The sequence below is a fragment of the Diceros bicornis genome, chromosome X, assembly GCF_020826845.1.
Source record: "Diceros bicornis minor isolate mBicDic1 chromosome X, mDicBic1.mat.cur, whole genome shotgun sequence".
Taxonomy (NCBI): domain Eukaryota; kingdom Metazoa; phylum Chordata; class Mammalia; order Perissodactyla; family Rhinocerotidae; genus Diceros; species Diceros bicornis.
The window spans coordinates 95,422,940-95,495,028 of record NC_080781.1 but is presented as its reverse complement, the minus strand read 5'-3'; the positions used below and the strand labels follow the sequence as shown (position 1 = coordinate 95,495,028).

The window sequence follows — 72,089 nt, the reverse complement described above, 5'->3', positions numbered from 1 at the left end:
TGACATAAAGAAATGGAAAGACATCCCATGCACATGGATTGGAAGAATAAACATAGTTAAAATGTCCATAATACCTAAAGAAATCTAGAGATTCAATGCAATCCCAATCAGAATCCCAATGACATTCTTCACGGAAATAGAAAAAAGAATACTAAAATTCATATGGGGCAACAAAAGACCCCAAATAGCTAAAGCAATCCTGAGAAAAAAGAACAAAGCTGGAGGCATCACGATCCCTGACTTCAAAACATACTGCAAAGCAATAGTAATCAAAACAGCATGGTACTGGTACAAAAACAGACACACAGGTCAATGGAACAGAACTGAAAGCCCAGAAATAAAACCACACATATACGGACAGCTAATTTCTGACAAAGGAGCTAAGAACATGCAATGGAGAAAGGAAAGTACCTTCAATAAATGGTTTTGGGAAAACTGGACAGCCACATGCAAAAGAATGAAAGTGGACCATCTGCTATTGCCATACACAAAAATTAACTCAAAATGGATCAAAGACCTGAAGGTGAGACCTGAAACTATAAAACTCATAGAAGAAAATATAGGCAACACACTATTTGACATTGGTCATAAAGGAATCTTTTTAGATGCCATGCCTACTCAGACAAGAGAAACTAAAGAAAAAATAAACAAGTGGGACTTCATCAGATTAAAGAGCTTCTACAAGACAAATGAAACCAGGATGAAAATGAATAGACAACCCACCAGTTGGCACAAAATATTTGCAAACCATATATATGACAAGGGGTTAATCTCCTTAATATATAAAGAACTCACACAACTGAACAACAACAAAAAAACAAATAACCTGATCAAAAAATGGGCAGAGGAAATGAACAGACAATTCTCTAAAGAAGATATACAGATGGCCAATAGGCATATTAAAATATGTTCAACATCAGTAATCATCAGGGAAATGCAAATCAAAACAACACTAAGATATCACCTCACGCCCATTAGAATGGCTATAATCACCAAGACAAAAAACAACAAATGGAGAGGATGTGGAGAAACAGGAACCCTCATACACAGCTGGTGGGAATGAAAACTGGTGCAGCCTCTATGGAAAATGGTATGGAGATTCCTCAAAACACTAAAAATAGAAATACCCTATGATCCAGGTATCCCACTACTGGGAATCTATCCAACGAACCTGAAATCAACAATCCAAAGAGGCTTATGCACCCCTATGTTCATTGCAGCATTATTCACTATAGCCAAGAAGTGGAAGCAACCCAAGTGTCCTCGACTGATGATTGGATCAAGAAGATGTGGTGTATATATATACAATGGAATACTACTCAGCCATAAAAAAGACAAAATCGTCCCATTTGCAACAACATGGATGCAACTGGAGGGTATTATGTTAAGTGAAATAAGCCAGAAAGAGAAAGACAAACACCATATGATCCACTCATATGTGGAATACAAAGCAACACATGGACAGAGAAAACTGTATTGTGGTTACCAGGGGCAATGGGGGTGGGGGGTGGGCACAAGGGGTGAAGGGAGACATGTATATGGTGATTGACAAACAAAAATGTACAACAAAAATTTCACAATGTTATAAACTATTAAAATATCAATAAAAAAATGTTCTGGAGATGGATAGTGGTGATGGTTGAATGACAATGTGAAGGTACTTAATGCCACTGAATTGTACACATAAAATTAGTTAAAATGGCAAATTTTATGTTATGTGTATTTTACCACAATTAATAAAAAACCATAGAAACGTACAACACAAAGGGTGAACCCTAATGTATATTAGGGACTTTAGTTAATAATAATGTATCAATATTCATTCATCAATTGTAACAAATGTACCACACTAATGCAAGATGCTAATGATATGGGAAACTGTGCAGGGAAGAGGGGTTGTGGGGGAGAAGAAGTAGTATACAGGATCTCTCTGTACTTTCTACTCAATTTTTCTGTAAACCTAAAACTGCTCTGAAACATAAAGTCAAATAATTTTTTTAAAAGCCAGTATTACTGCATATTTGGTTTGTTATTCCTTGTTTTTTCCTAGTGTATTTTAAAAGCCAAATGCATAAAACTAATTATAAATCTATGTTAATGGACACACGAATGTATTAATATCTAATTTGTGACAATAACAACATAAACAGGAAAACAGTTGTAAAGGAGCAGAGTTTTTTATACTATTGAAACTAAGTTGATATTAATTCAAACTTGGGTTTTATATAGTTAAGATATTAAATATAATCCCTAGAGTAGCCACTAAGAGAAAAACCTTAAAAAAAATACAGAAAAAGAAACAAGAGGTGAATTAAAATGGTGCACTATAGAAACTTCCAAATTCTTTTGCATAGTGGCTGTACCATTTTACATTCCCACCAGCAACATATAAGGGTTCTAGTTTCTCTATATCCTGGCCAACACTTTCTATTATCCGTTTTTCTAAAGAATTATAGCCTTCTAGTGGGTGTGAAGTGGTATCATTGTGGTTTTGATTTGCATTTCTCTAAAGATTAATGACTAGAGACTTTGCAGAGGCTCTAAAGATGATGAGCATCTTTTCATGTGCTTATAGGTCATTTGTATATTTCTTTTGGAGAAATGTCTATTCAAATCCTTTCCCTATTTTTTGTTTTGTCTTTTTATTGAGTGGTAAGAGTTCATTATATATTCTGGATACTAGACCCATATCATATACATGATTTGCAAATATTTTCTCCTATGCTGTGAGTTGTATTTTCACTTTATTGATGACATCATTTGAAGCATGTTGCTAATTATAAAGCCAAAGTGAGTAAGCCTAATGTTTTTGCTCCGAGAAGCACTGAAGGAAAATACTTGTTATTCATTATATTAATCGCCAAAACCTCTTATTGATGTAGTGGAGCCAACATTTAAGTTACTCAAGACATCCATGCCACTGGTTTATTGAATCCTTGCAACTCTAGGATATGCTGGTAGATTCAGCTTTTGGGACAAAGATGTCAGAACAAAACTATATATTTCAGAGAAATTTGATCAATCAAAATTGACTTTTTGCTTCAATCACAATGGAAACCTATCTGTATATGCTTCTAATTATGACTGGTAAATGAAGCAGATATTTTATAGTCCCTGCAGTAAAGAGGCTGACTCCATTTTTTGATCTTTGACTACTGAAGCTTTTAAGCCTCACTTGTTCTCCTCTGCCCCACATATAAATAAGTTGATAACTTCCCCTTCTGCCTCAGATATGGGCAAGCAGATCAGAAAACCAAGGTGCTCCCTCCTTAGGCACTGGTGGGAAGTTCAAATCACATGCAGGAACCCTCATCCCGGACCCACTTCCTAGCCACCATAAAGCCCCAAAGAAGTCTCCTTGTCCTACTCTCTCTCTCAAGCCATTTTTGGACCTGTCTGAAAGCCACTCTGCTCTACGCAGAAAACCTCATTATGAGAGTAATAAAAGTTTAACACTCTCGTGTTGTGTGTATGTGTGACATAATCAGTCTGACATATGAATCAAATTTTGGGTGATAGTGTATTCTCTGAGGGGTAGCCACAACAGTCCTCAGAAGAAAATATTTTTTCTGTACAATGGAGCCATAGGACTGTTTCTTGTAGAATGAAGAGAAAGGGAGAGAGATCGTAATTGTAAAGTTTTCTACTTACCAGAGTTGTTCATCTAGGCTATTTTTGGAAATTTTGATGTTATATTTCAAGACTTTACAATTTATATACACATCAAAATTATGATATTAATGGACTTATATAAATTATAAAAGTTCTTACCATTGTTCTTGGTATACCAGAAAAATCACATTATTTTAACAGGAGTCTCAAATAAAAAAGGCACAAGCTTTTAACTATTTCCTCTTGTTTTTTATCCACTAGGTATTTAAACACCAAGGACTGACATTCAAATAAGTTTTTGTTTTTCATACCAGTCTAGTCTTGACTCAGAAGAAATTATTATCTGTTTAGGAAAATTGAGGATGATAGTGTGCCCCTCCTCTAGGAGCTTTTTTGTACTCGGTCACTGGCTCACTGAGGAACCAATAATTAGCCCTGGACAAGAATTTCTCATGTAAGGTGCTTCAGAGAGCATGAAGTTACTTCAACTGTGTTATCTCAGTGAAATAAATCTGTGCTGGAGAATAAAAGTTATTGATACAGAATTCCTAACTTAACATATATTCTGCTTAGCGTCACTTTAGTGCAATCAGATTGTGGAATTTGATGTAGCACAGAATGTAGTTCTAATATCACATGTTTGCACTCACATCCATTTTCTCTCTTTTCAATCTGGATCATAGAGTTCTGTGTGCCTAACTTTCTTCTCTGGTGAATAAATCAACCCCCCAAAATGACATTAATGCTAGCCAGGTCTAGACAGGTTTGAAAATTCTTCAAATCTCACTTTAGACAGAGAGAAAAATTCTTTTTACCCAAGAAAATGAAATTTTATACGTAGCCTGTTCCCACAGATGCAGGTCCTCAATTGAGTTGGTAATAAGATACCACTAATTGCAAATGAGTACACTAACAAAAAATGTGTTCAGTATATTTTTAGAAAATAACTTCAAATTTCATTTTACTAAAGAATTATCCTGTAGTATGAAGATGATCAGCTAAGTTTTTATTAATACCACCAAGATAAATTGAGCTTTTATATGTTTTGAATATACCCTTCTTTTAAGAAAAGCTTAGTAATCTTACTGCTGAATTTCATCATCTAATAGAATTTTAAATCATCATTTATTATCACACTAATTATTGATGATTTATATTGATTATTTATATAATTATCTGAACAGTGTCTCCACATATTTGAAACAATTAAAAGAATAAAAGGTCTTATAACTCATAATAGTAAACTCTCAAATTTATTTGCACTCTGAGAATACTTTTCTTTGCATATCAGGAATTTGGGAATATTAAGTTCATGCAAAAAAACATGCTTTTCTCTTCATACTTTTCCTCAGCTCCCAAAAGGCTACTGATAAGCATTTAGTTGCTTACAAATTTATTTGCATTCTTAAAGGGGAAACTCATATTCCTGATCTGATTCTTTTCTGTAAGTTAAGGGAGCTTATATATTTTCTTCAATATTAGTAAAATGTAAATTAAAACAAAGAGATACCATTTTCAATCCATCAGATTGGCAGCTATGTTTAAATATGCAAATACTCAGAATTGTTGGTGGGTATGTGGGAAAACAGGGATTCTCATATACTGATAGAGGATAAAATAATATAATCCTTTTAAGGAGATTTCAAATATCTATTAAAATGAAAAATGCCTATGACCCAGGAGTTTATTTCTCAGAATCACCCAGAGAAACAAAAATGGTATTGCAATACTATGAAATACAATACAGCACTAAGAAAAAAGGGATAGATATATACTTATATGGAAAAATCTCCAAGACATACTACTAAGAAAAAATGTTGCAGAATAATACAAATACTATGATACAAATTTAAAATTTTAAAGAATCCTCAGAACACTTGGATATATTTGTATGTAGGCAAAGCACAGAACTTTTCTATGGAAATTGACAATATGGGTTGCATCTAGGAAGGAGACTGGGAAAGGAGTTGCATTCAAAGAGGTCTTTAACTTTATTTATGATGTTCAAATTTTTGAAATCAGAATGTATTAAGGTATTACATTAGTTGGGGTTTGAGAGGCCAAATAAATATCAAGCCTCTTCTACCCATACTCTGGACAAAATGAGCAAAGAGAATAAAAGCAGGAAGTGATGTCAGCAACATGACAGCATAGGAATTTCTAGTGCTCGACCCCTTCAGAAATATCAATTTGAATAACTATCCATGCACAAAAATACCTTTACAAGAGCCAAGGATTCCAGGTGAGAGACTACATACAACATTTGGGTGAAGCACAGAAATAAGAAAAGACATATTGAAGAGGGTAGGAAATATAGATTCACGTTACTCCCATCACCTCTCCCCCTGAGACCCAGCAGCCCAGCATGAAGAGAGACACTCTCCCCATGGAAGATGGAGAGTGAAGTGAGTATCTGACTTCACCACAGACTCCAGAGTCATACTGCTCCAGCACAACACTGACTTCTGTGGCTCTAGTTGGCTCTCTGCAAGATCCCACAAACCCAGGCCCCCAGGTCACTGTGGAGTCTACCAGCTCCACAGCTCCAGGCATCTCCCACGATACCAGCTTCCAGTCACCTCCTACTAATCCAGGCTCCCAGCTCACCCCAGTGCTTGATAGCAACAGTAGTCCCAAGTGGCTCCCATGGCACCAGGCAGCTTCCAAAGAACCAGGCTCCTGGTAGGCTCTGATGAACCCAGGCCCCCAACTTACTCTGGTACCTTTCAAATCCCATGGCCCTATGTTGCTCCTGTGGCACCAGACTCCCAGAGGGGTCTCATGAACCTAGGCTCCTGGCCCACCCCAGTGATAGCCAGCTTCAATGGCCTGGGGCAGCACCTGTGGGCCCATGCTCATGGAAGACTCCTGCAAACCTAGGTTCCTGGCTTACCTCAGCACTGGCCAGATCCTGTGGCCCTGAATGGCTTATATGGCCCAGGATCCTAGGAGACTCATGTGAAGCCAGGCTTCCAACACATCCCTGTGCTGGCCAGCTCCTGCAGCCCTGGGTGGCTCCTGACACGTCAGGTTCCCAATCAGCCACCATGAAGCCAGGCTCCCGGCTGGGCCCAATGCCAGGCTGACTACTGCAGACCTAGGCTTTTGACCTACCCCAGCACCAGGCTAGCTTCTGTAGCCCCAGTCCCCCAGTCCACCCCAGGGCCAGGTTAGCTCCCAGAGATCTAGACTCTAGACCAGCTCCTACAGAGCCAGGCTCTCAGCCTGCCCCAGCACTAGTCCAGTCTCTGTGGCATAGCCTCAAGGACAGCTCCCACAGACCCAGGCTCCTGTCCTGCCCCAGCACCAGAGCAGTAACCATTGCACCAGCCTCCAGGTTGGCTCCTGTGAAACCAGGCTCATCGCTCCTCCTAATACAGGACGGGCCCCCATGGACTGAGACACTGGGTCCACCCCAGTGATGCCTGGCACCTAGTAGGCCCCAGTGAACCCAGGCTCTGTGGATTCCCCCATGTACCCAAGCACCAGGCCTGCCCACTTGCTGACCCAGGCACTAGACCTGCCCACTCAAAGAATCCAGCAGAAAGCCCACCTATGGACACCACCAGATGGCCCACCCAGAATCTGTGGACAGGCTGGTGATGGGTTAGCCTGCAGAAGCAGTCTATAAAGATTGGAAGAGGTTCTAATTCCTCAAATGCACAGGCACTAAAACAAGGCCACAGGGATCATGAATAATCAAGAAGACATGACTTCACCAAAGGAAACTAATAAAACTCTAATGATTGACCCTACAGAAATGGAGATCTATGAACTGTCTGACAAAGAATTCACAATAATCCTCTTAAAAAATTCAGTGAACTACATGAAAACACATAGACAAGTAAATGAAATTAGGAAAAATGCATGAACAAAATGAGAAGTTCAATCAAGATATAGAAACCATTAAGATAAAAAGCAGAAATCCTAGAGTCAAAGAAGATATTGAATGAACTGAAGAATTCAAAAGAGAGCTTCAGCATCAGACTCAATCAAGCAGAAGAAAGAATTAGTGAACTAGAAGACAGGTCATTTGAAATCTTCTAGTCAGAAAAGCAAAAAGAAAAAAGCATGAAAAAGAGTGAAGAAAGACTACATGAATTATGGGATACCATTAAAAGAAAAAATCTCTGCATTACTGGAGTCCCAGAAAAAGAAAAGAGGAAGAAAGAGGTAGAAAGCGTATTTAAAGAAAAATGGCTAAGAATTTACCAAATCAGAGGAGAGATTAGGATATCCAAGTTCATGAGGCTCACAGGTCACCTCAAAATTTCAACCTAAAATGAGATTTTCTAAGACACATTATAATAAAACTGTCTAAAATCAAATATGCTTTGTCTTTTTCAAAGATAAAGAGAGAATCTTAAAAGCAGCAAAGATAAGAAGCTTGCAACCTACAAGGGAACTCTTGAAGGGAAATACTACTAGTGGATTTCTCAGTAGAAATCTTGCAGGCCACGAGAGAGTGGGATGATATATTCCAAGTGCTGAAAGAAAAAAACTTGCCAACCAAGAATACAGTACCCAGCATAGTTGTCTTTCAGAAATGAAAGAGAGATAAAGAATTTTCTCAAAAAACAAAAGCTGAGGCAGTTTATCACCACTATGCCTGCCTTAAAAGAAATAATGACAGGAGTTCTTCAAGCTGAAGATGATAGGAGGAAAACTTGAAAATGCACAAATATGTGGAAATTAAGGAACACACTCCTGAACAACCTAGATGAAATAAAAAAAGAAATCAAAACAATATCTTGAAACAAATGACAATGGAAACACAACACACCAAAACTTGTGGATATGACAAAAGCATGTCTCAGAGGGAAATTTGTAGTGACAAACCCTTGTGCACTGTTTGTAGGAATGTAAATTGGATCAGCCACTATGAAAAACAGTCAAGATGTTCCTCAAAAAATTAAATCCATGTTCACTGCAGCATTATTCACAATAGCCAAGACAATGCAGACAACCTAAGTACCCATCAACAGATGAACGGATAACAACAATGTGGTATATATACTATGGAATATTATTCAGCCATAAAAATGTAAATCCTGCCTTTTGGAACAATAAGGATGGACCTTGAGGGCATTATGCTAAGTGAAATAACACAGAGAAAGACAATGTATGTTCTCACTTATATGTGGAATCTAGAAAAACTGAAGTCATAGAAATAGAGTAGAATGGTGGTTGCCAGGGTCTGGGTGTGGGTGAAATGGGGAGATATTGGTCAAAAGGCACAAACTTCCAGCTATAAGATGAATAAGTTCTGGGGATATAATGTACATCAGGGTGACTATAATCAACAATACCGTATTATATACTTAAAAGTTGTTGACAGAGTAAATTTTAAATATTATCACCACAAAAAAATGGTAATCATGTGAGGGGATGGAGGTGTTAACTAACATTATTGTGGTAATCATTTCACAATATATACATGTATCATATCATCACATTGTACAACTTAAACTTACATATATTATATGTCAATAATATCTCCATAAAGCTGGGGAAAAAACGAATAAAGCAGATGAGAGATAAACATATAATCTTTGTTATTGATAAATCTGATACAAATGAATGTGACTTACTTAGAATTTTGGGCAATAGTGTTCCTAAAATTAAATCCCAGAATTTGATACAGTATCCCACCCAATTAGAAACTGGGAGCCTATTCCAACCTACACTTGAAAACTCATGTTATGGAGAAGCAGAGTAGGACATAGCCCTTAATGGGAAGGCAGTCTTCCGAAGAGAAAGGGAAGAGGGAAAGACAACAGTAAGGGTGAGGGCAGAGAAATGTCAGAGTTGTTATTCTAATGAAGCTCCCAACACATGGAAGAATACATCAAAAGTGGAAAAGGAGCATTATTCTCCAAGGATATGTTTAAATAAAATATTCAGAAAATTTAAATTGCCCTTTTTCTCTAGGGAAGATGGGGGTTTTGACGACCTTAAGGGCAGAGTTTCAGTAGAGTAGTAGAGAAAGAAACTAGATTGCAATTGTGTGAGGAGTGAGAAAAACATGAGAAAGCAGAAAAAACAAATGTAGAAATGTAGAAAACATTGTTGTGAAAGGGTAGAGAAAGAGAGGGTGGTAGGTAAAAAAGTGTGTGGAGTTAGAGTTAGGGAAATGATTATTTTCTTTTCAATGAGAAAAGTATGTATATTTCCCATGCAGATATGAAGGAACCTATAGACAGAGTGGGGTTAAAAATAGAGTGGAGATAATCAGGAAGGCAATGTCTCTAAGAAGAAGCAAACATTGACAGAATTGAAGGAAGAAACAGACTGTTCTACCATAATAGTTGGAGACTTCCAACATCACACTCAATAATAGGTAGAACATTTGGACAGAAGATCAAAAAGAAAATAGAGGACTTGACTAGTGTTATAAATCACCTATACATACAGACCTATATAGAACACTCCACCAAACAAGGGCAGAACACACTTTTTGTTTTGTGAGGAAGATTAGCCCTGAGCTAATATCCATTGCCAATCCTCCTCTTTTAGCCGAGGAAGATCGGCCCTGGGCTAACATCCTTGCCCATCTTTCTCTACTCTATATGGGACACCACCACAGCATGGCTTGACAAGCAGTGCATCGGTCTGCGCCTGGGGTTCCAAACCTGTGAACCTTAGGCTGCCACAGCGGAGCACACGGACTTAACCGCTATGCCACCTGGCTGGCCCCACATTTTTTTTTTTTTTTTGCTGAGGAAGTTTCACCCTGAGCCAACATCTGTTGCCAATCTTCCTCTTTTTGCTTGAGGAAGATTCACCCTGAGCTAACATCTATGCCAATCTTCCTCCATTTCATATGTGAGTCACCGCCACAGCATGGCCGCTGATGAGTGGTGTGGGTCTGCACCCAGGAAGTGAACCTGGGCCGCTGATGCAGAGCATACTGAACTTAACCACTAGGCCACAGGGCTGGTCCCAGAATACACATTTTTCTCAAGTGCACGTGGAACATTCTCCAGATGTGTTAGGGCACAAAACAAGTCTTAATGAACTTAAAATGACTGAAATCATATGAAGTATCTTCACCGACCACAATAGATAAAGCTAGGAACAATGCCAGAAGGAAAATTGGAAAATTAACAAATATGGAAATTAAACAACACACTCTTAAACAACCAATGGGTCAAAGAAAAAGTCACAAGGGAAATCAGAATATACTTAGAGATGAATGAAAACAAAAACATATATGTCAAATTTTATGGGATGCAGCCAAGGCAGTGCTCAGAGGGAAATTTATAACTGTAAATGTCTGCATTAAAAATAAGAAAGATTTCAAATAAATTACCTAACTTTACATCTTGATGAACCTTACATCTAGAAAAAGAAGAGAAAACTAAACCCATACCAAGCAGAAGGAAGGAAATAATAAAGATTAGTGTAAAGATAAACAAACTAGGTAATAGAAAAACAGTAGAGAGAATCAACAAAACCAAACATTGGTTCTTTGGGAAAAAATCAACAAAATTGACAAACCTTTAGCTAGACTGACAACAACAAAAAGAGAGAAGACACAAATAACTAAAATCAGAAATGAAAGTGGGGACATGACTACCAACTATATAGAAATAAAAAAAGATTAAAAGAGAACAATATGAACAACTGTATGCCAACAAATTAGATAACCTAGATAAAATTGACAAATTCCTAAAAACACACAAATTACCTAACTGACTCAAAAATAATGAGAAAATTTCAACAGATCCATAAATAGTAAAGAGATTGAATGAGTAATCAAAAACCTCCCAACAAAGAAAAGTCTAGGACCAGATGGCTTCACTAGAGAATTCTACCAAAGATTTAAAGAAGAATTAACACCAATCCTCAAACTTTTCCAAAAAATAAAGGAGGGAACATTTTCCAACAAATTCTATGGAGCCAGTATTACCCTGATACCAAAGTCCGATAAAGATATCACAAGGAAAGAACATTAGAGACCAATATTCATTATAAATATAGATGCAAAAATTCTCAACAAAATACTAGCATACCAAATCCAATAGCACATTTATGGGATTATACGCCATAACCAAGTGAGATTTATCCCAGGAATGCAAGGGTGGTCAACATATGAAAGTCAATCGATGTAATATACCACTTTAATAGAACAATGTAATACATTACTTTATTAGAAAAACAACAAAAAACCCACATGATAACCTCACTTGATGAAGAAAAAGGCATTTGATAAAATCTGATACTCTTTCAAGATAAAAAACATTCAGAAAATTAGGCAGTGAAGTGAACTTCCTTAAGATGATAAAGGGCATTTATGAAAATCCCACAGCTAACATCATACTCAATAGTGAAAGACTGAAAGCTTTCTAAGATCAGGAACAAGACAAGCATACTCTTTTTCACCACTGTTATTCAACACTGTTCTGGAAGTTCTAGCCAGAGCAATTAGACAGGAAAAAGAAATAAAAGGTATTCAAATAGGAAAGAAAGAAAGAAAAGTATTTCTATTTGTAGATGACATGATCCTATATATAGAAGTTCCCAAAGAATCCACAAAAAAGCTACTAGAGTTAATAACTTCAGCAAAGATGCAGGTTACATGATGAACACAAAAATCAGTTATGTTTCCATATATCAGCAATGAATAATGCAAAAAGGAAATTAAGAAAGCAATTCCACTTACAATAGTATCTAAAAGAATAAAACATCGAGGAATATATTTAACCAAGGAGATGTGAAAGACGTACACAAACTACAAAATACTGCTAAAAGAAATTAAAGATTTACATAAATGGAAAGGTATTCTGTGTTCACAGATTGCAAGACAATATTGTTGAGATGGCCCTATGGCCAAAGCAATGTATAGATTCAATGCAATCTGTATCAAAATATCAATGGCTTTTTTTTGTATACATGGAAAAGCTAATCCTAAAATGCATATAGAATGGAAAGGGATGCAGATTAACAAAAACAATCTTGAAAAGAAGAAAAAGGTGGAGCACTCACACTTCCTGATTTCTAAACTTACTACAAAGCAACAGTAATCAAAACCCTGTGGTACTGACATAAAAATAGACATAGAGATGAATGGAACAGAATTCAGAGTCCAGAAATAAACTAACATGTCCATGGCCAATTGATTTTGCCAAGGGTGCCAAGTCCATTCAATGGGGAAAGAACAGACTATTTAACAACTGGTGCTGAGACAGTTGGATTCCCATATGCAAAAAGTGAAGTTGGACCCTTTCCTCATACCATATGCAAAAATTAACTCGAAATGGATCAACAACCTAAACATAAGTTAAAACTATAAAACAAAACTCCTAGAAGAAAACAGAGATAAATCTTCCTGGCTTTGGCTTTAGCAACAGATTCTTAGATATGATACCAAAAGCACAAGGAACAAAAAAAATAGATAAATCGGACATTATCAAAATTAAAAGATTTTGTGCATCAAAGGACATTATTAACATTAAAAAAAAACCTACAAAATAGGAGAAAACATTTGTAAATTATATGGCTGATAAGGGACTTGTATCCAGACTATATAAAGAACTACTACAACGAAACTACATAAAGACAAACAATCCAATTAAAAAATGGGCAAAGAACTTGAATAGACATTACTCCAAAGAAGATAAGCAAATGGTCAATAAGCATATGAAAAAAAATGCTCAACACCATTAGTCATTAGGGAAATGCAAATCAAAACCACAATGAGATACCACTTCACACCTACTAGGATACCTACTAAAAAAATGGAAAATAACAAATGTTAGCGATGATGTGGATAAATTGGAACCCTTGTAATTTGCTGGTAGGAATGTAAAATAGTGCAGCTGCTGTGGAAAACAGTTTGGCAGTTCCTCAAAAGGCTAAACATAGAATTACCATATGACCCAGCAATTCTAATTCTAGGTATATATTCAAAAGAATTGAAAGCAGGGACCCGAACAGATACTCGCATATCAATGTTCATTGCAGTATTATTCATAATAGCCAAAAGGTGGAAACAACTCAAGTGTCCATCAATAGACTAATAGGTAAACAAAATGTGCTGTGTACACACACACACACACACACACACACACACACAGAGTGGAATATTACTCAGCTATAAAAAGGAACAAAGTTCTGATATGTGCTGCAATATGGATCAACTTTGAAAACATTATGCTAAGCGAAATAAACTAGACTCAAAAGGACAAATATTGTATGATTCCACTTATAAGACATATTTAGAATAGGCGTATTCATGGAGAAAGTAGACTGGATTACCAGGGGCTGGAGGGAGTAGGGGAATGGGGAGTTATTGCTTAATGGTTATGTAGTTTCTCTTTTGGGTAATGAAAAAGTTTTGGAAATAGATAGTAGTGATGGCTGCACAACATTGTGAATACAATTAATGTCACTGAATTGTACACTTAAAAATCATTAAAATGGCAACTTTCATGTTACATATATTTTATCACAATAAAAAGTACTTAAAACATGTTGAAAGTGATGAACCATGAATGCTTAGTTGGGTAGGGAATGAAGAAAAGGCAGGAGATGGCCAACACAAAGTGATAAAACAGAAGAGGTAAGGGATAGGTGTGTCTAATAACACTCAAATTTAAATTTGAAATGGGCAATGGACTTTACTAGAAGCTGTGTGGGGGCACAGAATAACAAAATGGTTACACATGCTAGCTCCAGACTCAGACTGCCGAGGTTTGAATCTCAGCTCTACTACTAACCAACTCAATAAGCTTGGCCAAGTTATTTAACCAATCAGCTTTCTCACATATAAAATGTGGATAATGGTACCTACTCCATAGGGATGCTGTAGGATTTAAATGAGTTAATACAAGTAAAGCACATAGAATGGTATCTGGTACATAGTAAACACTTAATAAATGTATAAATGTTAATAATTATTATTACTATACACAATAAAATGTTCAGGCTTTGAAGTCAAATACTCTCAAAGCCCAAGCTTCCTCTTCTATGCTGTCCCTAAATACAAGCTCCAACTTACTAATAAGACACCAAGGGATGGTATAAAGACAAAGTATAAAATACAGGAGTAAATAAAAAAAAATCTGGAAATGCAGAGGGAGCTATTAACTCCAACATGGGGACAGGGAAGATAAAGGTGTGAGGAAAGACTTCAAAAAGACCTGGCATTTGAGCTGAGCCCAAAAGGATGAATAGTTTTTCTATAGGCAGGAAAAGGATTGTAAAGGCATTGCAGGATGAATGAACAGCATGAGAAAATGCACAAAAATAAGGAAGTGCATAAAATAGTCAGGAAACAACAAATACCCCAGCATAACTTGAACGTAGGTTACATGGTGGGATACAATGGGAGAAATGTAAAGATGCTGAAGGATACAGAGCCTTGAAAGCCTTGCTAGGGAATCTGGTGATATTTTATAGATGAATTCCCACTGAAAGTTCCTCTTTTCAAATTGAAGGCATGGTAGGGTCAGTGGGTGCTAACGGTTCAGCTGTGCTGTAGGAAGATTACTCGTTTTACTTCATGACAGGAAAGATGAGAAATCCACACCGATTTTTAGCCCCAGGCAGCAACGTTTTAAGACAAGAAACATCTAGATCAGCCCTGATACTACATGGGCTTGTCTGATTTCAAGCACACCCCAGGAATAATTTGGGAAATGACTCTGTCTCCCATAATTCCCACCCAAGGAGAGACCATCAGCTTCTTGCTTTGACACAAATACCTACATACTCCACACTCACTCTTCTCTTTAGCTGACGGAAAATTCCATAGCCATCAACTGATTAACTGTGTGGTTCATAGGGCATTTGAGACACAGAATATTTCCAAAGGGTCTGGTCCAATCGCGTTGTGATGATCCCCAATTCTGAAAGCAGTACGCACAGCTAGAATTCCAGGCTATGGGAGTTCTGCGGATTAAAAAATAAGTCATAAAGAACTTCAAAAATCATCTAAGTTGTAATTGCATGTTGCGAAAAGCCTACCTGCTTTTTTTTACCCTTAATACACAAGTGTGGCTGATCGTCCTTCATTTCAACTCCCAGATGTATGAAAGATAGGTTCAGATCTGGCCTTAATAGAAATTAAATTAGGGATGGCTGTTAAAACCAGGGGTACATGATACCTTGTTGAGATTTTTCAGTTTAGGCCTTCCCCCAAACACATAAAAAGTTAGGAGAGGGCCAGCCCCGTGGCTCAGTGGTTAAGTGCGCGTGCTCCGCTACTGTTGGCCCGGGTTTGGATCCCGGGCACGCACCGACGCACCGCTTCTCTGGCCATGCTGAGGCCGTGTCCCACATACAGCAACTAGAAGCATGTGCAACTATGACATACAACTATCTACTGGGGCTTTGGGGAAAAAAAAGGAGGAGGATGGGCAATAGATGTTAGCTTAGAGCCGGTCTTCCTCAGCAAAAAGAGGAGGATTAGCATGGAGCTAATCCTCCCTGAGCATTAGCTCAGGGCTGATCTTCCTCACACAAAAAAAAAAGTTAGGAGAGAGAGGAAGTTAAATAGAAAGACCAGTATTTGTACACTGATTCTAATATCTATATTTCCCAATTCCGGGCAGTAAAAGAAAGAGGATAATAACAGCAAAGGAGGTGGAGGGTAGGAGACGCAGAGGTGACCCCAGATTCCAATCTATACTCTGGCATTCTATGCCACAAATCCACAACCAGAACCTAGCTTTTGTTAAGTATAAACAGGAGGAGCTGAGATAGTATAAACCACATGACTTTAGTTCTGTAAACTGTATAAATAAATAGATAGGATAGTGGGATTAGGGGAATTCTTTCCAAACCACACACTCCTAAAGAACTTTGGTATCCTGTGGCTGTCTCTTAGAGCTGAGCTCTGACCAAAAGGGATCAGCACAAACAAGGGGCTGCCACCAAGGATAGGTGGCACCCATCCTTTGGACATCAAGCCCAAAGCATTGTCCAGAAAACAAAAGCAAGTATGAGAGTAAACAGTCACCAAGGCAGGACAAATGAGACTATCCATGAAGCAGTTTCTGTAGCTGGCCCCCAGAAAGATCCTCCTCTGAGGCCCAGGTCTATGGGGAGGGAGCTTCACATAAAGAAGTAAACCTGGTACCCCATCTACTCTGGATGTTGAGGGCACAGTAGGGCTAGGTCCTTACAGAACCACACTTCCATGGCTTTGCTTAATAGGGATGAGAACCAGGAATCCTCTTAGGGGTTACAATGCCTCAAGGTATCCCGATGAGACATCCTATGTGAAAGGCTGAGCACGAGTTCTGGAACTCAGACTGGAATGAAAGCTTGTGTGTTCTCTTACTCCTAAATCTGTGTCCTCACCCCTTTCCCCATATCTGCCCAGATGTCAGCTAGTAGCACAGTCTTGTCTTCTCGTGTACAGAATGATTCTACTCCTTGAACTTGTTGAAACTAAAGGATCTGTCAATGTGAACTTGTTTTGTTTGTATCCCGCCCCCAGACAGACAGTGCTCTTTATCATCTTTGTGTTATTTGTGCTTTATCCTTCTGACTAAACTTCAACTGAAGAACTAGGACAATGTTTTCACCAATTTTAGCATGCAACTTTATTAACATGTAAATGAAGTCTCAAATGAATACACTTATGTCAACATAAAGCACAGAAACATAGTTTACTCAGGATGAATAGGTTCATTATTAGGTCATGTTGTAGAAATACTAAAAATATCTCCATTTATATAGCACAAGAAATATCAACAAATATTCAAGCTCTTAAGATCATTTGCTATCCATAAAATTGCCTTCTTCAATCAACACAGATAACATAAATATTGAACTTATAGCTACAATATGCATTGGTTTCATATGACAACACCAAAAAGTTGTTCAAGGCTTTTTGAGAACATAGGGCTATTCAGAGTTTGAGTATTAATCGTATAACTTTATCTCTCACCTCAGGATCACTGTGCTCTGCTAATTCTTGGAGTTTCTGACCAAACTCTTTTGCTTCCTGGAATATGGAAATAAGTTCAGATTTAGTGAATTCTTCCTTGCTAAATAGCTTCACCTTCTTTTTGAATTGGAAATTTATATTCTCAAATATTTCAATGATGTTAAGAATATTGGCCTTTGACTCATTCTTGTTAAAGGGCGCAACCAATGATGACAGTACTTTGGCACTGATCAGTTCTCTTGTATTGGCTTGATTTTTAGACAAGCGTGAAAACACTTTTAAAACATAAAACTTGGTTTTGACACTTCCCTTGTTTAACAAGGTGAGGAAATCTGGAATGTAACTGGCAATCAAATGGTGGTCCTCAAATTTCACACTCAGATGCACTAATAATTTTAGTCCAGCCAGTTGCACAGGGGAGTTCAATGGATAAGAGATTATGTCCTTACAAACTTGATGTATGTATGACTTTCCTGTATTTGGTTCTTCCGAAGACTCAGAGCTGTCATCCACCATATTTAAAGCTCTAGGGTGTTCTTTAACATTGGGATTATTGACCAAGTTTTCAATCATAACAGTAATACCTACATCATGAATTATATCTTGGGTAAATGGATAAGCAGGACTGATGCCCATTATCATTGTAGCTATTTCATGAATGAAAGGATCCTTAGTTAACTTAAGTAGGGCAACAAGTTTATCAAACTCTTTAGGCTCTAAACTAAAGACACGTGATTTGCAGCGGCAGGCTCTTGGATTGGGCCCATACTTTTCCCTATACCTAATCTGTTTTTTGATCTCAGCTAAGGTCTGGAAGTAAGGCCCATTATAGGGTGGGATCTTAGTCAGAGGCCGAATCCCCAGAGGAGTTTCAATCAAAGTCTCAACCAGAGTCCAATTTCCTTCTGGAGGCAAGGATCGCTCCCCTCCCTCTATTGGGACCAGGACACTATACCTGGCTCTTGACCATGCTGCAGCTTTTTGCTTTATAGTAAGTTCGGGTTTGGGTGTGGGCTTGGGCTTTTCCTGGATCTTAGGTAGAGGCTTATAAACTTGAGAAGGGGTCTCTTCTTCAGGCCAGAACCAGGATCCTACACTAGGCTCTTCTCCACTCCAGAACCAGGAGCAGACATTTTCTTCATCCTCATCACTGGACTCGATTATAATATCAGTTCTGTCCCCAGCCCTGAACTTGACGCTGGCGTCTCTCCTTCTCTGGGGCCTGGATGCATTATTGGTCTTATCATCAGCTTTGGCAAAGGACCTGATATTGGCTTCACTTCCAGCACCAGCCTTGACTTCACACTTGGTTACAGCACTGGACACAGGCATGGCCTTTGACTTGGTTTGGGGCACTATACCAGGTTCTGCCAGAGGTTTTGCCTTAGTCTCAGCCATGACTCTAGTCTTAGTCATAGCTTCCATCTTGCTCACTTCCTTTGTCATAGTCACAGCCTCAGTGTATGTCACTGTCTGTGTCCTGGCCACTGCTCCATCCTCAGCCTTGGCCTGGGTCACTGGTCGTGTTTTCAGTTCTGCCTCAGCCACTGCCTTGGCCTGGATCTTAGCCATGGCTCTAGTGTTGGCAGGGCCACTGATTCTAGCTTTCATACCAGCCCCAGTCCCTCCTCTGCCACTGCCATAGCCTCAGAGCCAGTCGTGATCCAAGTTAAAGATAAGTTATGTACCCCCACCCCCGTCTCAGCCTTGACTGAAGGTCTGTCCCAGGTTGATGTTTTCATACAAAGTCCAGTAGCCACTCAGCCCTCTTTTCAACTATAGACTCTGCCAATAATATAAACAATGTGCAGAGGAAGCTCACTCAGGGAAGGGAGAAATCGCTGTGGGCCTGAGTGCAGCCCTGTGGAGGGTGGTGGTCTTCAGCCACTCCAAGGCCACCAGATCTGCCACTGAAGTTGGACCTAGGGGTAGAGAAAGAAAATGGGGCTGAGTCTTTTCCAATGTTTTTCTCATGTTGATGAGCACAGAGAGACAAGAGAGTGTGGAAATTCAGTGCTAAGTGGGAAAGGCAGATAATTAGCAAACTGTCTCTCCCTTCATTTCAGCTCTCTACAACTGCAGGTACTACTAATCTTTTTTCCAGACATAAAATAGGAATATGGAGGGGAAAAGCTGAATGGGAATGAGAGACTAAGGAATCTTTCAACTGGCTCTTGACTGCTGCTGGACCCAAGTAGATTTCCACTAACTCATTCTACGGTCTACCGAGGAAGTTTCCACACTCATTCATACCAACCTGAACTAATCTGGAGTAATTTTCTCCTCCTTTCCTTGCTCCCAATGATGACAAGCCCTACAGCAACCTACAGGCAGATCTATGGACAAATAAACAAACAGGAGGATATGGAAACTGATCTCTTGGTAGACAGACCTTCGTCCCTGGTCCCTATATTTGTAGTTTGTCTAGTGTTTCCCTCCTTCTGGTAGCTTTGCCCCATTGCCCTGCTTCAAGGCTGCTCCTCCTCCTCTCTGTTGTCCACCATTTTCCTCTTCAGTGACTGCCTTGGCATTTGCTTAATTCGGAATTGGGCTGGGGTGAAGCATAAGAATAGGAAAAGCAAGTAAGAAAAGCAGGTGTTACCCTTCTATACCCCTGAAGCTTACAAAGACTCCAAACTAAATCAGCAGGGGATCAAACAGGGGTTAATAAACTGGCAAAAAAGGACATAGAATTCTCTAGTCTCAATTATCCCCTGTCCCTCCACCATCACACCAAACTTAGACACAGGGCACTTTTCTCTTCTTCATTATTTCCTAGCTTCAACTTGGGTTACCATTTACAAACCTTCACAACATCTGAGAGTTCCACAGACCTAGGGACAGATCTACACACAGAGATTTACAAACACAGAGATAAACAAATAAATAGAGACATAGGAGACAATGGAAACTGTCCTTGGTGGAGATGAGCACCTAGGACACCGATCCTTTCTAGATACAGGTAACTTTTTGCCAAAATTTTCTACCTCCCTTTTTTCCTCCCCCTCCCCCCAAATCTCCAAGGTCCTCTGCTTCATTCCCAAAGTCTGACAATTCCTCTGCAGAGACAACTCAAATATCCCTGCAAGATAGTGGTGGTGTTAGTAATGAGGGAACGCTCAGACAAGCCATGGAAGTTGGCTGGAAATCAATAAAAAGTATTATTTCCAAATTTCCTCTAATTTCTTATGTTTCCTTCCTCTCGCTAAAGCCTATCATTCTCTGCAACACAATGGGAGTAAGGAAGGACTGTTTGGAAAGATGGCAGAATGGAGATCTGGAGTTTCCCCTAGACCCTTACCTGCTCTAATCTTAGCCATCTACCACCTCCAAGCACTGCCCACTCTACAGAAATTAGGCTAACTTCCTTTTTCTTATCCCCTCCCTTTGAGGTCCGCTGCCTCCTACAGATCTTTACAGAAAGGTGGAGTACCGCAAATTTGGGAAGAGAACAGACCTATACAAATTAACGCATGATACACACCCAAAAGACCAAATGAAAAGACAGTGGGAGAGACCTGGTTATTAACGGTCAGACTAGTAACCAGGACGAGACCCTTTTCTAATCCACGGCCTTGATTATCAAACACTTAAAACCTCTTTTTACACTCTCTCCCTCCCGGACCTCTCCAGACAACTGTTCTCACGGAGAGCAGCAGCCCCTCCTCCTATTATATAATCCGCCATTTCTCCGCTAGAAGCCGCTACTATACTCCTTTCCCTTCCCAAACATGGTCGGAGGTGGGGCGAGTGCCCGGAAATCAAGCTAGCAAGAGGCAGATCATTTTACATTTATCGTTGTGTACCACTTAAATAGCCCCCGTCCCTCTCTCCCTCTCACCATCCGCACCCCACGACCAGGTCATGTACCCACGTTCATCTCTGATACCCATATCCACACTCCCAAGCGATGCCCGCCTTCTCACTGACCTGCTCTGCTTGGATCAGAGGCAGTTTTCTCATTTCCTCGCCTCAAGGGGTGCCGTGCCCTACAGAAAGAGGGACAGACAGTCAGATGGGCAGAAGGACACGAGACAATGGCGGCGACTGTTTGGGGATTGGCTCGGCACCTGAGATTTAGGACGAGATACCCGCTTTATCAGATTAAGGGCCGTAACTGGCGAACAACTGTCACTTTTTGGTATTCCCTTCTCCTTCCCGTTCCCAGGGCTCCTCAGAGATCCGCTCCTGGCGACTAATGAAAAGCTACCTTTTCCTCCGCAGACTTTGCCTTGCCACGTCCCCAATACCAAAATCAACAGCGGGAGGAGCTAGAGCGTAGTTTAAGGGGATCCGGCCTAATAGAAGCGGAGTAATACTGCACTTTGCATAGCGCCACTTCTCCCTCCGTCATTGAACTCCGTTCCGCCCCCCCCCCAGGCGGTTTCTAGGTTACAGAAACGGGCAGGGGCGGTATCGGGATATAGAGAAAGCAGCGCTGGATGGAGAAAAGCAGACTAATATCAAAGGTATTAGTTCCCCTCCTTTAGGAGATCCCCCACCAAGCCTACAATTTTTTTCCCTGAAGTGTATACGAGCTTCGGGCGGTGGCGTCAGTGAATCGGCTCCAGCCTGGCTAGGCGGACGGATACCAAAGTGTATTTACACACTCCTCCCTTCGAGCTTTAGGCCCACCGTAATGGGCGGGTTGGGGGAAGGGACCGCGGTAAGAAGGACGGGAAAGAGGTTCAAGACTCAGAGAGCAGGATAAATTCTGATCTATCCGAAAAATTATGTGTCCTCTCTGAGAGAAGCCCCTCCAAGCGGCCCTTCCAAGCACCCAGTTTTCTACACGAAACGGGCAGGGTCGGGGCGGGGCATCTGGAAAGCTGCTCTGATCTGACTTGCTGCGTGAATATCAAACACCATAGTCTCTTCTTGTTCCTCTCCTCGAAGTCTCTCGCCCTTATTGTCTGCCATATTTGTTGCAGTGAAATAGTCGAAGGTAAGGTGGGATAAGGATATAGGGAAAGTAGAGATGGATGGGAAGAAGTATGTTAATTCCAAACTACCCCTATGTGTACGTGTCCCTTTCTTATGCCCTGCCTCCCCTCCTGATTCCCACGATATTTTCCTAACGTAAATATGCAGAGGCCTGACCGTGGGCATGAGGAAAACAACTCTGTACTCATGGAAGAGGATTAATACTCAAATGTCTTTGCATCTGTGAACCACCTCCCTCCCTCTCCGCACCACCGCCTAAAATGGAGGATGAAGAGGAACAGAGTTAGGAAAGCATCTCTAAAGTGAGAACGGATTAAACGCCAAACTATACTGTTGTGGGCCCCTTCTAGGCCTGACCCAGCATATCTCATGCACGAAAAGTCAGGTGGGGTAGAGGAGGTGTCAGGAAAGCAGGCTGGGAGAGGAAAGGCGATTTAAGGCCAGACTGCCCTGGAGGGTCTTTCTTGGCTGCAGAGGGGAGAAAGGTGGGAGGGGACGCCTATGGAGGCTTCACCACTGCCCGTCTTCCAGAGTAAGGCAGACCTGGACGTCTAACCCGAGAGAACAAACCACTGGTCTGCCCCCAGAGTCATTCTTTCTGCCACATTATCTGCTTTCTTTCTCATTCGAAATGGTAACACACTTGACAATTTCCTGGTCCCCACAGTTGCCCAAGAAAGAGGCCTTTCACTGTCAGGACCCACACCGGGTCATACGGACCCTCTTTCTGTTGCCCCACAGCCAAGTGTCAGGCACCAGGTAGGGCTGGTCCTGGCTCCTCTTTCACTGTTCTCTCTAAGGAAGAGGAACACTATCCCTGCACTTCTCAAGGCAGATCCTAGTTGCTCTCCTGACTCCTTCTTTTCTCTCACCACTACATTCTGCCTAATGAATGCATATGCTCTTTCTCCCTGAATATATAAAATTTTTTGACTTTCTATTGAAAGCAGTGGTAGAAGGGAGTTTGCATTACACTGTAAGTTCCATGCAGGAAGGGCCCCTTTCTCAGTCTTGTTCACCACTGTGTCCTCAGTGCCACACATAGAAGACAAAGTAGTCAATAGTTGAAAGATGAGGGGCCATTGAATTATGAGAATACCATGATACCTTCTATTGGTTGCAGATCAATGCCTGTCTATATGTGTGTCTTTGTGTTTGATGTCTGTAACCCTAGGGCTTAGTCTAGCGTCTTCCACACAGGAGATGCTCTCTATATAATTTTTCAATAGAGAAAGGAAGCAAAGATTTTTAAAAATATGTTTTGGAAAGAAACCTAGGGTGTCTTAATATCTCCTATTGTAATGAACATTTTGGGAGATACTTGTAATTTGGATTTGATATTAGTGATTTGTTTGTTGTTCTTTTTCTGCCTTCTCTTCATGCTTAAAACTGTGCTCCTTTATATATAGCAAATATATAGCAAATGCCTATGAATTCGTAAAGAAAAGACCAATGACTGACAATCCAATAGAAAAATAGGCAAATGTATGAACAGATTATTCATAAGACAAATTAGTGTTTCTTAAATATATCAGAAAGTGTTTCGTCTCACTGATAATAAAGAAGTAGAAATTATAATTACAATGATATATTGTTTTTCCTCTGTCATATTGGCAAAGAACAAAATGTTTGAAAACAAATTGTATTGGAGAAGGAGTGGGAAAACTGGCATTCTTACACATTACTAGTGGGAGCATAAATTGTTACACTCTCTGTGAAGGTTATTTGGCAATATTTATCAAAATACAAATGCACATGGCCATTGACCAGCAATTGTATTTTAAGTACCTATACTAAAGTAATATTTGTACATTGCAAAATGCTGTGTGTACAAGGATTTTCACTGCAGATTTGTTTTTAATAGTAAAAGATTGGAAAGATTCTAAATACTCATCGATAGGGGCGGGTTAAATAAAGTATGGTGTCTCTCCATGCAATATGCAGCTGTTAGAAAGAGCAGCCCTATCTATATATACTGATATAGAATGATCTCCAACACACATTTTTAAGTGAAGAAAACAAGGTGCAGAACAATTTTTAGTGTGCTATCATTTGTTTAATAATACTTTATTACATATATGTATATATCAAATATCTTTGTTAATATCAACAGATAACTGGTAATAGGGCTTACCTTTTTTGGAGGGTAACCTATTGGCAGACAGTCAAAGATGGGAAGGAGACTTAGACTTACTTGTATGAACTTTGGTGTTTTTTGAATTTTGAACCTCCTGTTTGTATTAACTATTCAAAAATAAATTTTAATTTAGATAAAATATGCTTTGGAATCAGAGGATATTTAAAATATTTACACCACATGTTCTTAAAAATGGTCCAACTCCTCAGGCCTAGACACCTGGCCTCTAAGCTGGCCCACTGTGGTAGTAAAAGACAGCGAGAGAGGCCCTTTTGTTGGTTTTGGAGTGTTTACAATTCTGAAATGGCATTAATGAGGGTAGGTGGCTTACCCTCCAGATTTGAAGAACAAGCTTCCAAGAGTTCCTTAACACACACTTCTCCTGTGTGATTCACCATCCAGTTTACTAGGTAAGTCCACAATAAATGCTGTGCTCCTACTACTACTGCCATTAAAGATAATCCATTCAGGAGACTGTATTTGAATCCATATGGAAGTGTGATGTGAAACAGCACTATTGATACTCATAAAACACCCAAAGAGTAGAAAGGGTAGCCATTGAAAATAACGATTATGGGAGATATGCTTTCTATTTCGTAGGCATCTTTATTGTTTTGGGAGCAGGCCCAGATTTAGGCCCTTCTGTTGGAGGAAACAGAACAGTGAGATAGTTCTCGTGATCATGCTCTTAACTGAATTCATATGGTGCTTTAAAAATGTTCCTTGTTCTGAAAATGATTCAGCTTCTTTTCTATTGCAATTTTTTCTATTGAAATTGCTGGGAATGTCTATTTTCCCCATCCTTTAACTTATTTTTTAGTACCTAATATTCACAGCAGAATACACACACACACACATCTTCACTATATATATTTTTTTCCACAAAATACATATTTTCACAAAAAAATCTTCACCAAAATATTTCATAAGTTGCGTACATAACAGTTGTAATCAGTTATCTTTCCATCAGCATGAAACACGCTTTTATTTCTCCCATTTGAAGAGCACACTGTCTTGACCCCGCCTCCCCCAAAAGCTTCTGCCCTTGCCATTTCTTGCTTCAATGATTTTTCTATTTGTTTATTTATAGTATTTTGCGATTTTGTTTTTTTAAAAAAAGGGAAGATTTTAGTGACATAGGGAAAATTCTCAGGAAACGATACCAAGTGAAAAAATATATTCTCTAAAACAATTTTATCCAGAATATAAAAGTTATGTAAAGAAAGAGTATGTGCAAAGAAAAGCAAAAATCAGTAATAGTGATTGCGCTTATGATTTGGATTATCTGAGGTTTTTTCGCTATAGTTTTATACTCTTCTGTATTTTCCACATTTCTATGGCAAGTATATTATATTCATGAAAAATTCAGAATTATTTTTTAAAGGACCCCACTGTGGATTTTTAAAAATTGTAGTAAAATACAGACAGCATAAAATTTACCATTCCAAAGTGTAGAATTCAGTGGCGATAAGTACATCCACAATGTTGTACAACCGTTATCGTTATATAGTTTCAGAAATTATTCAGAAACCTCATACTCTTAAGCATTCACTCTCATTCCCCCTCCACCCAGCCCCTGGCAACCACTAATCTGCTTTCTGTCGCTGTGATTTACCTATTCTGGATATTTCATGTAAATGACTTTTCTCATTTAGCAAAATGTTTTCAAGGTTCATACATGTTTTAGCTATTTTTTATTGTGGACAAAGTTACATAACATAAAATTCACTTTTTTAACCATTTTAAAGTGTACAATTCAGTGGCATTCAGTACAATCAAATTTTGTACAACTGTCACCACTATCTAGTTCCAGACCATTTTCATCATCCCCAAAGGAGATCCCATATCTACTAAGCAGTCATGCCTCATTTCTCCCTTGCCCCAGCCCCTGGCAAACACTAATCTACTTTCTATATCTATGGATTTTCATATTTTGGATGTTTCATATAAATGAAATCTTACAATATGTGGTCTTTTGTGACTTCTTTCCCTCAGCATGTTTTCAAGGTTCATACATGTTGTAGCATGTATCAGTACTTCATTCCTTTTTATGGCTAAATAATATTCCACTGCATGTATACACCATATTTTGTTTATCCATTCATCTGTCAATGGACATTTCCGTTGTTTATACCTTTTGGCTGTTGTGAATAGTTGCAGTGAACATTGGTGTACAGATCTGAGTCCTTGCTTTCCGTTCTTTTGGGCGTATACCTAGAAGTAGAATTGCTGGATTATATGGTAATTCTATCTTTAATTTTCTGAGGAACCGCCATACTGTTTTCCACATTGGCTACACTGTTTTTATGTTCTCACCAGCGATACCCAAAAGGTTTTTCCACATCTTCTCCAATACTTGCTATGTTCTGTTTTTGTTTGTGTTTTAAATACAGATATCCTAATAGATATGGAGTGGTATCTCATTTTAGTTTTTAATTTGCATTTCCCTAATGATTACTGATGTTGATAATCTTTTCATATGCTTATTGGCCATTTATATATTTCTTTAGGGAAGTGCCTATTCAAGTCCTTTGTCCATTTTTTTAAATTGGATTTTCTGTCTTTTTGTTGTTGAGTTGTAAGAATTCTTTATATATTCTGGATCCAAGTTCCTTATTAGATATATTTTTCATATAAATAGACAACCAGATTCTCAAATTTATTTACAATTCAAAGGACCTGGAATAGCAATTACAATTTTGAAAAGAAGAACAATGTTGGAGGACTTATACTACTGATTTCAAGCTACAAGTGAGGCATTGGTGTGAGGACATAAATATAGATTAATAAAGCAGAATAGAGTCTAGAAAAAGACATATGTAAGTGTTCAATTGATTTTTGAAAAAGGTACTCAGAAATTCGAGAGATCAAGGGAATTGATAGTCCTTCCAAAAATCGTGATGATACTACTGGATATGCATTTTGGAGGAAAAAATGAACCTATATCCTTTCCTCACATATTACACAAAAATTAACTTGAAATTTATCATAGACCTAAAAATAAGAGCTCAAACTATAAAGCATCTACAAGACAACATAGGAGAAATTCTTTGTAGCCTTGAGGTAGACAAAGGTTTCTTAGGACAAAAAGGTATGAACCATAAGAGAACAAAAATTAAATTAGACATCTTAAAAAGTTTTGACCTTAGAAACAACATTAAGATAATGAAAAGACTTGTCAGAGATATCTAACAAAGGACTTGTGTGCAAAATATATAAAAAGAAAACTTACAAATCAATAAGATGAAGACAGACAACCCAATATAAAATCAAATATAAAATATTTCAAAATCCAATAAAAATCAAATCTAATATAAAATAAAAAAATATAAAAATATCAAATGTGTGAACAACTTGAATGGATTTATCACAAATAGAGATATGCAAATGGCCAATGAGCACATAAAGAGATGTTCAACATTATTAATCATCATGGAAACGCAAATTAAAACTAAAATGAGAAATTTGTACGACATCTGTATAATTGCTAAATTTAAAAAGGTGACAATACAAGGTGTTGGCAAGGAAGTGGTGCAATTGGAAATCACATACATTTCTGGTGGGAATGTAAAATGGTACAGCAACCTTGGACAACAGTTGTGCAGTTTCTTATAAAGTTAAAAATACACTTACCATAATATATATCAATACCACTCCCAGCTATCTACTCAAGAGAAAAAAAAGTTTATGTTCACACAAAAACCTGTACATAGAAAGTTTATATTGACTTTATTCGTAGTCACCAAAACTAGACGCTACCCAAATGTCCATCAACATGTGAATAGAGAAACAAATGTGATATATAAATTCAATGGAATGTTATGTAGCAATAAAAGGAACAAATAATGGATACATGCAACAATGTGGACTCAGAATGTCTAACAAACATTATATTGAACAAAAGAAGTCAGACAAAGTACTACGTAAGGTGTGATTACATTGACATGAAATTCTAAAAAAGGCAAAACTCATCTACAGTGACAGAAAACAGATCAGTGCTTTTCTGAGCATGGAATGGGGGAAGTATGAATGCAAAGAGGCATGAGGGAACTTTTTCAGATAATGGAAATATTCTATATCTCGATTTTGATGGTGGTTATACGGGTACATATCTTTACCAAATTCATTTAACTGTATACTTAAAATGCTTGCGTTTTATTGGATATAAATTATACCTCAATAAAGTTGACTTCTTAAAAAGTTAAATTAGAACATTTGCTGGTACAAGGTAGATTTTTTTTATTGATGTCATAATAGTTTATAACATTGTGAGATTCCAGTTGTACATTATTATTTGTCAGTCATCATATAAATGTGCCCCCTCACCCCTTGTGCCCACCCCCCAACTCCCTTCCCCCTAGTAACCGCTAAACTGTTCTCTCTGTCTGGGTGTTAGTTTATATTCCACATATGAGAGAGATCATACAGAGTTTGTCTTTCTCTGTCTGGCTTATTTCACTTAACATAATACCCTCTAAATCCATCCATGTTGTTGCAAATGGGACGATTTTGTCTTTTTTGTGGCTGAGTAGTATTCCATTGTGTATATATACCACATCTTTTTTATCCAATGATCTGTTCATGGATGCTTGGGTTGCTTCCACATCTTGGCTATAGTGAATAATGATGCAATGAACATAGGCGTGCATAAGCCTCTTTGGATTGTTGATTTCAATTTCTTTGGATAAATACCCAGAAGTGGGATAGCTGGATCATAAGGTATTTCTATTTTTAATAAGGTATTTTTAATTTTTAATTTTAATTTCTAATTTTAATTTTAATTCTATTCTTAATTCCCACTTGTTTATTTTTTCTTTTGTTTCCCTTGTCCGAGTAGACATGGAATTCGAGAAGATCCCTTTATGACTAATGACAAATAGTGTACTGCCTATATTTTCTTCCAGGAGTTTTACAGTTTCAGGTCTCACCTTCAGGTCTTTGATGCATTTTGAGTTAATTTTTGTGTATGGCAAAAGCAAATGGTCTACTTTCATTCTTTTGCAAGTGGCTGTCCAGTTTTCCCAGCACCATTTATTGAAGAGACTTTCCTTTCTCCAATGTATGTTCTTTGCACTTTTGTTGAAGATTAGCTGCCCGTAGATGTGAGGTTTTATTTCTGGGGTTTCAATTCTGTTCCATTGATCTGTGTGTCTGTTTTTGTACCAGTGCCATGCTGTTTTGATTATTATCGCTTTGTAGTATGTTTTGAAGTCAGGGATTGTGATGCCTCCAGCTTTGTTCTTTTTTCTCAGGAATGCTTTAGCTATTCAGGGTCTTTTGTTGCCCCATATGAATTCTAGGATTCTTTGTTCTATTTCCGTGAAGAATGTCATTGGGATTCTGATTGGGATTGCATTGAATCTGTAGATTTCTTTAGGTAGTATGGACATTTTAACTATGTTTATTCTTCCAATCCATGTGCATGGGATGTCTTTCCATTTCTTTATGTCATCATCGATTTCTTTCAATAATGACATATATTTTTCATTGTATAGGTCTTTCACCTCCTTGGTTAAATTTATTCCTAGGTATTTTATTCTTTTTGTTGTGATTGTAAATGGGATTGTATTCTTGAGTTCTCTTTCTGTTAGTTCATCGTTAGAGTATAGAAATGCAACTAATTTTTGTAAGTTGATTTTGTACCCTGCAACTTTGCTGTAGTTGTTCATTATTTCTAATAGTTTTCTGATGGATTCTTTAGGGTTTGCTATATATAAAATCATGTCATCTGCAAACAGTGAGAGTTTCATTTCTTCATTGCCTATTTGGATTCTTTTTATTCCTTTTTCTTGCCTAATTGCTCTGGCCAGAACTTCCAACACTATGTTGAATAACAGAGGTGAGAATGGGCACCCTTGTCTTGTTCCAGTTCTCAGAGGAATGGCTTTCAGTTTTCCCCCTTGAAGATGGTGTTGGCTGTGGGTTTGTCATATATGGCCTTTATCATGTTGAGGTACTTTCCTTTCATACCCATTTTGTTGAGAGTTTTTATCATAAAAGGATGTTGGATCTTGTGAAATGCTTTCTCTGCATCTATTGAGATGATCATGTGTTTTTTATTCCTCATTTTGTTAATGTGGTATATCACATTGATTGATTTGTGGATGTTGAACCATCCCTGTGTCCCTGGTATGAATCCCACTTGATCGTAGTGTATGATCTTTTTAATATATTGCTGTATTTGGTTGCCAATATTTTGTTGAGGATTTTTGCATCTATGTCCATCAGCAATATTGGCCTGTAATTTTCTTTCTTTGTATTGTCCTTGTTTGGTTTTGTATCAGGGTGATGTTGGCCTCATAGAATGTGTTAGAAAGTGTTCCATCTTCCTCTATTTTTTGGAATAGTTTGAGAAGGATGGGTATTAAATCTTCTTTGAATGTTTGGTAAAATTCTCTAGAGAAGCCATCTGGTCCTGGACTTTTATTTTTTGGGAGGTTTTTGATTACTATTTCAATCTCTTTAGTTGTGCTTGGTCTATGCAGGTTCTCTATTTCTTCTTGATTCAGTTTTGGGAGATTGTATGAGTCTAAGAATTTATCCATTTCTTCTAGATTGTCTAATTTGTTGACATATAGTTTTTCATAGTATTCTCTTATAATCCTTTGTATGTCTATGGTATCCATTGTGATTTCTCCTCTTTCATTTCTAATTTTATTTGAGCCTTCTCTCTTTTTTTCTTGGTGAGTCTGGCTAAGAGTTTGTCAATTTTGTTTATCTTCTCAAAGAACCAGCTTTTTGTTTCATTGATCCTTTCTACTGATTTTTTTGGTTTCAATTTTGTTTATTTCTGTTCTAATTTTTATTATTTCCGTCCTTCTGCTGATTTTGGGCTTTGTGTGTTCTTCTTTTTATAATTCTGTTAGGTGTAGTTTAAGATTTCTTATTTGGGATTTTTCTTGTTTGTTAAGGTTGGCCTGTATTGCTATGAATTTCTCTCTCAGGACCAGTTTTGCTGCATTCCATATGAGTTGGTATGGTGTATTTTCATTTTCACTTGTTGCCAGATATTCTTTGATTTCTCCTTTAATATCTCCAGTGATCCATTGGTTGTTCAGTAGCATGTTGTTTAGTCTCCACATCTTTGTAACTTTCCCAGCATTTTTCTTGTAGTTGATTTCTAGTTGCATAGCATTATGGTCAGAAAAGATGCTTGTTATGATTTTAATCTTCTTAAATTTATAGAGGTTTGCCTTGTTTCCCAACATATGGTCTATCCGTGAGAATGTTCCATGTGCACTTAAGAAGAATGTGTAATCTGTTCTTTTTGGATGGAGTGCTCTATATATATCTATTAAGTCTATCTGGTCTAGTTTTTCATTTAAGTTCACTATTTTCTGATTGGCTTTCTCTCTAGATGATCTATCCATTGATGTAAGCGGGGTGTTAAGGTCCCCTACTATTATTGTGTTGTTATTGATATCTCCTTTTAGGTTTGTTAATAGTTGCTTTATGTACTTTGGTACTCCTGTGTTGGGTGCATATATATTTATAAGTGTTATGACTTCTTGGTGGAGTGTGCCTTTTATTATTATGTATTTCCCCTCTTTGTCTCTCATTACCTTTTTTATCTTAAAGTCTGCTTTGTCTGATATAAGTATGGCAACACCTGCTTTCTTTTGTTTGCCATTAGCTTGGAGTATCATCTTCCATCCCTTCACTCTGAGGCTGTGTTTTTCTTTAGAGCTGAGATGTGTTTCCTGGAGGCAGAAAATTGTTGGGTCTTGTTTTTGAATCCATCCAGCCACTCTGTGTCTTTTGATTGGGGAATTCAATCCATTTACATTTAGAGTCATTATTGATATTTGAGGGCTTAATGCTGCCATTTTATCTCTTGTTTTTCAGTTGTTATGTACTTCCCTTATTTCTCATCCCACGTATTTTTTGTTTGTTTTTCATTTTTTTAATTAATTAATTAATTATTTTTTATTTTTTGTTTATTGCGGTAACATTGGTTTACAGCATTGTATAAATTTCAGGTGTACATCATTATACTTCTATTTTTTCATGGATTACATCATGTTCACTCCCCAAATACTAATTACAATCCATCACCACGCACATGTGCCTAATTATCCTTTTCCCCCTCCTCCCTCCCCCCTTCCCCTCTGGTAACCACCAATCCAATCTCTGTCTCTATGTGTTTGTGGTTGGTGTTTTTATCTACTACTTAATGAGTGAGATCATACGGTATTTGATCTTCTCCCTCTGACTTATTTCACTTTGCATAATACCCTCAATGTCCATCCATGTTGTCACAAATGGCTCGATTTCATCATTTCTTATGGCTGAGTAGTATTCCATTGTGTATATATACCACATCTTCTTTATCCATTTGTCCCTTGATGGGCACTTAGGTTGCTTCCAAGTCTTGGCTATTGTGAATAACGCTGCAATGAACGCAGGGGTGCATGTATCTTTGCGCATTGGTGTTTTCAAGTTCTTTGGATAAATACCCAACAGTGGAATAGCTGGATCATATGGTAGTTCTATCCTTAATTTTTTGAAGAATCTCCATACTGTTTTCCATAGTGGGTGCACCATTTTGCACTCCCACCAGCAGTGTATGAGAGTTCCCTTCTCTCCACATCCTCTCCAACACTCGTTGTTTCCTGTCTTGTTAATTATAGCCATTCTGACGGGTGTGAGGTGATATCTCATTGTAGTTTTGATTTGCGGTTCCCTGATAGTTAATGATTTTGAACATCTTTTCATGTGTCTGTTGGCCATCTGTATATTTTCTTTGGAGAAATGTCTGTTCAGGTCTTTTGCCCATTTTTTAATTGGGTTGTTAGTTTTTTTGTTGTTGAGATGCACGAGTTCTTTATATATTTTGGAGATTAACCCCTTACCAGATGTATGATTTGCAAATATCTTCTCCAATTGTTAGGTTGTCTTTTCATTTTGTTGATGATTTCCTTCACTGTGCAGGAGCTTTTTAGTTTGATGTAGTCCCATTTGTTTATTTTTTCTATTGTTTCTCTTGCCCGGTCAGACATGGTGCTTGAAAATATGTTGCTAAGACTGATGTCAAAGAGCATACTGCCTAGGTTTTCTTCTAGAAGTTTAATAGTTTCAGGTCTTACATTCAAGTCTTTAATCCATTTTGAGTTAATTTTTGTATATGGTCTAAAGTAATGGTCTACTTTCATTTTTGTGCATGTGGCTGTCCAGTTGTCACAACACCATTTGTTGAAGAGACTTTCCTTTCTCCATTACATGTTCTTGGCTCTGTTGTCGAAGATTAGCTGTCCATAGATGTGTGGGTTTATTTCTGGTCTTTCGATTCTATTCCATTGATCTGTGTGTCTGTTTTTGTGCCAGTACTATGCTGTTTTGGTTACTATAGCTTTGTAGTATATTTTGAAATCAGAGAATGAGATACCTCCAGCTTTGGTCCTTTTTCTCAGGATTCCTTTAGCTATTGAGTGTTTTTTGTTGTTCTGTATAGATTTTAGGATTCTTTGTTCTATTTCTGTGAAAAATGTTGTTGGAACTTTGATAGGGATTGCATTGAATCTATAGATTGCTTTCGGAAGTATGGACATGTTAACTATGTTAATTCTTGCAATCCAAGAGCGGGGAATATCTTTCCATTTCTTTGTGTCTTCTTCAATTTCTTTCAGCAATGTTTTGTAGTTTTCAGTGTACAGATCTTTCACCTCTTTGGTTAAGTTTATTCCTAGGTATTTTATTCTTCTCGTTGCAATTGTAAATGGGGTTGTATTCTTACTTTCTCTTTCTGCTGCTTCATTGTTAGTGTATAGAAATGCAACCAATTTTTGTATGTTGATTTTGTATCCTGCAACTGTACTGTATTCGTTTATTACTTCTAAATCTTTTCTGGTGGATTCTTTAGGGTTTTCCGTATATAAAATCCCGTCATCTGCAAATAGTGACAGTTTTACTCCTTCCTTTCCAATTTGGATCCCTTTTATTTGTTTTTCTTGCCTGATTGCTCTGGCTAGGAGTTCCAATACTGTGTTAAATAGGAGTGATGAGAGTGGGCATCCTTTTCTGGTTCCTGTTCTTAGAGGGATAACTTTCAGTTTTTCACCATTGAGGATGATAATAGCTATGGTTTTGTCATATATGGCCTTTATTATGTTGAGGTACTTTCCTTCTATACCCATTTTATTCAGAGATTTTTTCATAAATGGATACTGGATCTTGTCAAATGCTTTCTCTGCATCTATTGAGATGTTCACGTGATTTTTATTCTTCATTTTATTTATGTGGTGTATCACATTGATTTAGTTCTGAATGTTGAACCATCCCTGCATCCCTGGAATAAATCCCACTTGATCATGGTGTATAATCTTTTTAACGTATTGTTGTATGCAATTTGCTAGTATTTTGTTGAGGATTTTTGCATCGAAGTTCATCAGTCGTATTGGCCTGTAATTTTCTTTTTTTGCATTGTCCTTGTCTGGTTTTGGTATCAGGATAATGTTGGCTTCATAGAATTAGTTAGGGAGCTTCCCTCTCTCCTCATTTTTTTGGAAGAGTTTGAGAAGGATAGGTATTAAGTCTTCCTTGAATGTTTGGTAGAATTCACCAGGGAAGCTGTCTGGTCCTGGACTTTTATTTTGCGGAGGTTTTTGATTACTGTTTCCATCTCCTTACTGGTGATTGGTCTATTCGAATTCTCTATTTCTTCTTGATCCAGTTTTGGAAGATTGTATGATTCTAAGAATTTATCCATTTCTTCCAGATTGTCGAATTGGTTGGCATATAGCTTTTCATAGTATTCTCTTATAATCTTTTGTATTTCAGAGGTATCCTTTGTAATTTCTCCTCTTTCATTTCTGATTTTACTTATTTGAGCCTTCTCCCTTTTTTTCTTGGTGAGTTTAGAATGTTGACTTGGTTGGCATATAGCTTTTCATAGTATTCTCTTATAATCTTTTGTATTTCTGAGATGTCCGTTGTAATTTCTCCTCTTTCATTTCTGATTTTATTTATTTGAGCCTTCTCTCTTTTTTTCTTGGTGAGTTTAGCTAAAGGTTTGTCAATTTTTTTTATCTTTTCAAAGAACCAGCTCTTGGTGTTTTTAATTTTTTCTATTTTTGTTTTAGTCTTTATTTCATTATTTCTGCTCTGATTTTTATTATTTCCCTTCTTCTACCGATTTTGGGCTTTGTTTCTTCTTCTTTTTCCAGTTCCTTTAGGTGCATTGTTAGATTGTTTATTTGAGATTTTTCTTATTTGTTGAGGTAGGCCTGTATTGCTGTAAACTTCCCTCTTAGAATCGCTTTTGCTGTATCCCATAGGTTCTGGCATTTCGTATTTTCGTTTTCATTTGTCTCCAGGTATTTTTTGATTTCACTTTGATTTCTTCGTTGACCCAATCGTTGTTCAGTAGAATTTTGTTTAATCTCCACATATTTGTGACTTAGTTCTGATTTTCTTCCTATAGCTGATTTCTGGTTTCAAACTGTAGTGGTCAGAAAAGATGCTTGATATTATTTCAGTCTTCTTAAATTTATGGAGACTTGTTTTGTGGCCTAATATGTGGTCAATCCTGGAGAATGTTCTATGTGCCTTTGAAAAAAATGTGTATTCTTCAGTTTTTGAGTGGAATCTTCTGTATATATCTACTAGGTCCATGTGTTCTAGTGTTTCAATTAAGGCCAATGTTTCCTTATTGATCCTCTGTTTGGATGATCTATCCATTGGTGTAAGTGGACTGTTAAAGTCCCATACTATTATTGTGTTACTGTCGATTTCTCTTTTGATGTCTGTTAATAATTGCGTTATGTATTTAGGTGCTCCTACGTTGGGTGCATAGATATTTACAAGTGTTATACCCTCTTGTTGGATTGTTCCCTTGATCATTATGTAGTGCCCTTCTTTGTCTCTTTTTACAGTTTTTCTTATAATTTTATTAATTTATTTTTCCCCCAAAGCCCCAGTAGATAGTTGTATGTCATAGCTGCACATTCTTCTAGCTGCTGTATGTGGGACGTGGCCTCAGCATGGCGGGAGAAGCAGTGCATTGGTGCACACCGGGGATCCGCACCCGGGCCACCCACAGCGAAGTGCATGCACTTAACTGCTAAGCCACGGGGCCAGCCCTACAATTTTTGTTATAAAGTCTATTTTGTCTGATATGGGTATTGCTACCCCAGCTTTCTTTTCATTGCCATTTGCGTGGAGTATCTTTTTCCATCCCTTCACTTTCAGTTTGTGAGTATCTTTAGGTCTGAAGTGTGTCTCTTGTATGCAACATGTATATGGGTCTTGTTTTTATATCCAATCACCCACTCTGTGCCTTTTAATTGGCGCATTTAGTCCATTGATGTTTAAAGTAGCTATTGATAAGTATGTACTTATTGCCATTTTAAAAATTTTTTTCCTTGGTGTTTTAGTAGTCCTTCTCTATTCCTTTCTTCTTCTCTTGCTCTCTTCACTTGTGGTTTGATGGCTTTCTTTAGAATTATGTTTGGATTCGTTTCTCTTAGTTTTTTGTGTATTCATTGTAGACTTCTGGTTTGTGATTACTATGGGGTCCATATACAGTAATCTATGTATATAGGTATCTATATTAAGTTGATGGTCTCTTTAGTTTGACCTCTATCTGAAAGCTCTACTCTTTAACTCCCCTCCTCCTGCATTTTATGTTTTTGATACCATGTCTAACCTCTTTTTTGTGCATTTGTATCCATTACCCTCTTATCATGGAAATAGATAATTTTTTCCTAGATGTGGTCTTCTCTTTTCCCCTTAAATAATTCCCTTTATCATTTCTTGTGGAACTGGTTTCTTGGTGACAAACTCCTTTAATTTTTGCTTGTCTGAGAAACCTCTTGTCTCTCATTCCATTTTGAGTGATAACCTTGTCAGTTAGAGTATTCTTGGCTGTAGGTTTTTTCCTTTTAGCACTTTAAATATATCGTGCCACTCTCTTCTAGCCTGTAAGGTTTCTGCTGAGAATTCAGCTGATAGCCTTATGGAGTTTCCTTTGTATGTAACTTGTGTCTTTCTCTTGTGGCTTGTAGGATTCTCTCTTTATCTTTAATTCTGGACATTTTAATTATGATGTGTCTTGGTGTGGGCCTCTTTGTGTTTATCTTGTTTGGTGCTCTCTGTGCTTCCTGTACCTGGAGGTCTGTTTCTTTCCTTAGGTTAGGGAAGTTTTCAGCTATTATTTCTTCAACTAGATTCTCTGCCTCTTTGTCTCACTCTTCTCCTTATGGGACACCTATAACATGGATGTTAGTGCGCTTGATGTTGTCATAGAGGTCCCTTAGACTGTCCTCACTCTTTTTAATTCTTTTCTCTTTTACCTGTTCAGCTTGGGTGATTTCTTCTAGTCTTTTGTCCAGCTCACAAATCCGTTCTTCTGTATCCTATACTCTGCTTTTGAGTCCCTCTAGTGAATTTTTCATTTCCAGTATTGTATTCTTCATTTCTGATGGGTTCTTTTTTATATCTTCCATTTTTTTGTTGACATTCTCACTGAGTTCATCCATTCTTCTCCCCAGATCAGTGAGCATCATTAACACTCTTTGTTTGAACTCTCTCTCAGGTTGGTTGCTCATTTCTGTTTCACTTAGTTCCTTTTCTGGGGTTTTGTCCTGTTCCCTTACTTGGAACGTATTCCTTTGCCTCCTCATTTTGCCTCTTTCCCTGTGCTTGTGTCTAAGTATTAGGTAGGTCAGCTATATTTCCTGCTCTTGGAGAGGTGACCTTATATAAGTGATGCCTTATGAGGTCCAGCAGTGTGCTTCCCTCAGTTCTGAATGTTCCAGGAGTGACCCCTGTGTGGGCTACTTGTGTCCTTCTGTTGTGGTGTGGTTGCTCTCCCTGTAGGTGCCCAAGGAGGCTGAGCTATGCCCTTGGCCAGCTGTTGTAATGCTCAGCTGCTTGTAATTGTTGTGGGCCCTTCAGTCTCTTTACCAGGTGTGGAGAGCCCCAGCACAGTTTGCTGCAAGTTCTAATAGCACATTTATGTTGCAGTATTTCTATTAAGTGAGTAGGCCCCCAGCGTGGCAGGTTGTTAGGCTCAGGGGCTTACAACTGCTATAAGCCTCCAACCTTTAGGTCTCTTTTCAGCTCTCTGAGGATCGCAGCTGGGTAGGGCTGGCCTCAGGCATGGGAGCACCCAATTGTTTCAGGCTTTGGAAGGTGGGGCAAACCCCCTATGTGGGTCTTTGAGAAGCACAAGTCTTCTGCAGCTGACAAGCCCCACTGCCCACAGATCCACACACATAGTCAACACAGTCCTGCCCCGTGTGCATGCCCTGACCTCCTGAAGTGGACCCGGTCTCTCCAAGGCAGTAGCCCCCCACACTCCACCACTGCCCCACAATCTCCACCTGCTCCTTGCACATGCCTTGCCCCACAGAGGTGGACCCACTCACCAGGCTGGGGAGAATCCAGGCAGCTCACTTACCAGGCCCGCATTTTGCCTGAGGGCTTGTTGTTAGGTGGGGCCAGTCCCTAGGGTGGGCTGCTTGCCCTGGCTGAGCTGGATTAAATCGATGCTCTAGTGGGTGAGGTAGACCCTGGGCTAGCAGGCCCCAGGGAGAACTCCAATGGTGTCTGCCAGTGTCTGTGCCAGCACGCCCACACCAGGCCACAGCAATGGCCTCCACCAATGTCCTAGTCTCTGGAGAGGTCTTACCTCTCACTGAGATGCACTCAGAGCCTAGCAGGTCAATCGATTTTCACCAAAGCACTATGCACCCTTCTTTCTGGTGCTTTTAGGTTGCTTTCTGAGACGGGTCAATTTGTGTGTGGTCCCTTTAAGAGCCAGTTGTAATTTCTTTGTGAACCAGCTTTTCTGGGGGTACTCCCCAATGTTTTAGTAGCAAACAAAGTCAGATATTATGCCACTCTTCTCGATTGTGCTGGGTCCAAAAAATGCCTATAGTGGGAGCGCTCCCTGGCTCAGGGCCCCAGTCCTCCAGGGAGGGCTGCGTACCTTTGCGCTGCTGCTCCCAGGCGTCCGTGAAGTGCTGTGGCTTGTGAAGGTGGCATTTTTTCTCTCTAGAACGGAATTTCTGCGTCTTCCTCCTCAATTAGGATTGTTGTTTGTTGCAGGAGTTCCTCTTATCCAGTTTTCGGTTCTCTCTCAGGGGTAATTTTTCCAAGAGTAGTTGTAAATTGGCTGTGTCCGTGGGAGGGGGTGAGTTCAGAGTGCCTACGCTGCCATCTTGGCTTCTCTCTCCCCATGTATTTTGGACTGCTAATTGAGTTTGGTGGCTCTCTATGATGGTTTTCTCTTTATTTATCATTTGTGTCTTTGTTCTGATTTTTTGTTTCGTGGTTATTGTGAGGCTTGTATAAAAGATCTTGTAGATGAGGTGGTCCATTCCCTGGTAGCCTCTTGTTCCCTTAGTCTAAGCACATTTCATCCCTTTCCTCTTCCTCTTCTAAGTTGTTGTTGTCACAACTTATTCCATTATGTGTTGTAAATTTGTGGTTAAAATGAAGTGATAATATTTATTTTTGATGTTTTCTTTTTCTTTAGCTTTACAGTTATAATTAAGTGTTTGCTAATCTGTTCTGATAGAGAGTTTCAATCTCTGATTTTGTCTGACTATTTATCTGCTTGCTCAAGGCTTTGTAAACCCTTTCCTTTTTTTTTAGGTATGAGGGGTTTCTTGATCAAATCTTGTAGGGGGGTTCTTATGGCAATGAACTCCCTCAGCTTTTGTTTATCTGTGAAAGTTTTTATTTCTCCATCATATATGAAGGATATTTTCACTGGATATAGTATTCTTGGCTGAAAGTTTTTGTCTTTCAAAATTTTGAACATATCATTCCACTCTCTCCTAGCCTGTAAAGTTTCAGCTGAAAAATCCACTGAATGCCTGATAGGGCTTCCTTTATAGGTTATTCTCTTCTGCCTTGCTGCCCTTAATATTTTTTCTTTATTGTTGACTTTTGCCAGCTTTACTAATACATGCCTTGGAGAAGGTCTTTTTACATCGATGTAATTAGGAGTCCTATTGGCTTCTTTTACATGTAATTCCAGCTCTGTCTCCATGTTTGGGAAGTTCTCAGTTATTATTTCTTTGAACAAGCTCTCTGCTCCTTTTTCCCTCTCTTCTCCCTCTGAAATACCTATAATCCTTATGTTGCATTTCCTAACTGAGTCAGATATTTCTCGGAGAATTTCTTCATTTCTTTTTAGTCTAAGTTCTCTCTCTTCCTCCATCTGAAGCATTTCTGTGTTTCTATCCTCCAGACTGCTAATTCTACCCTCCATATTATTAGTCCTGTTGTTTAAGGACTCCAGATTTTTCTTTATCTCATCCATTGTGTTTTTCATCTCTAACAATTCAGTTTGGGTTTTCTTTATAGTTCGATCTCTTTTGTGAAGAATTCCCTCTGTTCGGTAATTTGGTTCCTGATTTCATTGAACTGTCTTTCAGAATTCTCTTGTAGCTCATTGATGGCTGTAGCTTATGATGGCTGTCTTGAATTCTTTGTCATTTAGATCATATATTTCCATGCCTTCAGGATTGGTTTCTGGGTGTTTGTCTTTTTCCTTCTGGTCTGGAGTATTAATAAATTTCTTTATACCATTTGATGGAGTGGATTTGTGCTGGTGCATAGTGATAGTTTCCGGATGCAAGTTCTGCCTGCTGCCACTTGTGGGGGGGCAGGAGCTGTGTAATCTGAGCCCACTGCCACGATCCCAGTCAGCTGTGCCTGTCCAAGCCTGAGTCACTCCTTGGGATCACAGTGGCCCTGTGGGGTCTCCCACCAAATGGGAAAGTAGTCACATGGGGGGCTCAGGGCTGCTGCCACCTGCTCCCACAGACCCCAGGGGTTGTGCTCCCTGCTTCTGGGCCACACTGGTACTATGGGTGTTCATGGTAGCTGGGAGTTTGTTTGCTCAGACTGGGATCTCAGCCGCCCTCTGCTCCTAGGTCGCACCAGCCATTGTGCTTGGTGGGTGGGAACTCCCCTCTGTGATCAAGCCAGCCACTCCCTGGGACGGGGTGGGATTGTGGATTCTCCCACCAGACAAGAGAGTGATCACACGGGTGCTCAGAGCTACTGCCGCCAGCTCTCACAGTCCCACCAAGACACACTTCCCCCTTAGGGGCCACAGCAGTACTATGGGTGTTCACGGCAGCCGGGAGCTTGTTCACCTGAGTGGCAGCTCAGCTCTGCTCCTAGGTAGCACCGGCCTTTGTGCTTGGTGGGCAGGGCTTCCCCACTGGGTCCAAGCCTATGCCACTCTCTGTGGGCTGTGTGGCCCTGAGGGCTCCCCGACTAGATGGAGAGGTGATCAAACGGGGGGCTCAGGGCTGCTGTCACCTGTTTCCACAGTCACAATGAGGTACGCTCCCACCTTCAGGGCCACAGCGGTGCTGTGATCGCTCCAGCCAGGAAAGTAGTCCCACACGTGCACTGGGCTGCCTGGGATCCAGAGGGTGCTCACCTATCTCCACCACCTCCTGGGGGCAGGGTAGTCCATCCACCTTCAGATATACAGCTGCTTGGGTCTCTCAGGCATCCTGGTGTGCTGTGTGGGTATCCTCTGCTGATCGATGAATGTCCTTTTAGTTGTAGTTTGAAGGGGGAGAGACACAGGGAACAGCTCACTCTGCCATGTTACTGACGTCCCCCACAAGGTAGATTTTTAAAAACCAATTTTATTTCTTTATATAGCAAGAAACATTTCAATGAAAATTTTAAAATGAAACCATTTACAATAGAATCAAACAAAATTAAATATCCAGGAGCACATCTAACAAAATATGAATAAGACTCCTATATGATAAAATACAAAAAGAAAAAAAATACTGAGAAAAATTAAGGAAGAGCTAAATAAATGGAGGGCTATACCTTTGTTCATGGATTGGAAAACTCAGTATTATAAATACTGAAGTGATAAATATATCACTTCTCCCCAAATTGATGTATAGTTTCATTGCAATTCCCCAAGAAAGAGAAAAGCAGCTCCTGATATCTGGGAGCTTGCCGAGTACTATTAGGTAGACATTGGTATTGCTGTGAGTGGCCTAGTCCTCACATATACACCTTGGTGTTCTCATGTTAAACATAAACAATTTCATAGAACATCAATATGAGACAAGACCACTCAGTGCCCATGGTTGGTCAAAACAAGACCGCTATGTAATAATGTCTGGAAAGAGACCGGACATGAATATTGTCTAAGCCACAAACTACCAAATAGTCCCCTATCCTGGCAAAGATGAGATTATTGCTTCTTTACCAATTACAGCTTTAGCCTTTATCTAGATTTATTAAGATATCCAATAATAGAATTACTTCTGTTTCCTGACAGCATCCGATCCAGAGCAAACACTTCCTTAAGCTTTCCATAAAATAATGTAACACAACCCCAAATTCTACAATAAATCTTTTTAATGCCCTTTAAGTAAGATGGCCCGTGCTTCCCCGTGAAGTACATTCTATCTCGCTACAATGAGTAATAGATCCACGTTATTCAAGTACAAGTGTATTCCTGGTGTTCTTTGGCTAGAGGACATCGCATTTGGTAAGCTTATTCTAAAAGTTGAAGTGATATTGCCTAATGTCAAAATTATTTGGGGATTTTCTAGTAGTATTTTTCTTTGAATTTTTAGCATAATTCTGTTATTGGAGAGTATACTGTTGATTTCAATTGCTTGAAAGGTATTAAGAAATTTGTTTTCATTTTGGTAAATGTTCTATGTTCCATGTTCATTTGGAAAAAATGTATGTAATATATATAAATGTATATAATAAAGAATGTGTATACTTTAATTGTTTACTTTATTTATTTTTTTTAATTTTTTTTTTGTGAGGAAGATCAGCCCTGAGCTAACATCCATGCTAATCCTCCTCTTTTTGCTGAGGAAGACTGGCTCTGAGCTAATATCTATTGCCAATCCTCCTCCTTTTTTTTCCCCAAAGCCCCAGTAGATAGTTGTATGTCATAGTTGCGCGTGCTTCTAGTTGCTGTGTGTGGGACGCAGCCTCAGCAGGGCCAGAGAAGCGGTGTGTCGGTGCGCACCGTGGATCCGAACCCGGGCCACCAGTAGTGGAGCGCGCACACTTAACCGCTAAGCCATGGGGCCGGGCCTAATTGTTCACTTTAGTATTCTATCTATATCAATGAGGTTAATTTTATTAGTCATTTTGTTCAAATTTTCCATATCTCAACTGGATTTTTCTGTTTGTTCTAATAGTTACCAAGAGACTTATGTTAATGCCTCCCACTCTGTGTTTTTTTGTATTTGTAGTTATCCTTTGTTTTGGAACTGTTATTTGGAATATGCAAATCTATTTCTATTAATGCTTATTCCCTTTATGTCTACATTAATATTATTATAGCTAGATCAGTTACTCTTTGGCTAGTATTTGCATAGTACATTCCTTTTTTCCCCTTTAACTTTCAAAATTTCTGTGCTTTTGTTTTTATGTTATGTCTTTCGATGCAGCCTAATAGTTCCTTTTTAAATTCAGTCTCGCAATCATCCCTTTTAGTTCATTTTCATTTAATGTGATTACTGATGTAATTGGTTTTAAATCTACCATTTTTGTATTTGTTTTCTATTTGTCCCACCTGTTATGTGGTCCATTTTTCTCTCATTTGCTTCATTATTTTGGGTAAATCAATTATTTTAAAAATTATTATTCAGTTTCTCCCTCTATTAGTTTGTTAATTATACATTCTTTTATCATTCTTTTAGGTTATCCTAGATTTTACAACATGCATCTTTGGCCTACTTGAGTTTTTGGTAAATGAGTGTTTTTTAAGCACTCTACTTTTCAGTGTTAAGACCTTAGGATATTTTAACACTGTATCCCTCTGGTCTTTTCTGCTACTGTTTCAATTAAGTTTATCTCTATATAGTATTTAAATCCCCAAAGACATTATTATTATTATTGTTTTATACAATCAATATTAATTTACATTTGTCAACACTTTTACCTGTTGTAGTGATCTTCATCCATTTTTGCATTTCTCTGGAATCATTTTTATTTTGCTTGAATAACTACCATCATTTTTTTTTTTTTTTGGTGAGGAGGATTGCCCTGAGCTAACATCTGTTGCCGATCTTCCTCTTCTTGCTGAGGAAGATTGGCTCTGAGCTAATATCCGTGCCCATCTTCCTCTATTTTATATGTGAGATGCCTGCCACAGCATGGCTTGATGAGTGATATGTCAGTCTATGCCCGGGATTCGAATCTGCGAACCCTGGGCCACCAAAGCAGAGCACGCAAACTTAATTACTATGCCATCAGGCCGGCCCCTGATGTGGATCTGTGGGAAATGAATTCTTGTTTTGTTTGTCAGAAAACCTTTTATTTACCATAGCATGTAAAGATTATTTTTGCTCTGCACAGAATTCTAGGTTGGTACTCATTTCTTTTCACCACTTAAAAATGTCATTCTATTATCTTTTGACCTCCATTGTTTTTTGTCAAAAACTTAGCTATCACTTTTATTGGTTCTTCTTTTAATAGTATTGGACTTTTTTCTTCTGGCTGATTTTAAGATTTTCTTTTTTATTTATTCTTTAGCAGTTTTATTAAGATGATTATCCCTGTGTGTGTGTGTGTGTGTGTGTGTGTGTGTGTGTGTTTATCCTACATAGGTTTCATAGAGATTCTTGAATATGTGGCTTGATATTTTTAATCAGATTTGAAAACTCCTTATCAATTATCTTTTTAAATATTGCTTCTGTTCCGTTCAATCTCCGCCCCCCTCCGCAGTCTTCCGTGACTCCAATTACCCAAATATTAGAACGTCTTACCTTGGCCTTTGTGCTATTGTCTGTATTTTCCATCTATTATTTCTCTCTGTGCTTCTGCCTGGATATTTCATGGGTTTTTAAAATCTCTGTTCATTTTCTTAAATGGTAAGCATCCTATACCACAATCAATAAAATAAAATTTAAAAACATACTATTCAGGGGGGCTGGCCCAGTGGCACAAGCAGTTAACTGCACGTGCTTCCCTGCAATGGCTCGGGGTTCACAGGTTCAGATCCCGGGTGTGCATGACACACTGCTTGTCAAGCCATGCTGTGGCAGCGTCCCATATAAAGTAGAGGAAGATGGGCATGGATGTTGGCCCAGGGCCAATCTTCCTCAGCAAAAAAAAAAGAGGAAGATTAGCATCAGATGTTAGCTCAGGGCTGATCTTACAAAAAAAAACCATACTATTCATTGGGGAGGACAACAGTTCTACAAGAAAAAGGCTTGAAGAGCATGGCATTGTAAATGCTTGCATGACCAGTCTCATTGAGCATGCTTAGGGGTGAAAGTTTAGCACCAATTTTTTTGCTTTTCTTAATCTTTAAAAAACACAACTTGTAACATAGAATACTTGAACAGTAATGAGTATAGCCCTGTGTGTCAATATTGTTGCGCAAATTGGAGGTGGGTGGTTTAGTACAGAGCTGACCACCCTGATGTCAATCCATGGCACCTAAGAGTAACTGTCGTCACATTTGTTTGTAAGGAAACGTTCATTATTCTCAGTAGCAGGAAATCATTAAACAATCCCTTCACCTTCAAAAGCTTTTCTTCATGAACTTTGCAAGAGAGAAGTGGCAGGATATGAGAATGCAGCACAACAGTGAGATGGGAAGATGTGGCCTGGCCTGGATATCCTGATGTCAGCCCCACATTTCCCATATCCTCATGGAACAGCGGAGGATGGTGCCAGGCAAATCTTATCCATTTTTTCCAAGAAATGAGACAGCAATGCCTAGAATAGCACATGTGTCGTTTCTTAGAATGTGTCCCTGATCCTCCTCCCCCACTCCTGGCAGAGGAAAACTCAAAAGATCTTTTGACTTGAATGTTTGCACCTTTAGGAAAGCCACACCTTCACCATATAAATTTTAAAAAACAAATCAAAACATTATGTCCACTGGGTTGATACCCAATCCACTTCAAGAGTTCTCTAAGCATGTTGTTGAAAACCAGTGTATAACTCTTAGGGTCCTTTTTTCCAACTAGCCACCTCTCCCTGTGAATCATTTCAGCAGTGCCTTTGTGACAGTGTTTTCAAAGCGTCTTCCAAGTCTCCAACTTCTATGAACTTTGCCACCAAATGAGTGAAGAATAGGCAAAAGGGAAGAGAGACTTGCTGACAGCTATTTGGAATAAGCAACAAAGAATGGGAAATATGCCACATGAAAGTCTGAATGACCTAGAATAAAATGCGCTATTTTGAACTTTGCCCTCATAGAGTAAAGATTCCCAGCATGTTAGGAAAGACAAAGATTTACCTTGTTTAATTACACAGCTTTGTTTTAAAGTCCTGTAGAGGACTGAAACATTAACGGTCTTTTCATTGCTACAGGGAAACTAGAAAACGGAACTCCTCTGCTTAAAGGTCCCTCAGGATGTTTGCCTGAAAGGAAAAACAGCTTGGAGACCCTGGATTCTCTCCTATGACAATGTGTCCTTCTAAAGCCCAACCCAAGTGCTTGTTTGAACATCTTTACATTCCGAGAACCTAGATCTAGCTATAGGCACTGCTACCAGTAGAGGATTGAACTAGTTGTGTGGTAAGGAAGAGGTCTCTCCTTTCATGCTGCATGCAGCAATGACCTCAGGACCTCCCATGGGCATCCCAGTCCATTCGTCAGCAGGCTACACCACAGAGCTCTGTTCAATATCAAAAGACTCAATGCAGGAAGAATGTGAGAAAATCCAACTGATAGTGGGATGAGAATTAAAACTTTCGAGGCTAATTGCGCAATGAGATCTGCAACACCATCCACAGGGCTTCCAATCTTGATGTGGGTCTCTGTCCAGGAGCCCTGAAGGACTGATGGTGCCCATGTTCAACTCTACCATGGCTTCCACTTATGAAGCACAGAGGTTGCGATTAACTCTTGGTAGGCAATAAACTGGAAGTTTAAAAATGGAACTTAAAACAACCTAAAAATGTTTGTTGGTCTCCATTGCTCAGACTGCCAGGGGAATATACCTACTTGATCTGGAGAGGCTGTAAGGGTTGTATATGATATAAGCCTTCATGTATCATAGATTCCAGCTTCCATTGTGTGGTGGACACACAGGCAACAAATCATCAGTGGCACCTGCATGCTAAGGGTCTTCTGATCCCACACAGTAATTCTCACTAGTCATGGAGGAAGACCAATCCAATGGAACTCCATATTGAGGAAAGGCTGAGATAAGGCTTGGGCCCCTCAAGTTCTGCTTCATTCACTGTAACCTTGCCCCCGCCCCCTTAGTCAGCTGGAGGCAGCCTTGGCAACAGAAGTCATAAAATGGTGTAGTAATAGAAGTAACTGGACCAGGAAGAGGAGGCATCTGCTCTAATGATGTCATAACCATTGATGGCCACAGTAGGGTGGCCGATGGTCATGCAGTACATGTATCAAGATTAATGATTGTAGAGGGCTGAGGCATGACATAAGGCATTTCATTCTGGAAACAGTGCTGTCAAGAAGCGATATACGCTGCATAACTGATTGTCATCTCACTTCTGTACCTGGTGAGTTTGATTGTTTTTCTGAATTCACTGGTAATTGAAGCCTATCTTTCCTGGGCAGAGAGTCTATTGTCTGGATCTGATCCAAGTCTTGTTCCTTAGCAACCTCAGGTAAACGTGTAACTTTTGTTTGATGCTTTTTTCATTGACGAATTCAGTTTGAAGCCCATGGACCCCTATCTCCCAGTTCAGGTAATCACTGGCATCCTCAAGGTTAGTAAGGAGATAGAGCAGAAAAGTTTAGGCAGCTCCTCTCAGGTCAGGGGGGAAAATTGACTGTCCTTAAGTGCACTGGTTAACATATATTCCCTGAGTCCTGAATAAAGATTCATGGCTGAGAAGGTCCCAGTACAGCCAGAAAACTGCTGGTCCTGCCCTGTCTTCCATGTCACCAAAAGTGGTTAGGGATCATTGGTGAATCTAGGAAGTCCCAAATGTGGGAAGCCATAGAGGTGAGAGTAGAGGATGTCAAAGCAGTAGCAGCAGCACATCTTTGTAGTCACCACCAAGTTTTTGGTGTTGTGAGTAGTTTCATTGGGCCCGAGGAGAAGGCTCAGTGCTCCTGATGAGGGATTCACTTGTGTAATGAGGGAATTTCAGGATCCCAGAGTTAAGTCCAACACATTCTCCTGACCACTGCTGCCATCCACATGCTGGTGGTTTTGAAGAGGTCCTGAACTAGAGCTGGGGACAGTTGTGGACTGGTTCCTGTGACTGTGCATTCCATTTCCAGGTAATTTAGGCTTCTTGACCCGACAACAGCATGCTGCCAACTTGGGCTCGAGGGGAGAAACACAATGTCTTTTTCCCATCCTGATTCAGTGCTCGAGGTCTGGAATGCTACAGAGCCTGCAATCGGAAAGTTTGTATTGCCAAGGAAACTGCTACAACTGAGGACGGGAGGTATTTTGTCTCTGAAATGAATTTTCTTCCTTCCAATTCTATTCTTTCTTCCTGTACCTTTTCTCCTGGCCCAGATGCAGCCAGGGTGGTCAGAACCTCTTGCGCTCTGCCTCCTTCTCCTGCTTCATGGAGCCATGTGCCTGGGTGGGAGCTCCCCTGGAGTCACATTCTTAACCAGAACACTCTCCTCATATATTAGTACTAGCTCTCAACTTTCATTTGTTTCATTTCTGTATCCTACCAGAGATTATTCACTGAGGCTTTTTTCATCCTTTGTTGCCTCAACTCCTTGTATCAGCTTAGTGAGTTGTATCACAACACAACACTGCTTGGACAAGTTTAGGCAAAATTTAACATTCACTTTCACTACATTTTACATATAGTTTACATATAAACTAGAGAAAGGGTTCAAGACACTAAAAAGTTATAAGGCAAGGAGTTTATACTTCTGTTGGTAGGAAGAGGGCTGCCTCAGAGTGTCCAGATAATGAGATCAGAACTATACCTTAGGAAAACTGCTCTGGAAATCAGTGTACAGAAATATTGAAGAGAAGATCCTATGTTTTCTTCTAACAGTCTTTTATTTTTAGCTCTTATATTTAGAACTTTGATCATTTTGAGTTAATTTTTGTATATGATGTGAAGCAGGGCTCCAACTTCATTCTTTTGCATGTGGATATCCAGTTGTCCCTGCACCATTTGAAGAAAAGACAATGATTTCCCTCACTGAGTTGTCTTGGCACTCCTCTCTCATATCAAATAACCGTAAATGTATAGATTCATTTCTGGATTCTCAATTCTATTTCATTGATCTATATGTCTATTCTTATGCCAGTGCCAACAGTCTTGATTAATGTAGCTTTGCAGTAAATTTTGAAATGGGAACACATTTATCGAAATATTAAAAATACATAACTATTCAATAAATGATTCTGGGCAATTGATTATTTTGAGGAGGGAGGACCTTTGTTTATATTCCTTTTCTCATGACGTTTCACCAAATGTATGCCAAGTGAATTTAAGAGTTAAATTTACATGATAAAATTGTAGAATTAAAAAACAGTGAATATATATTAAATATCTAGAGGGATGAAAATTTTTTAAGATTGACAAAAGTGAAAAAATCCACAAAGGCATTTCTTGAAATTCTTAACCACTGGTACATCAAAAAAGCAAATTTAAAAGGAATATAAACTGAGAAAAACAATATAAAAATAGTCAGTATAAAGAGCTAATATAGATTGATAATTAAAAATATGAAGTCTGGGGGCTGGACAGTGGTTAATAAGTTCAGGCAAACCACTTCGGCAGCCCGGGTTTGCAGGTTTGGATCCCAGGTGCGGACCTACACTACTCATTGGCCATGCCATGGTGGTGACCCACATACAAAATAGAGGAAGACTGGCACAGATGTTAGCTCAGGGCAAATCTTCCTCAAGCAAACAAAAAAAAATATGAAGTCTGCACTAGACAAAGGATGTGAATAGACAATTTACCAAAGAGAAATTATAACAAGTTAACAAATGAGAAAAACCTTAACCTTGTTAGAAACTTTTCAAAAATCCAAAGAAAAACAGTAGATACCATTTTTATGACATTATTGATATATTAAAAATAAAAATATTGAAAAGTTAAATATAAATTTATTGTATGACCCTACAATGCCACTCCTAGGAATCTATCCAAGAAAAATGAAATGTACATACATATATTTGCAAAATAATAAGAAATTCAAAAGTATGAAATAAATACAAAGGAATGGATTTATTGTCAATGAGGGGGCAATTAAAGACAATACCTGATTAACAGGATTGTGGTAAGGAAAAAAGTCATCTATGAAAAGTACTGGTTACTTAGGACATCTTCTATAATGTTAAGGGTATATATGGTGTTATGCACAATGATATATATATATATATAATTCATATACACAGATATATAGTCTGGATAAGCTTTTTGCCATCTTTTTTTTTTTGAATTAACAAATACATGGCTAACATCATTTTACGGCTATGATTTCCAAGCAGGAGTATCCAAGGTTGTCAAAATGTAATCTCTGTTACTTTTGCTGATTTCAAAATTCATATATCTGTTCCAAATATAACCCCTCATGCAATAAATAGATATTCATAAAAGAAAATCATTTATCTCTCTCTCATCCCATTCCCACCACAAGATGTTTACTTTCTGTCTTATTTTAAAAATCTAAAACCATGTTTATTTTCCCTTCACTTTTTTGAATTAAACATTTTATTTTAAGATAATTGTAAATTTACATGTAGTTGTAATTAATAATGCAGAGAGATGCCTTATACCCTTTACCCAGTTTGCCCCAATGGTAATATCTTGCAGAACTTTAGTACATTATCACAAGCAGTATATTGCCACTAATATAGTAAAGATACAGAAAAGTTTCATCAGTACAAGTATCCCTCATGTTGCCAAGGTGTTCACTCTTGAGAGTTTAGTTTATATCCCCCAGATATAATTGTGTTTGTGTTTAATATTACGTATGTATGTTAATATGTAAATAAATATTCTTATTCATCAGTTGGATCTCATTATGCATATTATTCTGAAACTTGTTTTCATTTATTTATCTCAGTCTTTACATATACTTTTAAAAGTTTTATGTTTGAGTTAGTGTCAGTAATATTTATTTGAAATATATAATATCTGGTTATGGACAGCACTCTTAGCTAGTCAGAATTATTTATATGTCAAGCATATTAATCTTCTGTTGCTAAAATATGTTGCAAATATTTTTTCCATGTTTTCACTTGCCATTAATTTATGGTTGTTTTTTGGTGGGGGTAGAGTATATCTTTTGAACTTTAATATTTCTAATTAAACTCAAAGCAATTCACTGTAGGAAAAATTGAACCTAGCACCAGTGTTCTTTTATCACTCTCTGATTGCCCAGGGCATTGTCGTGAAGAAAATTTAGTGATCCTCCAGACATTTCAAGGAAGTTGGGGATTTTGTCTAGAGTATGCAAGAAAATATGGAGCTTGCAATCATGTTTGGAAGGGAAAGAAGATGCCAGAAGGCCTGAAAATGGGAGAAAATTAGAGGGATGAAGGAATGGGAGGTTAGTGTGAGAGCATTAATAATTAAATGAAATGTGAAAGACTGTGGGAACAAAATTAATCTTGGCAATATCTGTCTATCTGGAAACCCTCATTTCATTCTAGTTTCTTTCCTGTCTCTGCTACTTCACCCTATAGTTGAACATCAAAGCAGCAGTTTTCCTGTTGTGTCCAGGAAGGAAGTACAGAGGAATTGAAGATCAGAGTAAGGAAAGATGTGTCCTAAGAGCAGAACCATCTCTGACCACAGAAACATGGTTGAGTCACTTGCCCTGTGCTGACTTCGAGTCTAACTGGTTTTAATATAGAATGTGAATGTGTGTTAGAGTTGAGAGTGGCATAGGGAAAGTGACTACTTACCAAACTCCTGAGTTTTATTAACTATTTCTCTCCTCCGAGCCTAATTTTTCTCTTCTTTCAAATGAAAATAACACTAATACTCATGCAACATGTTGCTTTGAAGATTAAATGAAGAACTAGTGGTTAAATGAGTGTGCAGTCATTCCATACTCAGGCTTTGGGGCCTCACTGTCTGGTTTCATATCCCAGCTCTGCTACTTAGAAACTGTGTGACCTAGGGCATGCAGACATGTATATGAGGAAGACTTCAGAGTTAGCATTTGTCCAGAAGCATGGGACCAAAGGGAATTGAGGGAATTGTCAGCAGAATGAGTGACTGGAAGACCATGACATCTGAGCTGGCTAGGGAAGGAGTCCAAGGATGTGGAAGCCTGATGATATAGAGAGAGGAAGTAGAGGGGCCATGTGAGGGGTTCCATGGTCCCTGCCCACGACGGACGTGAGACAGCTCAGAGAGCCTGAGTTGAGACAGACACTGCAACTGTTCGCTAAGATGTGAACAGTCCTCACAATGCGGCTGAGAAGTGTGCACTGTGGTCTCTGTTCTCTAGGTGAGAAGGCCAAGACTAGTCTTTGATCATTGAAGGACTATGTGGAATAACATAGAATTATTCCTTATGTAATGGCAAGTATCCCTTAGTTCATATTTTTAAGACATGCACACGCCAACATATGGATCCCTCATGTAAATATACATAAAGAAAGGAAAAGTGGCAAGTGGTAGAAAATAACATATACAAGACCCCAAAATAGAGGCATAATTTGTAAACAGGTGGTACCTCACCTATGTCATCATTTATAAGATTGTAAGTTGAAATTTGGTACTACTATTGTCTTAATTTCAAAAATTATGCCTGCTTGTCATCGGAAGTGCAAACATCACAGAAGTATGGAAAATAAATTGTGCAAGTGTCCCTTTCAACTCTTGCCTGCAATTCTGAACTACTAATTGCCAGTCGATGAGAAAGGTCCCACAGAACTGACCAGAATGTGAAATCAGGTGCCATTGTGGTTTGTGTGGAAGTGAAAATAAAGCACATGGACATGGAGCACCCAGTGTCACCTCTCTGAGAAAGGCACTAGGCAGACAGGCTGACTCTCCCACCCTCTCAGGTGCTAAAGCAAGATCCCTCTCACAGGGCACCTTCGGAAAGGAGGAGGAAAGGATGGATGAGAAGACAGATGGAAGCATGGTGAGAGCTGTGCAAATCATAAAATTGTTCACGGTGTGGTCTTTGAAAACATTCAAATGACTGGGAATAAGAAGTGAAATATGTGAGTCCTCACCTTCTTTCCTTCCACAGCCCTCACGAGCCAGTAGGCATCCCTTGCAAAGCCCCTTTGTGCCAGGTCACACGCCTGCTTCTGGGGGCCTCCAGGTAGAGCATCAGGCTGAGTCACACTGTCTCCAGAGGCCAATCGCTGGAAGCAGCACATGTCCCTTCTCATAGGATTTACTGACAAACTACCTATGGAGCCAAGCCTGATGTATCTGCTAGGGACTGTCAGGGTGAATGGAGGGCGAAAGGAGAGGCCAGGGCCTTTCAGTCCTGGACCCGTTGGCTCATGGTTGGAGCAGGGGAGGAGTGATCCAGGACACACAACATACAACGTGCAACATCACTCTTTATTATGAAAATAAACAGCCATCATGAGTGGGGAAAATACACAGAACAACTGACCCTTCAGGTCGTTATGTTACCTGGCCTACAAGTTAACTTTGGGTTCTTGGTCAGCCAGGCTTCCAAGCGCAGTCATGGGCATGGCCTTAGGCTGGAGAAAAGAGAAACAAAGATGGTGGAGATGAAGACAAAGACTACATCCAACAGCTTCTTTTAGGGGATTTCTTTGAAGGCCTCCTCTGGGATCTTGCCCTTGGTCTGGAGGGAAGGAATCAGGATGTCAGAAGAGCCGGCTCCCTGAGTTTCATTCCCAGGCCACCTGCCTCCACCTTCCTGGCCTTCCTGAAAGGCCCAGAAATGTCCTTCGTTAACCCACTTGATTCCCAGACCTCACCTTGAGCATAGTGAAGACCTGACCAGCTCTGGTGTAGTTCCACTCATTGTCCTGAAGGCGCCTGGAGTGGGAGAAGAACAAGTGATCTTCATTAGTACCGCAGTACAGACACGCTGACCATGTAATGCCGCCACTAAATCTATGCCACATATTTTCTGGGACACATGTACCAGAATGAACACTATGTGTAACGACGAAGAAAGACCTAGTGAAAACCAAAATGTCTATCACTAGCATTCATGCCCACCCGAATGCAAAACCGAAAAATAGAGCTGTTCAAAGGAGCAAGGGAGCTTAAGCTATATTGATAAAGAAAGATGTTCAAGAAAGTATCAAATAAAACTTTAAAAATACAAGTTTCCAATCTTTATTTGTTTATTTTTTTTGTGTGAGGAGGACTAGCCCTGAGCTAACATCCAATGCCAATCCTCCCCTTTTTTCTTGAGGAAGATTGGCCCTGAGCTAATATCCATGCCCATCTTCCTCTACTTTATATGGGACACCGCCACAGCATGGCTTGACGAGCAGTGCGTCGGTGGGTGCCCAGGATCCGAACCTGTGAGCCCCGGGGCGCTGAAGTGGAGCGCGTGCACTTAACCACTTGTGCCACTGGATCAGCCCCTCCAATCATTTTTAAATTGAGTTATAATGCACATACTGTAGTATTTCCCATTTTAAGGTGCAGCAACCACAATTCAGTAGTTTTCTAGTATATTCACAGATTTTGCAATCACCACAATTCCACAATCTAATACCAAATCATTTTTACCATATTAAATAAAACTCCTTACCCATTAGCAGTCACTCTCTAGTCCCCCCTTTCCCCAGACTCTGGTGACCGTTAATCTGCTATCTTTCTCTATGGATTTGCCCATTGGGGCATTTCATATAAATGGATTCATACAATATGTGTTCTTTTGTGCCTGGCTTCAGTTACTTAGCATAATAGTTTCTTATACGTGCTATATCACGTATAAGAACTTCATTCTATTTTATTGTTGAATAATATCCCATTGTATGGATATACCACATTTTATTTATCCATTCATAAATTGATGGATGTTTGGGTGTCTGCTTTTTGCCTATTATGAGTAATACTGCTGTGAATATTCATGTACAAGTTCTTGTGTGAACATATGTTTTCAATTCTCTTGATATATACCTAAGAGTAGAATTGCTGGGTCATATGGTAAACGTGTTTAACATATTGAGGAACTGCCAAATTCTTTTCCACAGTGGCTACACCATTTTTCATTCCCATCAGTAATGTATGAGGGTTCTAATTCCTCCACATCTTTGACAACACTTACTTTCATTTAAAAAAAATATAGCCATCCTAGTGTGTGTAAAGTGGTATCTGACTGTATTTTTGATTTGCATTTCCCAGATGACTAATGATGTTGGTAACTTTCATGTGTCTTTTGGCCGTTTGTATGTGTTTTTTTGTTGTTGTTGTTTTTTTTTTTTGGTGAGGAAGATTGGCCCTGAGCTAACATCTGTTGCCAATCCTCCCCTTTTTGCTTGAGGGAGATTGCCCCTGAGCTAACATCTGTGCCAATCTTCCTCTATTTTGTTATGTGGGAAGTGGCCGCAGTATGGCTTGACAAGTGGTGTGTAGATCCATGCCCATGATCCGAACCTGCAAACCCCAGGCCACCAAAGCAGAACATGCACACTTAACCACTACACCAACAGGCCGCCCCCAGTGTTTGTTTTTTTTGATAAACGTCTATTGAGATTTTGCCCATTTTAGTTGAGTTACTTGTCTTTTCATTTTTGAATTCTAAGAGTTCTTTATATATTCTGGATATACATCCCTTATTAGATGTATGATTTACAAATATTTTCTCTGATTCTGTGGGTTGTGTTTCCACTTTATTGTTAGTATCCTTTGATGCAAAAAAGTTTTAATTTTTGATGAAGTCCGATTGATCTAATTTTTCTTTTTTGTTTATGCTTTTGGCATCATATCAGAAACTGTTGCCTAATTCAAGGTCACAAAGAATTTACCCCTATATTTTCTTCTAAGATTTTTGTAGTGTTAGTTCTAACTTATAACTTATGTTTATATATGATGTGAGATAGGGGTACAAATTAATTCTTTTGTGAGTGGATATCCAGTTGTCCCTGAACCAGTTGTTGAAAAGACTATTCTTTACTCATTGAATATTTTTGGCACCCTGGTTGCAAATCAGTTGTCCATAAAGGTGAGGATTTTTTGTGGATTCTAATTCTATTCCATTGATCTATATGTCTATCTTTAAGCCAGTACCATATGCTATTGATCACTGTAGCTTTGTAGTAAGTTTTGAAATAGGGAAGTGTGAGTCCTGCAACTTTGGTCTTCTTCAAGATTATTTTGTCTATTCTGGGTCCATTGCATTTTCATATGAATTTTAGGGTTAACTTGTCAATTTCTATAAAGATACCAGCTGGCATTTTGGTATGGATTGCATTGAATCTGTATATAATTTTGGGGAGTATTACCGTCTTAACAATATTAAGCTTTCCGATCCAAGAACATGGGATGTCTTTCTACTTATTTAGCTCTTCTTTAATTTACTTTAGCAATGTTTTGTGGATTTGAGAGTATACATTTTGCATTTCTTTTGTTAAAGTTGTTCCTAAATATGTTATTTTTGATGCCATTGTAAATGGAATTGTTTTCTTAATTTCATTTTCTGATTGTTCATTACTAGTGTATAGTATTACTATTGATTTTTGTATATTGATCATGTATCCAGAAACAAAGCTGAACTAGTTGATTAATTCTAATAATTTTTTTAGTGGTTTCCTTAGGATTTTATATATACAAGCTCATGTCATGTGAACATTATGTTGTTGTAGCATTATTTATTTTATCACAATAAAATTAATATACATATTTCACAAGCTCACTTTTTTTGGAAGCACAACATCAAAATAGTTATTTTTACAAATTACCTGCAAGTTCCCATCATTCACTCCCTCACTCCTCCCAGCTCCCTCCTATCCCGTGCACACCCGGCACTCCTGAGACCGCTGGATATTCATCCCAGACTTGGTGGAGAAAGCCTGCACCATTTCCTGCTGCTTCTGGGAGAGGGTGGACATGGTGCTGGAGAAGGGTGTGGGCACTGCAATGGAGAAAGCACTCTGGGTTTCTTTGGTTTTGGCATTCCCCACAATCAGTTAATCATTTGCGATGCACAGACGAGAAGAAACATGGACTCTCAGACAACTGGAGAAGTGGACAACCCCACGCTCCCAACAATGATCCTGCTCCCACTGCCACTGAGAAACCAGTTTTTTTCCATACCCTACTGTGCCTGTCCCCTAGATTCCTTGGCTGGTACTTCTCCCCCTCTCACAGAGCCTACCTTTGGAGAAATTGTCTACCAGCTTCATTATATTTGTAGATTTAATCTTATTGCATTTAACCTTTACAGCAGTCTAAGGAGCAGACACTCTAATCCCCATTTTCAGAGGAGGACCGTGAGTCACTGAGGTCTTATAACTTGGTCAAGGACACTGAGCTAACTAGTGAGTGTTGAGGTTAGAAAAAGAATCCGGTATTCTGACTCCAGAGCCCACACTTTTAACCACTAGGCCAGACTGTTCCTTTGGTCTACTATTGGCTTTCCACAGTATTGAGAAAAGCTCCAGGCTACACCACCACATTCCTGCACCACTGGCCTCAGGCTGGGATGGGTGTTCGTTCCCATGTTGCACCCACAACACAGCACTTACCTGGAATTGCTGCCAGAAGTCAGGATGAAGGCCCAGGTGAAGGCATGGACAGAACTGTGAGACTTTCCTTCCACTTCAATGACAACAAACAGCAATACCCTCTTAGAGTTGTACATACTTTTCACACAAGCAGCATTTCCCAGTCAGGGTCTTACTTGATACTATTGCATCATCCTGATGGAAGCCAGACAGGGAAAAATTTTTACTGGGAGTCAGGAGGGGGTTTCAAGTACTGAGCGGGCAATAATAGGGATAATCAGCCCCCCGTGATAGGACCCCTGATGTGTCAGATCCTCCAGCAAACACATGTTCACTTGATTCATTTTTTAAAGCAGCCCAAGAGAAAGTTATCATCAGCTCATTTTACAAATGAGGAAACTGAAAGATTAGATAACGGGCCCAAGGTCATAGAGTATGAAACTGAGATGAGAGCTATAAAACTCCGCAGCCTGTGTCCTTAACATGTGAGCTGCTTTGGAGCAGAAAGACATGGCTGTACATCAGACCAGTATAGTTTGGGGGCAAGGTGGTGGGGGGAGAACACAAAAGGAATCAAAAGGGAAGGGAAAGGAAGGGAAGTGAAGGAAAGGAAGCAACCTGGGAAGCTTGGAGGGTTTGGGAGGGAGCCCAGCCAGAAGACAGGAGTAGTGGGGGATCTGGGGAGGGGACACACAGATACTCACCTTCCTTTAAAACTCCATTGACGGAAAAACAGAGCATAGTTTCCTAAAGAGGAGAACAGTTACTGGGGCTCTCAATGTCCTTCTAAACCTCCTGCTGACTTCTGACTTTCTTGGTTTGCCTGAGGGAGGAAGCAGGTGCTCGCTATCTGAACACAGGTCTACCACAAAGGAGTTAAGGTCATACTGAGTTTTAGGCAACATATTGAGGGATCAACAATGTCACACTTTGTATGCTTCATCAGCTGAACCTAAAGTCTGTGGGTGGAGGAGAAGGGAAGGTCGGACCCTTGACCTCTCTGACTGATCCCTTCATACCCCCTTTCCCATGCTGATCTTCTTGCATCACGCATTTGCCAAGATCCTTGAGGTTCTTTATATTCCTGTTATCCTTTAAGTACTCGCACAATCTGCTTCTAGGAGAAAAAGAAGAACATGAGGTGGTGGTCCGTCCAATGTGGGTGTTTCCAGGAGCTGGCCTGTGTCTGCTGGGGAGCCACATGGCCCAGAAGCAAAGTCTGAGCTGTAATACTCACGTGGCTGGGTCCTTGGGGTTGAAGGGAATGGTCAGGGAGAAGCAGGCCTCATCTGGTAAGCACCAGGAAGACCATGTCGGTCTCCAGAGTCATAGATCAAGTAACACCTGTAAGGGAGCAAAGGGGACAGGCTATCTCTGTGTTCTGGGCCTGCAGGAGGTCTTGAAAGCTCCCCTCAATCCCTGAGAAGATCTGTGCCTGGGTGGCCTGTCTTGTCCCAGCCCTCCTCTGCCTCATGGTCCCAGGGGTACTTACTGAAGCAGGAATTGAAGGACTAGATTCTTTAGGGTCTCAATCCTTTATAGCTTTCCTGGAATCACACACCTTGAAACCATGTGGTAGACAAAGCCTCCCTTGAAATACCCCAGATCTTGCTTGGTCTGTCCTCACCTTACAGAGTTTTATTATCTCAGGGGCTTCAATGTCAATTGCATTTGGTGGTGGTAACTCCTGGCCATCCTGGGGAAGGGAAGAGGAAGTCTGCAGTGCAGATCAGGGAGGTGGCACTGGATAAACAAGGAGACGAATAGGTCCAGGGGGAACTAGGGTTAGAGGTCAGGTGTGAAATGGTCCTTGAAATTCTATCAACAAGGCTACAGTAGAAGTCTTCAACAGAGTGTCCTGGAGCCTCCATTATTGTATGCAACTTTTGGGTAAATGAGTGAGTGAGTGAGGGTGTGTGTGTGTATATGTGTGTGTGTGTGTATGTGTTTATAGGCACATTTTTCCAGGAATAATAGCCTTGCTTTTGTCAGAAGTCTAGTACCCTAACTGGCTAAGGGTCAGATACAAAAACACAACCTAGACAAATCCCAAAAAGCTTCAGGGCTAGTGTGGAGGTCGTCAGTGTTAGTAAGAGGAGTCAATGACGAATGTAGGCACTTACCAGGCCTAACAATGTGGGGAAACAATTCCGGATGGCACTGTCCAAAACCAAAAATAGAAAGAAGTGATTGACAGGTCAGAGTTATGAATCCTCTCTCCCTCCACCCTCCCTCCTACCATCCCGCTCCTTCCTCCTGGGTAGCTCCCACCTAGACTGGTCTTACTCCCTTGTCTAGTGCCACAACATAGCATTTGGAACCCAGGCTCCAGGGCTTCCTTCTCCTCCCTGCCTCCCTTCATTCCTCCAAGTCCCCACTGAAGGCTCCAGGGAGAAGTGGGAATGGGATGGGAGCCCAGGGCTCTGCTACCTCGCTGGGGGTCCAGCATTCTGCCAGGACCAAGACACCCCCAAGAGATGGCCCAGAATGCTGGGGCAGAGAGGTAAGTGAGGCTGGGCTCAGGGAGAGAAAGGGAGGGGATAAGGACAGAGAGGGAACAAAGGTAGGAGGAGAGAGATGAGAGAGACAAGGGAGAGAGAGGAAGGAAAGGAAAGGGAAAGAAGCTCTGCCATGGTGGTGGAGGTCAGGGAAGAAGAGAGAAGAAAAGGGTAATGTCTCCCCTGCTGCAGCCCTTTCCTTCATCTGCCCTGCTTGGCCCTGGACCCAAGCTAGAAATGGAAAACATGCACTGTTGGGCTGGGGGCCCATTGGATTCTGGTTGACACTTTGTCACCTGTGTGAGCCCAGTCTGAGCTGGGAATGGGAAACGGAGCAGCCCGGGGGGCAGGAGACCTTCCCCAGGAGGAGTCAAGGCTCAGGCCCCAGCTCAGCATGGGGTTGCCGGTCTGTGGCCCCTCTTATGATCTCTGCCTTCTCTCCTGATGGCACCTGTGCACCTGTGCCTGTCTTAGTTGATTCCTTGTCTGAGGAATCACACTCGTCTTGGGTGACCCAGGTCTCCTTTGAAGGACCAGGCAGGATGACATGATGTGTGGATGGAGGGAGGGGCATTGCCCCTGAGAGGCTTGTCCTTCTGTCTCCTCAAACACCTCTGCCCTCTTCACTCCACTCGTGCCTCAGGGAGCCCTTTCACTGGTGGTGGCCCACTTCTGGCCCCTTGACTCAGGGAAGCCAGGTTTCTCCCAAGGAGTGCGCAGCTCCTGGCATTGTGCCAGAGGAACAGATGTCACGACAGAAGCCAGCTGGGGCTCAGCATGGGGCAGGAAAACCCCCATGGCAGCCTGGGATTGGAGAGGAGACCCTTTTGGAGCAAGGGAAAGAGGACCCCTCTCAGGGCAGGGGAGGCAAACTCCATATTGGCTCAGAAGCAGGAAGGCCTGTGTCAGCACGAGACCTTGGTCTGGAGGACCTTCTCAGTCCAGGGCACCAGCATCTGGCTCAAGGCTGGTCACTTCTGGTCCTGATGAGTAGAGGGAGCCCTGCTTCCTGGAGCATGCTCTTGGGAGAGCATGCTAGAGAAAGCTAGGTGCAGAGTCGGGAAACAGTCCCCAGAGCATCTGAAGAGGTGAGCTGGTCAGAGGAAGGAAAGTAGCCCTCTAAGCACAGATGAGGGACCCAGAAAAGAGAAGGCCGGGCCTGTGGTCTTCCCAGAGAACCAAGGCTTCCGCCTTCTGCAGAGGGACATTGTCAAGGCTCCTATGGGTGAAAGTCCCCAAGAAGCGTGACAGGGGTTCACACTGACCTTATGTAGGTGGACTGGTCTCGAAAGGTGCCACCTAAGGGGTTCCCTTCCAGCCACAGCTCTTTGGGTTTCAGCCCTTTCATCTTGCCCAACTCCCAAGCAGACTTCAGCTAAGAAATACGGGGAGGAAAGTGGAAAAGGAGTCCCAAGGAAAGAGGGACACCCAGGCCCCTGCACCTCCAGCCCTGACTCTCCCCACAAGTACCTTCACCTGCCTCCTGTCATCACTCTGACGGGCACCACCACCCACTCTCAAACAACTTTGATTGGCTCCCTCTTCCCACCTCATTTTTGGAGAAGTTCAGGATCTTGACTGTGGGGGCTTTCTGTATAATGTCAGACAGGCCATCCAGCCGGTACAGTTTGTTGTCGCACAAGTTTAAAGACAATAGCTTTGAGGCAAGAAGAGTTAGAGTGATGGTTACTATCTAGGACCATGGAGACAAATCTCTCATCTTTCTTTTGCATTTCATTGGTGTGCTCTCCTTTTTCCCATTCTTTGACCCTCTGAAGAACATTGACAATGTCAAGGAAAATAGTGTATTGATTTCTCTGGAGGCTGATTAAGCAAAGTATTCAGCAGAATAAATGATAAATGTGAGTCTGCTAGAGAGAGCACTGGAATGAAAACTAGACATATCCCTTTTTACACTACATTGGGTAGATCACTCTCCCTCTCATATCCTCCAGTCTTAGGTAGGATAGGCAACATATACTACTATATTTTGAGTGTGTGTTTGTGTAGTAATAAAGATGTAGAAAATTGCTAATATTGCTGAGTAGAGGAGCAATCATGATTGGCTTCTTTATATTTGTATTTGCCTTATAAATTTTAAAATTTTATTGTATTTCGATTTCACAATATAAATTATATTTGAAAAACATTCCACTACCTAAATTTTATATAATTTACAAACCTCCAAGAAATATTTCTTGGAGTTCATCATATGTAAATTCTTATTTTCTGAATTTTATTAATAAAAGTGTTATCATGAACAGTTTAATATACACCAAGTAATATGAACTATGCTATCCAGTAAGGTATCCACTAGTTACATGTGGTTATTAAGTATTTGAAATGTATCTTATCTAGATTGAGATGTGTTTGAAGTGTAAAATACACACCATAAGAAACTAACACTTATTTTGCATCTACTAAGTGTTGAGATGGGGCAGTATATTAAGTTTTACTTAATTTAGTATGGGTTTTGAAAATCCAGTTTTTGAAAGCCTGATAGGGCTTATAATTATTTAATCATATAGTGATGTCAGAATATTTCTAGTTATTCCAGACCTAAAGCTTTCCTTTGATGCTGCTAGTTCTGTCAAAAGACCTATAACGAGCACATTTATGTTTCAGGGGGTAATGCTGGGTGATAGATATAAAGATGAATAAGATGTGATTTCTACTCTTGGTGGAGCTTACAAAAGCATGCAGAAGGCAGATACCTAAACAGGTAATGCCCTTATAGAAATACTGCGTTCATCCTGCATTTTCATAAGCAGCCTGGGTATAATAATATTGGCCAAGAGTTTTGGAGTCAGATCGAAGTATGTAAAACAGTTTCATGGAGTATTAATCCTAAGACTTTAATGAATTACAAAACCTAGCTTCCATAATTGTCATGAGGCTTCATGTGAGAGCATGTGGAAACTACTACCCACAGTACCCTGTGTGAAATAAGAACTTTTAAAAAATGTTGGTTCTCTTCCTTTCTCTCCCTGATATGTCACATCATTTTGGACTTTAAAAATACTTTTAAGAAGATGAAAATCCTGATTTGTAAATCACAGAGTAAAATGTCCAAGGCTGGGAGCATAATTGTTGCTCTGTTAACTAGCCCACACAGTGATTTTATCCTACTTCTTCCACTGTAAACAGTTTTCAGTCTAAAAGAGCTGTGGGGATGTGGATCATCTGTACAAGCTGGATCTTTCATTATTACTTAACACTGAGCACAACTTGCTTTGGAGTTGAATCCTACATAAATTTCATAAGCTACGTTGCTGCAGGAGGGCATTTCCAAGCTGGTTCAGTGATGCTATTTAGAAATAATCTTCTATTATTTTTCCTTTATTTTCCTGTTCACTAAGTCTCCCTTTGTTCAGAGTGTGGTTATCAGCAATTTTCAGCAAATTTTAAAAATCCATTCAGAAAGCTCAGTTGATGGAGGGAAAAACTGGAAGCGTAAGAATATTTGAGAAAATTCCATGGGCTCGTTCAGAACTTGCTTACACCTCAGACCTAATTAGCAACAAGTCCTTGACTATTAAGTGAGTAGAGAATTATCTCAAAGGTGACTTTGGGCTCTAAAATTTCTTTATTTAAAGTGAATGAAGTTTTCTTAAGAGATTAAGCTTTTTAATGATATGAGCAGTAAATATGAAACCTTAATCTGTACTTCAGAAATTCATTTCAAGGTATTCATTTATGCCTTCAGTATTCATCAAAGCCTAAACTTGTACAGATCTTCCTCGACTTACGATGGAATTACATCCCAATAAACCCATTATAAGATGAAAATATCACAAGTTTAAAATTCATTTAATACACTTAACCTACCGAACATCATAGCTTAGCCTAGCCTACCTTAAACACGCTCAGAACACTTACATTAGCCTACATTGGGCAAAATTATCCAATACAAAGCCTATTTTACAAAAAAGTGTTGAATATCTCATGTAATTTATTGAATACTATACTAAAGTGCAAAACAGAATGGTTGTATGGGTACAGAATGGTTGTAAGTGTATTGGTTGTTTACTCCAGTGATCACATGGCTGACTGGGAGCTGCGGCTCGCTGCCACTGTCTACCATCATGAGAGAGTATCGTACTGCATACCACTAGCCTGGGAAAAGATCAAATTCAAAATTCAAAGTATGGTTTCTACTAAATGTGTATCACTTTGGCACCGTCATATAGTCAAAAAATTGAACCATTGTAAGTTGGGGACCATCTGTACCTAACCCATGGAGTAAAGCATCTTTAAGGGAGTGCGCCTTTAGCATTTCTAACCCAGGTTCACAATATCAGTGAAATGTGTCTAGCTGATCAAATGTTCATTAACCCTCTTCACCTCAGCCTAGTATAAGGAATGAAATACAATGTTCTATGAATTTTAGTCATAGTTTTAATTAAAATTCTTATTTGTCCTCACTCTAAATTCTTCATCTAATTCCATCTTAAATTCTTTCCAACACAGAATTCCTGAGTTGCTTTGGATAACCCAATACACACAAAAATTAACATTAAAAATGGTAGCCAGAGTCAAGTTTGGATAGTCCTCTTAAAGAGGTCCAGTTGAGATGAAGAAACTGAGTTAAGAGAGAATAATAGTAGCTAACACACCAGACACTGTTCTAAGTGTCATACATAAATTCTTTTAATCCTTGTAATTATCATATGAATTAAGTACTTCATTAATATCCCCATGTTACAGATGAAGAAAGTTGAAGTAGTTTCCCAAGGTTACCCTGCTATGAAATAGTAGACTCCAGTTACAAACCTAGGGGCCAAACACTACTTTACAAGGGCTCTCTCTGTATAAGACAAATTTACCTTGGACCAATTCCCAGAGATTCTGATTCAATTATTGTGAGATGGGATGGGGGTGGAGGCAGTGGTCTGCTGAAGCCAACTCCTACTGGCACTTGAGAACTGGTTAGAAAATCTTTAGGAATTTTACCAGCTGATTGAATTCACTATTTCACATTGGGAGGTTAAAATTGGCCATGGTGGGAGTATTTATGTCATGGAAATCAGCAAAGGCTACAAATCAGCCTTTTCTTCTGCAGAGAAGTTATTAAACATTTAGCAGCAGACCAGTGGGTAGAGGCCAGTCTCAGCATTTTTTAAAACTCCTCAGGTTATATTAAGATGCCGTTGGAGTTAAAAACCACTACTGATAGACTACTAACTGTAGTTTCTCCAAGGGGTGAGATAAGAGGAGGGAGAAGATGGGATGTTTACTTTTTACCACATAATGTATTTGATATAATGTTTATTTCTTCCATAAAATAATATGCCAAATTCAAAGAACCCAATAACAAAATATCTTTTTCAAGGTTGTCTCTGTCTTGTAGATATAGAAATAGCAACTGATGTTATATTTAGGGTATGGCAATGGGATGGATGTAGTAGGCAATCAAGGAATATTCTTTGCCATAGTCAATGAAGAAATGTTAAGAGTAGCAGAGTCAGTTTTGTGAACAGCCAAGAATGGATTCTGGTCAGCAAACAGAGCACACCTCCAGGGAGGAGACTGTGTGGCTCTGGCTTCACGTAGGAGATGAAGATCCAGGAAAGTAGGCAGACAAATACAGGGAGGTCTAATATTAGGGAAATGGAACCCAGAAAGAAGAGACCAGACTCGGATTGGCAAGAACCAGAAGTAATGGAAGAAATCCTTGTGGAGAGAGTGATTGCTGACCTATGTAGATCTCTACCACCATACAGGAACCATACGGAAAATATGGGGTGCAAACTAAAGACATAGTCCTATCTCCATTTTATCTTAATGCTCTAAGGTTCTGGGTGAGTATCCAGAAAGACCTTGAACATTTAGTCCTTTCGAGTAACTACCAGATCCACACTTTTCTCCCCCAACATACATACTGGGTGGTGCTGCTGTCCAAAAATTCTGCTCTATCATGGACTTATTACTTCAATCTACAGACAGGTAGACAGGTATTTATCTAGCATCTCCTGTGGGCCAAAAGAAGTGGTAGGGATTGGGGAAATAAAGATGAATAGCCTCAGTACATGCTCCTCTGATTACCTAAACTGACTAGTACCATGTTCAGCGGCTGAGAAAATCGAAAATGTGACTTTTACGTAGGAGAGCGCCACTGTCACAGAACTGTCCAGCTGTGGGGGTGAATGACCCTGAACCGCCCACCCTCTCCATGAGCACCCTTCCTCCATGACCTGGCCGGGGGTTAGAACAGACAACACTGAGCACCGCTTCCAAACCACTGTTTGGTTTTCACAGCGTACTTGGGCTCCTACGGCTAAAAAAGGCCAGAGAGGCTGATTAGGGCTCCTTGAGCTTGGATCTCAGAATTCCAGACGTTGAAAGCTCACTGGGCAAGAAGGGTCTGCTTATGGTAGAGGCCCCAATCATCATGGAGGAGCGAGTATACTTCAGAAGGGAAGTGGACCCTCAGGACGAAAGTAGCGGGAGAGGCAAGGGAGGCAAGCTGGATTTGGATCCCTCGGCGAATCAGAGAGGGCTTGGATGCGGTCTTGGGAGGCGGGTCTGGTGTGACGTCATCAAGACCCTGCTGCAGCGGGGGAGGTCCTGAGCAGAGGGGAGACCGTCTGGACTCAGGCCGACTGGGCTAAAGCGGAGCGACGGGCGAGGAGGCGGGCCAGGGATCCCTCGGCCAATCGGAGAGGGCTGGGGCGGAGTCTGGGGCGGAGTCGGCTACGCGGCAGAGAACTGGAGCTTCGGCGCGGGAAGGCAGGCTCGTTCAGTGTGCGGCGCCGTCTCAGCCCAGCGGTCTGTCTTTCACGGGTCTTCAAGCCTTCAGGTGAGGACGGGCGGCCCCTCCGGAGCCAGGACTGTGGGGACAGGGGACGCGGCGGCCGCGGGCCGGGGGGTGTCGGTCCTTCGGAAACTGGAAGGGCCGGGTTGGGACTGGCGTTTCGTATCTGCGCCTCCTGGCGGGTCGGCGCCTTTGTCTTCCGCGGCGCCGCCTTCTGCGCGCGACGCCGGGCCTCCCGGGTTGGTCCCTGGAAGGCCCAAGGGGGCGGCCCCCGGAGCGGCCCGTCGGCGGGGGCTGCTTGTCCGAGGCTGCGAGGACGAGGAGTTTGGCGGCACCCGCAATGGGCCCTCTGGGGCTGGCCCTTCGCTCTCTCCCCTCCCGGGGCCGATAGGTTAGGCTGGGCGCCCGACGACGATGATGGTGATTTGATAATGTAAGAAAACTACCCCTGACAAACTGGCGTATGCACCCGGCCTTGTTATTTATTTATTAATCCTGGTTTCCCCACCTCTGGAGATTGGCGTCTGATCGCTTGTCAAAGGAGGGTTTTAGAGTGACCTCGACAGAATAGAGGCACACTGGGGACTTCCGGCTGCTTGGGGGCCTGTCCGTCCTACTCTGGGCACTAGAGGTGTCTGACCCCACCAGGGCGGGGCCAGGCACGCGCATGAGAGCCCTGCTTTCCGGTTTCTGGGGTCTGCTCTTGTCTCCTCCTCTGGACAAACCCGAAATGGTCATAGGGCACCTCGTCTTCTAGCCTCTCCCTTTGCAGAGAGAACATGGTGAAATAAAAAGCCACTCTCTTTGGTTTATCCCTTTCTGCTGAAGTCTTTGGTCTGATCCTAGTTAGCTGTGCCATCTTACAGCATTTACAAACCTGTAAGTACCATAAGGAGCTATTATGAGAGGTGTAATTAGTTATGACCAGATTAAATCCTTCCCTCTCTTATTGTAGCTCCTTAATCTAGTGTCTTTGGGCAGATAAAATGGAAAGGAAGTAATACAACTTATGCCACCCTTTTTTGTGTGCTGCTCTCAACCCCCCTCAAGAAAAATGTCCCCAAAAAGTAATTGAGTACAACGTGAAGGTGCTCAAATAATGCTATCTCCTTTTACAAAATCATTAGCTGGTTGAACCCAGTCCTTATTTTTTCGTCTCTCTCTCTCTCTGCTCTTGTGCTTCTGTCTCCTCCATTTGACCTTTGCTGTGATTTTAAGAGTCAGACATTGACTCTGGGTTTTAGACCACCTTGGTTTCTAGTGCATTCTGATTCAGTGGCATTTATTGTCTATCAAAATAGGGTAATGATGTGGAATAAAAAGTATCCTAATAAAAACATGACTTTTCTAAGATGTGTACTGTTTTCTTGATGAAAATCAGCAGGTAAAATACACATTGATATTAAATGTGAGAATTTTTGGCTGTGATTCCTTAGTATGATAACTGTTCTGCCAGTTAAGTAAAAAAAAATTTTTTTCGGTCTTTCTTTTAGTCAAGATGAGTGATAAGCCAGACTTGTCCGAAGTGGAGAAGTTTGACAGGTCAAAACTGAAGAAAACTAATACTGAAGAAAAAAATACTCTCCCCTCGAAGGAAAGTAAGTCATGGGGCAAGGGGTTTCTAGTGGAGAAAAACGATGGTGAACATTCATAGGTTCAGTAAATAAACTCTTCTAGTCAATTATGCCACAAAGTAAGCAATAATTACGGTCCCGCTGTATTTAATGCAACAGTTAAAAATATCAAATAGTTGTCTTCTTACTTGGTTTATATAAGTGGTTCTCACATGATAGACCCAAGAAGTAATGAAGGAATAAAAGACTAGTTTCTTGTTGGAAAATTACTGAAAATCAACCAGTTTTGGAATATGGGATTTAGCCTTAGAAAAATCTTAATTTTGTCCACTTTATGGTTATTTGGCGTTTTCTGCATCTAGCACTTTGAGTCTATGATCTCATTGCTAAAGAACCACACAAACTGCATTTTTGGCTTTCTCTACCTTATGACAAGATAGGGCAAAGAAAAAGTTTAGATCTTGGTTGTGCTCAAGGATCCTAGACTCAAAAGATCAGTTTTGCATTGGGAGTTACAGCCTGAGGGAGAAACTTCAAGCATATTCACAAAACTGAGGGGTACTTTTTTCATGTCAGTGTTATTTGAGAGTTCCAAAGTTAGTCAAAATTGTTTGAAAGGGTATAACTTCCTGATTATATAGTGATAGATAAATATGAAGAAAATACTTCACTTGCTTGCCAGTCTCAGAATAATTTATGGAAAAAATTGTAACAGCATATATCTACCTCTCAAATGGGAAAAAACACAGTTGATGTAGATTCTAGTGAACGTTCAATTGGTCAACACACACACACACACACACACACACACACACACACACACCCCTGACTGAAGATTTATGGTTAGTGCCTTGGCATTCGAAATCTAAAGCAGGTTATGGCAGCCTTCAATGACTTGGCAAAAAGCTCCTTTGGAAGAAACTGAACTTAATTGTAGGAAAATACCCTCTTAATGATTTTTTGTGTTTTTTTTTTCCCAGCTATCCAGCAGGAGAAAAAGTGTGTTCAAACATCGTAAAATGGGCATCTCCTCCCAAGATCAAATTTCACTACTGCCAGAATGTCTTGGTTTTAAGCTTGTTTTTTGTAAACCTTTGTGTTGTAAAGATTTTAGGTGTCTTCTGATGTCTTTTCACCCATACTCCCTGGCTAAGAGGTCAGGGGTAGCCAATGTTCCCTTAAGTTCATTTTTAAACTTCCATTGGTGCATAAATTCCAGCTGGCAGATGCTGTCAATAATCTCACCATCAGTGACCTTTGTTTTTGTAGTCCTTGAATCCCCAAAGGATAAGCCACTTTTAAATTTATACGGTGAATGTGTTGATTGTTCCATAATCTTCATGGAGTGGCATGCGTTTGCAGCTTCTCACAAGTTTATTTTCATTTCTAATGTAGTGATAAAATAATAAATATAATCATTATGTTGAGACTCCTGTGGTCCATTCTTGGTGGTCTTCTCAGGAACGGAAGTACACAAGGGCGCTGTTTTCAGCCAAACAAAATGGTTGCAGGAAAGCCGCTTTAGCAGGTTAGTCACATGGGAAAGGCTCTCCTCTGTCCTGACTTGGGGATGCTAGGTGTTTTTTCCATAGAGATGGAATCATAGAATTAGAGAACCTTGGGAGAGGAGGTAACGTGGACCAGCCCTCCTATCTCAGAGATGAGGAAATGAAAGCACAGTGTCTGAAGTGATCTTCTAAGGTGAATAAGGGCTGAAATTTAAACTGGGCTCTCTTTTTTTCTGGAAAGTGTTTTCAAGGCTGGGGTTGGATAGGGAAGGGGACAGGAAGCACTTGCTAACACCCACTGTGCTAAGCACATCGCATCTTCTATTGAGCATGAACTTAGATATCTAATATCTGCTAATTATCTGCAGCGTTGAACCTCTGGTCTTGCTTTGTCCTGAACAGAATTCACTGTCTTATGAACCAATCACTTTTGGTGTTCATGTTGAGCACAAAGAAAACATATAAATGGGAGTGTCTCAATCTTTGCCCTTAAATAGTACTTTTATCACTTTCAGTTTATAAAAATCAATCACCTATAATTCCACCAATTAGAAGTGTTAGCATTTGGGTGTATAAGCATCCAGACTGTGGTCTATTAATATACATATCTTTTCCTACAAAATGGATTATGCTATTTGGACCTATTTGAAACATCAAGTATCATCTTACCACCCCCTATCTAATGGCTTATGTATTTAAATAACCACAAGAAGTGGAGGCTGTTTTCTTTGCTAGAGCGTAAACTTTCACAAGCAAAACAATAGGTAGGACAACTGATCAAGTGTCAATGAGGTGACACTATTATAGGGCTTAGTCTAGCCAGAGGATTTGAGAATTGCAATAGCCATGTTGGTCACCAATAGTTACCTCTTGCTTGAAATAATTGTCCAATAGTTAGTCAGCCTCTTGCAGTGACCTGCTGCTTACACTGCGCCCAAACCTGCCTCCATGTAGCTTCTATTTAATAGTCTTAGGACTGTATGCTGGAGACTCATACAGCATAGTTAATCCCTTCTTCAGTATTTGAAGTCAGCTATTATGTGCCTGCTCCCATACCTTTAAGTCTTCTCCTGATGACATTTCTCAAATCCTTTGGAGCCAAGTTACATGCGTGGAGAACCATCCTGGTTGCCGATGTGCTCAAATTTGCTCATTATCAGATCTCTTGGATCCTGAGGCTGCCATCCAATGCATTTGCTTGCATTTCATTATTGCCATTTACAAATTTGAGAAAAATGCTGTACATCCATGATAGGTTCAGCATCCTCTGCATTTGTGTACTAATGCAGCACAAGATTAGGTCCATTTCAGAGGGCCTAAAGGAAAGCATGAATATTGTCAAATGAGCTGGGGTTGGACAAGAACTCCCATTGTTCAGTTGCATCTGGTAACCATTCTTTTCATTAATGTATTGATTCCACCCTGAGCAGTGTCAGTGCTAAACTGAGTGGCAGCAGATTAGAGATACATGGCTGGAGATAAAACAGACTTGTAGCTGCTAAGTGAATACTCATACAGATATAAGATGAGAGAAACAATTGCCCACCTGAAGTAGTTTTACCCTGCATTTCTTTTTTTTGTGTGAGAAAGATCAGCCCTGAGCTAACATCTGCCAATCCTCCTCTTTTTGCTGAG

At 39.9% G+C, this 72,089-nt stretch overlaps 2 protein-coding genes and 3 pseudogenes across 4 annotated transcripts; 1 reads left to right on the top strand and 4 right to left on the bottom strand.

Moving 5' to 3' along the window:
* Nucleotides 1–14,616: 14,616 nt before the first annotated feature.
* Nucleotides 14,617–21,759, bottom strand: ARMCX5 (armadillo repeat containing X-linked 5). 3 transcript variants are annotated; one of them, XM_058536395.1, is made up of 4 exons: nucleotides 21,583–21,745; nucleotides 21,443–21,501; nucleotides 17,513–19,434; nucleotides 14,617–15,507 (listed from the first exon to the last, which is right to left on the bottom strand). In XM_058536395.1, the coding sequence occupies exons 3-4, from the start codon at nucleotides 19,121–19,123 to the stop codon at nucleotides 15,484–15,486; spliced, it is 1,635 nt and encodes a 544-aa protein (XP_058392378.1). In that variant the 5' UTR covers nucleotides 19,124–19,434; nucleotides 21,443–21,501; nucleotides 21,583–21,745; the 3' UTR covers nucleotides 14,617–15,483. The 3 variants fall into 3 exon arrangements, with proteins under 3 accessions (XP_058392378.1, XP_058392377.1, XP_058392376.1); XM_058536394.1 differs by lacking the exon at nucleotides 14,617–15,507 and having other exon boundaries at nucleotides 16,402–19,434; nucleotides 21,723–21,759; XM_058536393.1 differs by lacking the exon at nucleotides 14,617–15,507 and having other exon boundaries at nucleotides 16,402–19,434.
* A 26,155-nt stretch (nucleotides 21,760–47,914) lies between these two features.
* Nucleotides 47,915–48,856, bottom strand: LOC131400327 (AMMECR1-like protein; annotated as a pseudogene).
* A 5,375-nt stretch (nucleotides 48,857–54,231) lies between these two features.
* On the bottom strand, nucleotides 54,232–58,257 carry LOC131400326 (nuclear RNA export factor 2-like; annotated as a pseudogene).
* Nucleotides 58,258–59,062: 805 nt separating this feature from the next.
* LOC131400324 (nuclear RNA export factor 2-like) lies at nucleotides 59,063–64,702 on the bottom strand (annotated as a pseudogene).
* Nucleotides 64,703–67,310: 2,608 nt separating this feature from the next.
* On the top strand, nucleotides 67,311–70,375 carry TMSB15A (thymosin beta 15A). Its single transcript, XM_058536389.1, has 3 exons — nucleotides 67,311–67,417; nucleotides 68,866–68,970; nucleotides 69,927–70,375. Exons 2-3 carry the CDS (start codon nucleotides 68,871–68,873, stop codon nucleotides 69,962–69,964), a joined length of 138 nt encoding a protein of 45 aa, XP_058392372.1. The 5' UTR covers nucleotides 67,311–67,417; nucleotides 68,866–68,870; the 3' UTR covers nucleotides 69,965–70,375.
* Nucleotides 70,376–72,089: the final 1,714 nt, after the last annotated feature.

Bases quoted from the DNA above. Each gene is read 5' to 3' on its own strand.
- ARMCX5 (XM_058536394.1), bottom strand. From the start codon at position 19,123: ATGAAAGCTAGAATCAGTGGCCCTGCCAACACTAGAGCCATGGCTAAG.
- TMSB15A (XM_058536389.1), top strand. From the start codon at position 68,871: ATGAGTGATAAGCCAGACTTGTCCGAAGTGGAGAAGTTTGACAGGTCA. The intron at 68,971-69,926 runs GTAAGTCATGGG...TTTTTTTCCCAG, and splicing joins TACTCTCCCCTCGAAGGAAA to CTATCCAGCAGGAGAAAAAG.